This window comes from Neomonachus schauinslandi, chromosome 5, assembly GCF_002201575.2.
Source record: "Neomonachus schauinslandi chromosome 5, ASM220157v2, whole genome shotgun sequence".
NCBI lineage: Eukaryota > Metazoa > Chordata > Mammalia > Carnivora > Phocidae > Neomonachus > Neomonachus schauinslandi.
In genome coordinates this window covers 160685710-160747009 of record NC_058407.1, presented here as the reverse complement: position 1 = coordinate 160747009, position 61300 = coordinate 160685710, and the positions used below count along the sequence as shown (strand labels likewise).

Sequence of the window (61300 nt, the reverse complement as noted above, 5' to 3'; positions counted from 1 at the left end):
TTAAAGATTTTATTTATTTATTTGAGAGAGAGAGAATGAGAGAGAGAGAGCACATGAGAGGGGGAAGGGTCAGAGGCAGAAGCAGGCTCCCCGCCGAGCAGGGAGCCCGATGCGGGACTCGATCCAGGGACTCCAGGATCATGACCTGAGCCGAAGGCAGTCGCTCAACCAACTGAGCCACCCAGGCGCCCGCTCCACATCTTTTTAAAAAAGATTTTATTGGGCGCCTGGGTGGCTCAGATGGTTAAGCGTCTGCCTTCGGCTCAGGTCATGATCCCGAGGTCCTGGCATCGAGTCCCTCATTGGGCTCTCTGCTCCTTGGGAGCCTGCTTCTCCCTCTGCCTCTCTCTCTCTCTCTGTCTCTCATGAATAAATAAATAAAATCTTTAAAAAAAAATAAAATAAAAAAGATTTTATTTATTTACTTGACAGAGACAAAGTGAGAGAAGGAACATAAGCAGGGCGAGTGGGAGAGGGAGAAGCAGACTTCCCGCTGAGCATGGAGCCCAATGTGGGCTTGGTCCCAGGGCCCTGGGATCATGACCTGAGCCGAATGCAGATGCTTAATGACTGAGACACCCAGGCGCCCCTTGCTACACTTTTAGCAAGTAATCTTACAGCATCTTTTTTTGAAACCCTTTTACAATTGGCAACTAGTTTATTCTCTCATTTAAATATTAAAATTATCATGCTCAAACAATAGGAAAGAGAAAAGACTTCTCTCAATCTAGGTGTTGTTGTTTTACCAGCAATAACTAATCTTTGGACAACTTTTCATATCAGCACATAGATCAACCTTATTCTTTTTAATAGCTCTGTACTTTCTAGTACAGAGCTGTTATGAATGTACTTTTCTTCAATAACCGGTCCCCTCTAGGTAGCGATAAGGTAACTTCTGCTTTTTTTTTCTTTTTTCCTTTCTTCCCCCACCTCCTCCTTCTCCTTCTTTCTTCTTCCCAATTCCATATAATGCTGCATTTAGTATACTTCTACATTCTTTTTCATGTATATGTTTGAATACTCTGCTAGAAATGGAATTGTTGGGTCAGAAAATATACACAATTTAAAATCTGATAGTAATGACCAAATTACTCTATAAAGATATTATGCCAATTTACACTATAACCATCATAATGTGAGGATGCCTAGGTTTTTTTTTTTTTTAAATCTCTCTCCTGTATTGGATTTAAAGCTTAAGTAAACTCACTTAATTGTTTTTATTGAAGTGTAATTAAGATGCAGTGTTATATTAGTTTCAGGTATACAATATGATTCAAAAATTCAATACATTACTCAGTACTCATAATGATAAATGTACTCTTAGTCCCTTTTATCTATTTCCCCCCCCCCCCCCCCCCCCCTTTTTTCTGAGAACCACCAGTTTCTTCACTGTATTTGTCTATTTTTTGTTTGTCCTTTTTTCTTTGTGTGCTTTGTTTCTTAAATTCCAGATATAAATAAGATGATATGGCACATGTTTTTCTCTTAGTGACTCATTTCACTTAGCTTTATACCATCCAAGTCCATCCATGTTGTTACAAATGACAACACCTCATTCTTTTTCATGGTCAAGTAATATTGAATTGCATATAAATATACCACTTCTTTTCTCCCCCAAATTATTATTTAAATTCCAGTTAGTTAACATACAGTGTAATATTAGTTTCATGTGTAGAATTTAGTGATTCAACACTTACATACAACACTTGGTGCTCATTAAAACAAGTGCCCTCCTTAATCCCTATCACATATTTACCACATCCTCCCACCCAAATACCCTCTGGTAATCATCAGTTTCTTCTCTATAGTTAAGAGTCCTTTTCTTGGCTTGCCTCTCTTTTTTCCCCTTATGATCATTTGTTTTGTTTCTTATATTCCACATATGAGTGAAATATGGTATTTGTCTTTCTCTGAACTGACTTATTTCGCTTAACATAATACTCTTTAATTCTTTCCATGTCATTGCAAATGGCATGATTTCATTATTTTTAATGGCTGAGTAATATTCCATTGTATATATATACCACATCTTCATCCATTCACCAGTTGATGGACATTTGGTCTCCTTCCATAATTTGGCTATTGTTGATAGTGTTGCTATAAACATTGGGGTACATGTATTCCTTCAGATCAGTATTTTGGTATTCTTTGTGTAACTACCTAGTAGTACAATTGCTGAATTGTAGTTCTATTTTTTTATTTTTATTTATTTATTTGAGAGAGAGAGAATGAGAATAGTTCTATTTTTTAACTTTCTGAGAACCTCCATACTGTTTACCAGAGTGGCTTCACCAGTTTATATTCACACTAACAGTGTAAGAGGGTTCCCCTTTCTCTACATCCTCACCAACACCTGTTGTTTCCTATATTGTTAATTTTAGCCATTCTGCCAGGTGTGAGGTGATATCTCATTGTAGTTTTGATTTGTAATTCCTTGATGATGAGTGCTGTTGAATATCTTTTCATGTGCCTGTTGGTCATCTGGATGTCTTCTTTGGAAAAAATGTCTATTCATGTCTTCCGCCTAATTTTAACTGGATTATTTGTATTTCAGGCATGAGTTTTATAAGTTCCTTATATATTTTGGATACTAACCCTCCATCAGATATGTCATTTGCAAATATCTTCTCTTATTTCATAGGTTGCCTTTTCATTTTGTTGATTGTTTCCTTCTCTGTGCAGAAGCTTTTTATTTTGATGAAGTCCCAGTAGTTTATTTTTGCTTTTGTTTCTCTTGCCTCATATCTAGAAAGAAGTTGCTATAGCTAATGTTAAAGAGGTTACTGACTGTGTTCTCCTCTATGATCTTTACAAAAATTTTTTTAAATTAACTTATAATGTATTTTTTGTTTCAGGGGTACAGGTCTGTGATTCATCAGTCTTACACAACACACAGCGGTCACCACAACACATACCTTCCCAGTGTCCATCACCCAGCTACCCCATTCCCTCCACTCCCTTACCCTCCAGCAACCCTCAGTTTGTTTCCTAAGATTAAGAGTCTCTTCTGGTTTGTCTCCCTCTCTGGTTTCATCTTGTTTCATTTCTTCCCTTCCCCTATGATTCTCTGCCTTGTTTCTTAAATTCTGCACATCAGTGAGATCATATGATAATTGTTTTTCTCTGATTGACTTATTTCGCTTAGAATAATACCCTCTAGTTCCATCCACATCATTGCAAATGGCAAGATTTCATTTTTAATGGCTGTGTAATATTCCGTTGTGTGTGTGTGTGTGTGTGTGTGTGTGTATCACATCTTCTTTCTCCATTCATCTGTCAATGGACATCTGGGCTCCATAGTTTGGCTATCGTGGACATTGCTGCTCTAAACATTGGGGTGCAGGTGCTCCTTCAGATCACTACATTTGTATCTTTGGGGTAAATACCCAGTAGTGCAATTGCTGGGTCGTAGGGTAGCTCTATTTTCAACTTTTTGAGGAACCTCCATACTGTTTTCCAGAGTGGCTGCACCAGCTTGCATTCCCACCAACAGTATAGGAGGGTTCCCCTTTCTCCGCATCCTTGCCAACATCTGTCATTTCCTGACTTGTTAATTTTAGCTATTCTGACTGGTGTGAGACAACCACAGATTGTCTCTCATTGTGGTCTTGATTTGTATTTCCCTGATGCCGAGTGATGTTGAGCACTTTTTCATGTCTGTTGGACATTTGGATATCTTCTTTGGAAAAATGTCTGTTCATGTCTTCTGCCCATTTCTTGATTGGATTATTTGTTCTTTGGGTGTTGAGTTTGATAAGTTCTTTATAGATCTTGGATACTAGCTGTTTATCTGATATGTCATTTGCAAATATCTTCTCCCATTCTGTTGGTTGTCTTTTGGTTTTGTTGACTGTTTCTTTTGCTGTGCAAAAGCAGTTTTTAAAAATTTATTATTTTTTTATTACTATGTTCAGTTAGCCAGCATCATTAGCTTTTGATGTAGTGTTTTCTGTAGTGGGGCACGTGTAGTGTTCAATGATTCATTAGTTACATATAACTCCCAGTGCTCATCACCACATGTGCCTTCCTTACCTATCATCCAGTTACCCCACCCTGCTCCCGCTCCCTTCTGTAGCCCTAAGTTTGGTTCCCAGAGTCTAGAGTCTCTCACTGTTTGTCTCCCTCTCTGATTTCTTCCCATTCAGTTTTCCCTCCCTTCCATTGTGGTCCTCCATGCTATTCCTTATGTTCCACATATGAGTGAAATCGTATGATAATTGCCTTTCTCTGCTTGACTTATTTCACTTAGCATAATCCCCTCCAGTTCCATCCATATCAGTGTAAATGGTGGGTATTCATCCTTTCTGATAGTTGAGTAATACTCCATTGTACATAAGAACCACATCTATTTATTCATTCATCTGTTGAAGGGCATCTCGGCTCCTTCCACAGTTTGGCTATTGTGGACATTGCTGCTATGAACATTCGGGTGCATATGCCCCTTGTTTTCATTACCTCTGTATCTTTGGGGTAAATATCTAGTAGTGCAATTGCTGGGTAGTAGGGTAGCTCTATTTTTAATGTCTTGAGGAACCTCCATAATGTTTTCCAGAGTAGCTGTACCAGCTTGCATTCCCACCAACAGTGTAAGAGGGTTCCTCTTTCTCCACATCCTCACCAACACTTGTTGTTTCCTGTTTTGTTAATTTTTGCGATTTTAACTGGTTTAAGGTCGTATCTCATTGTCTTTTTGATTTTATTCCCTGATGGCTAGTGATGTTGAACATTTTTTCATGTGTCTGTTAGCCATTTGTATGTCTTCTTGGGAGAAGTGTCTGTTCATGTCTTCTGCCCATTTCTTGACTGGATTATTTGTTTTATGGGTGTTGAGTTTGAGAAGTTCTTTATAGATCTTGGATGCCTGCCCTTTATCTGATACGTCATTTGCAAATATCTTCTTCCATTCCGTGGGTTGCCTCTTAGTTTCGTTGACTGTTTCCTTTGCTGTGCAAAAGGTTTTTTATCCTGATGAAATCCCAATAGTTCATTTTTGCCCTTGCTTCCCTTGCCTTTAGAGAAATGTCTTGAAAAAGGTTGCTGTGGCCTATGTTGAAGAGGTTATTGCCTATGTTCTCCTCTGGGGTTTTGATGGATTCCTGTCTCACTTAGGTCTTTCATCCATTTTGAGTTTATCTTTGTGTATGGTGTAAGAGAATGGTCCAGTTTCATTCCTCTGCATGTGGCTGTCCAATTTTCCCAACACCATTTGTTGAAGAGACTGTCTTTTTTCCATTGCATGTTCTTTTCTGATTTGTCGAAGATTAGTTGACCGTAGAGTTGAGGGTCCATTTCTGGGCTCTCTATTCTGTTCCATTGATCCATATGTCTGTTTTTGTGCCAATACCATGCTGTCTTGGTGATCACAGCTTTGTAATATAGCTTGAAGTCAGGCATTGTGATTCCTCCCGCTTTGGTTTTCTTTTTCAACAATCCCCTGGCAATTCAGGGTCTTTTCTGGTTTCATTAGGATTGTTTGTTCCAACTCTGTGGAAAATGCCAAAGGTATTTTGATAGGGATGGCATTGAAAGTGTACATAGCTCTGGGCAGCATAGACATTTTAAGGAGGTTTTATCTTCCTATTCATGAGCATGGAATGTTTTTCCCTCTTTTTGTGTCTTCCTCAATTTCTTTCATAAGTGCTCTGTGGTTTCTAGAGTATAGATCCTTTACCTCTTTGGTTAGGTTTATTCCTAGGTATCTTATGGTTTTTGGTGCTATTGTAAATGGGTTCAATTTTTAAAATTTCTGTTTCTTCAGTCTGATTGTTTGTATATAGAAATGCAACTGACTTCTGTGCATTGATTTTTTTATGCTGCCACATTGCTGAATTGCTGTATGAGTTCTAGTAATTTGGGGGTGGAGTCTTTTGCGATTTTCACATAAAGTATCATGTCATCTGGGAAGAGAGAGAGTTTGACTTCTTCTTTGCCAATTTGAATAACTTTTATTTCTTTTTGTTGTCTGATTGCTGTTGCTAGGACTTCTAGTACTATGTTGAACAAAAGTGGTGAGAGTGGGCATCCCTGTCGAGTCCCTTACCTTAAGGAAAAAGCTTTGTTTTTCCCATTGAGAATATTTGCTGTGGGTTTTTCATAGGTGGCTTTTATGATAATGAAGTATGTTCCCTCTATTCCTACACTCTGAAAAGTTTTAATCAGGAAAGAATGCTGCATTTTGTTAAATGCTTTTTCTGCATCAATTGAGAGGATCGTATGGTTCTTGTCTTTTCTTTATTAATGTGCTCTATGATGTTGATTGATTTGAGAATGTTGAACCACGGTTGCATCCCAGGAATGAATCCCACCTGGTCATGATGGATAATCCTTTCAATGTACTGTTGGATCCTATTGGCTAGGATCTTGTTGAGTATTTTGGCATTCATGTTCATCAGGGATATTGGTCTGTAATTCTCCTTTTGGATGGGGTCTTTGCCTGGTTTTGGGATCAAGGTAATTGTGGCTTCATAGAACGAGTTTGGAAGTTTTCCTTTTGTTTCTATTTTGAAACAGCTTCAGTAGAATAGGTATGATTTCTTCTTTAAATGCTTGGTAGAATTTCCCTGGGCAGCCACCTGGACATGGACTCTTGTTTTTTTTGGGAGATTTTTGATTACTGCTTCAATTTCATTACTGGTTAATGGTCTATTCAGATTGTCTATTTCTTCCTGTTTCAGTCTTGGTAGTTTATAAGTTTCCAGGAACGTATCCATTTCTTCTAGGTTGCTTAATTTGTAGGCATATTGTTGCTGGTAATAATTTCTAATAATTCTATTTCCTTGGTGTTAGTCATGATCTCTCCCCTTTCATTCATAATTTTATTAATTTGGGTCCTTTTTCTTTTCTTTTGGATAAATCTGGCCAGTGGTTTATCTATCTTATTAATTCTTTCAAAGAACCAACTTCTAGTTTCATTGATATCTTCTACTGTTCTAGTTTTTATTTCATTGATTTCTGCTCTAATCTTTATTATTTCTCTTCTCCTGCTTGGTTTAGGTTTTATTTGCTGTTCTTTCTCCAGATTCTTTAGGATTCTTAGGTAAGCTTATGTATTTAAGATTTTTCTACTTTTTTGAGAGAGGCTTTGATGGCTATGTATTTCCCCCTTAGGATCACTTTTGCAGTATCCCATAGGTTTTGGACCGATATGTTTTCATTCTCATTAGTTTCCATGAATTGTTTAAGTTCTTCTTTAATTTCATGGTTGACCCATCCATTCTTTAACAGGATGCTTTTTAACCTCCAGGTATTTGCATTCCTTCCAAATTTTTCCTTGTGGTTGAGTTCTAGTTTCAATGCATGGTGGTCTGAAAATATGCAGGGAATAATCTCAGTCTTTTGGTATCAGTTGAGACCTGACCCAGTATGTGGTCTATTCTGGAGAAAGTTCCATGTACACTCGAGAAGAATGAGTTTTCTTTTGTTTTAGGGTGAAGTGTTCTGTATATACCTATGAAGTCCATCTGGTACAATGTGTCATTCAAAGCTCTTGCTTCTTTGTTGATCTCTGCTTAGATGATCTGTCCATTGCTGTGAGTGGAGTGTTGAGGTCTCCTACTATTAATGTATTATTATCAATATGATACTTTATTTTGGTAAATAGGTAGCTTATGTAGTTGGCTGCTCCCATGTTGGGGGCATAGATATTTACAATTGTTAGATTTTCTTGTTGGATAGCCCCTTTAAGTATGATATAGAGTTCCTCTACATCTCTTACTACAGTATTTGGTTTAAAAACTAATTTGTCTGATATGAGAATTGCCACCCCAGCTTTCTTTTGAGGTTTATTGGCATGACAAATGCTTCTCCATCCCCTCACGTTCAATCTGGAGGTGTCTTTAGGTTCAAAAAAAGCCTCTTGTGAACAGCATATGGATGGATCCTGTCTTTTTATACAATCTGAAACCCTGTGCCATTTCATGGGCGCATTTAGGCCGTTCACTCTGAGAGTAACTTTTGAAAGATATGAATTTAGTGCCATCATATTGCCTGTAAAGTGCCGGTTTCTATAGATTGTCTACATTATTCTTGGGGTATTTCTTCTTTTATAGAATCCCCCTTAATATTTCTTGCAGGACTGACTTGGTGGTCTAATATTCTTTCAGTGTGTCAGTCCTGGAAGCTCTTTTTAATTTTTTAAAAATTATTATGTTATGTTAATCACCATACATTACATCATTAGTTTTTGATGTAGGGTTCCATGATTCATTGTTTGCATATAACACCCAGTGCTCCATGCAGAACATGCCCTCTTTAATATCCATCACCAGGCTAACCAATCCCCCACACCCCTCCCCTCTAGAACCCTCAGTTTGTGTTTCAGAGTCCATCATCTCTCATGATTCATCTCCCCCTCCGATTCCCCCCCTTCATTCTTCCCCTCCTGCTATCTTCTTCCTTTTTTATTTTTTAACATATAATGTATTATTTGTTTCAGAGGTACAGATCTGTGATTCAACAATCTTGCACAATTCACAGCGCTCACCATAGCACATACCCTCCCCAGTGTCTATCACCCAGCCACCCCATCCCTCCCACCCCACCCCCCACTCCAGCAATGCTCAGTTTGTTTCCTGAGATTAAGAATTCCTCATATCAGTGAGATCATATGATACATGTCTTTCTCTGATTGACTTATTTCGCTCAGCATAACACTCTCCAGTTCCATCCATGTCGTTGCAAATGGCAAGATTTCATTCCTTTTGATGGCTGCATAATATTCCATTGTATATATATACCACATCTTCTTTATCCATTCATCTGTCGATGGACATCTTGGCTCTTTCCATAGTTTGGCTATTGTGGACATTGCTGCTATAAACATCAGGGTGCACGTACCCATTCGGATCCGTACATTTGTATCTTTGGGGTAAATACCCAGTAGTGCAATTGCTGGATCATAGGGTAGCTCTATTTTCAACTTTTTGAGGAACTTCCATACTGTTTTCCAGAGTGGCTGCACCAGCTTGCATTCCCACCAACAGTGTACGAGGGTTCCCCTTTCTCCACATCCCCGCCAACATCTGTCATTTCCTGACTTGTTAATTTTAGCCATTCTGACTGGTGTGAGGTGGTATCCATTGAGGTTTTGATTTGGATTCCCCTGATGCCAAGCGATGTTGAGTGCTTTTTCATGTGTCTGTTGGCCATTTGGATGTCTTCTTTGGAAAAATGTCTGTTCATGTCTTCTGCCCATTTCTTGATTGGATCATTTGTTCTTTGGGTGTTGAGTTTAAGAAGTTCTTTATAGATTTTGGATACTAACCCTTTATCTGATATGTCATTTGCAAATATTTTCTCCCATTCTGTCCATTGTCTTTTGGTTTTGTTGACTGTTTCTTTTGCTGTGCAAAAGCTTCTTATCTTGATGAAATCCCAATAGTTCATTTTTACCCTTACTTCTCTTGCCTTTGGAGATGTTTCTAGGAAGAAGCTGCTGCAGCTGAGGTCGAAGAGGTTGCTCCCCGTGTTCTACTTTAGGATGTTGATGGACTCCTGTCTCACATTTAGGTCTTTCAACCATTTTGAGTCTATTTTGTATGTGGTGTAAGGAAATGGTCCAGTTTCATTCTTCTGCATGTGGCTGTCCACTTTTGCCAACACCATTTGTTGAAGAGACTGTCTTTTTTCCACTGGACATTCTTTCCTGCCTTGTTGAAGATTAGTTGACCATAGAGTTGAGGGTTCATTTTGGGCTGTCTATTCTGTTCCATTGATCTATGTGTCTGTTTTTGTGCTAGTACCATACTGTCTTGATGATGACAGCTTTGTAATAGAGCTTGAAGTCCAGAATTGTGATGCCATCAGCTTTGCTGTTCTTTTTCAACCTTCCTCTGGCTATTCAGGGTCTTTTCTGGTTCCATACAAATTTTAGGATTATTTGTTCCATTTCTTTGAAAAAAGTTGATGGTATTTTGATTGGGATTGCATTGAATGTGTAGATTATTCTAGGTAGCATTGACATCTTCACAATATTTGTTCATCCAATCCATGAGCATGGAACGTTTTTCCATTTCTTTGTGTCTTCCTCAATTTCTTTCATGAGTATTTTACAGTTTTCTGAGTACAGATTCTTTGTCTCTTTGGTTAGATTTATTCCTACGTATCTTATGGTTTTGGGTGCAATTGTAAATGGGATCGACTCCTTAATTTCTCTTTCTTCAGTCTTGTTGTTGGTGTATAGGAATGCCACTGATTTCTGCACATTGGTTTTATATCCTGCCACTTGACTGAATTCCTGTATGAGTTCTAGCAGTTTTAGGGTGGAGTCTTTTGGGTTTTCCACATAAAGTATCATATCATCTGCAAAGAGTGAGAGTTTGACTTCTTCTTTGCCGATTTGGATGCCTTTTATTTCTTTCTGTTGTCTGATTGCTGTTGCTAGGACTTCTAATACTATGTTGAATAGCAGTGGTGATAGTGGACATCCCTGCCATGTTCCTGACCTTAGGGGGAAAGCTCTCAGTTTTTCCCCATTCAGAATGATATTTGCTGTGGTTTTTCATAGTTGGCTTTCATGATATAGAGGTATGCGACTTCTATCCCTATACTCTGAAGAGTTTTGATCAAGAAAGGATGCTGTACTTTGTCAAATGCTTTTTCTGCATCTATTGAGGGGATTGTATGGTTCTTATTCTTTCTTTTATTAAGGTATTGTATCACATTGATTAATTTGAGGGTGTTGAAACAATCTTGCAGCCCAGGGAAAACTCCCACTTGGTCGTGGTGAATAATCCTTTTAATGTACTGTTGGATCTTATTGGCTAGAATTTTGGTGACAATTTTTGCATCCATGTTCATCAAGGATATTAGTCTGTAATTCTCCTTTTTGATGGGGTCTTTGTCTGGTTTTGGGATCAAGGTAATGGTGGCCTCATAAAACGAGTTTGGAAGTTTTCTTTCCATTTCTATTATTTGGAACAGTTTCAGAAAAATAGGTATTAATTCTTCTTTAAATGTTTGGTAGAATTACCCTGGGAAGCCCTCTGGCCCTGGGCTTTTGTTTGTTGGGAGATTTTTGATGACTGCTTCAATTTCCTTAGTGGTTATAGGTCTGTTCAGGTTTTCTATTTCGTCCTGGTTCAGTTTTGGTAGTTGATACATCTCTAGGAATGCATCCATTTCTTCCAGATTATCTAATTTGCTGGCATAGAGTTGCTCATAATATGTTCTTATACTTGTTTGTATTTCTTTGGTGTTGGTTGTGATCTCCCCTCTTTCATTCATGATTTTATTTATTTGGGTCATTTCTCTTTTCTTTTTGATAAGTCTGGCCAGGGGTTTATCAATCTTGTTAATTCTTTCAAAGGACTAGCTCCTAGTTTTGTTAATCTGTTCTACTGTTTTTTTAGTTTCTATTTCATTGATTTCTGCTCTGATCTTTATTATTTCTCTTCTCCTGCTGGGCTTAGGCTTTATTTGCTGTTCTTTCTCCAGCTCCTTTAGGTGTAGGGTTAGGTTGTGTATTTGAGACCTTTCTTGTTTCTTGAGAAAGGCTTGTATTGCTATATACTTTCCTCTTAGGACTGCCTTTGCTGTATCCCAAAGGTTTTGAACAGTTGTGTTTTCATTTTCATTTGACTCCATGAATTTTTTAAAATTCTTCTTTCCTTGTTGACTCATTCATTCTTTAGTAGGATGCTCTTTGGCCTCCATGTATTTGAGTTCTTTCCAACTTTCCTCTTGTGACTGAGTTCTAGTTTCAAGGCATTGTGGTCTGAAAATATGCAGGGAATGATCCCAATCCTTTGGTACTGGTTGAGACGTGATTTGTGACCTAGGATGTGATCTATTCTGGAGAATGTTGCATGGGCACTAGAGAAGAATGTGTATTCTGTTGCTTTGGGATGGAATGTTCTGAATATATCTGTCAAGTCCATTTGGTCCAGTGTGTCATTTAAAGTCTTTATTTCCTTGTTGATCTTTTGCTTAGATGATCTGTCCATTTCAGTGAGGGGGGTGTTAAAGTCCTCCACTATTATTGTATTGTTGTTGATGTGTTTCTTTGCTTTTGTTATTAATTGGCTTATATAATGGCTGCTGTCATGTTAGGGGCATAGATATTTACAATTGTTGGATATTCTTGTTGGATAGACCCTTTAAGTAGGATATAGTGTTCTTTCTCATTTCTTATTATAATCTTTGGTTTAAAATCTAATTTGTCTGGTATAAGGATTGCCACCCCAGCTTTCTTTTTGGTGTCCATTAGCATGGTAAATGGTTTTCTATCCCCTCACTTTCAATCTGGGGGTGTCTTTGGGTCTAAAATGAGTCTCTTGCAGACAGCATATCTATAGGTCTTATTTTTTTTTTATCCAGTCTGATAGCCTGTGTCTTTTGATTGGGGCATTTAGCCCATTTACATTCAGGGTAACTATTGAAAGATAGGAATTTAGTGCCATTGTATTGCCTGTAAGGTGACTGTTACTGTATATTGCCCATGTTCCTTTCTGGTCTATGTTACTTTTGGGCTCTCTCTTTGCTTAGAGGATCCCTTTCAATATTTCTTGTAGAGCTGGTTTTGTGTTTGCAAATTGCTTTAGTTTTTGTTTGTCCTGGAAGCTTTTTATCTCTCCTTCTATTTTCAATGACAGCCTAGCTGGATATAGTATTCTTGGCTGCATATTTTTCTCGTTTAGTGTCCTGAATATATCATGCCAGTCCTTTCTGGCCTGCCAGGTCTCTGTGGATAGGTCTGTTGCCAATTTAATGTTTCTACCATTGTAGGTTACATATCTCTTCTCCCGAGCTGCTTTCAGGATTTTCTCTTGTCTCTGAGACTCGTAAGTTTTACTATTAGATGTTGGGGTGTTGACTTATTTTTATTGATTTTGAGGGGGTTCTCTGTGCCTCCTGGATTTTGATGCCTGTTTCCTTCCCCAAATTAGGGAAGTTCTCTGCTATAATTTGCTCCAATATACCTTCTGCCCCTCTCTCTCTTTCTTCTTCTTCTGGGATCCTAATTATTCTAATGTTGTTTCATCTTATGGTGTCACTTATCTCTCGAATTCTGCCCTCGTGATCCAGTAGTTGTTTATCTCTCCTTTTCTCAGCTTCCTTATTTTCCATCTCTTGGTCTTCTTTATCACTAATTCTCTCTTCTGCCTCATTTATCCTAGCAGTTAGAGCCTCCATTTTTTATTACACCTCATTAATAGCCTTTTTGATTTCAACTTGGTTAGATTTTAGTTCTTTTATTTCTCCAGAAAGGGTTTCTCTAATAACTTCCATTCTTTTTTCAAGCCCAGCTAGTATCTTTAAAATCATCATTCTGAACTCTAGTTCTGACATCATACTAATGTCTGTATTGATTAGGTCCCTGGCGGTCGGTACTGCCTCTTGTTCTTTTTATTGAGGTGATTTTTTTCCGTCTTGTCATTTTGTCCAGAGGAGAATAGATGAATGAGAGAACAAAATGCTAACAGGGTAACAACGACCCCAGAAAAATATACACTAAACAAATCAGAAGAGACCTGAAACTGGGGGAAAAGAAAGGGAGTGAAAGAAAAATAAATAAATAAAAGATAAAAACAAACAAAAACAAAACAAAACAAAACACAGAATATGATCAAATATTATCAGGCTGGTGCATAGATCAGTGCCACACACTAGAGTTTTGGCGTATTTTGGTCTGTTAGAAGAAAGTGTCTCCCAAAATTTTAAAGAAAGATAAACTTATATATGTACAAAAATAAGGGTTAATACGATGAAGGAATGAAATACGACTGTAAAGATGAAAAGTTTAAAACATTATATAAAAGGAATTGATAAGATAAGAAGTTGGTTGAAAAACGAAAGAAGAGGATTTAAAAAAAAAAAGGGGAGAGAATGTGATCAGGCAGGAGACTAGAACAAAGCCATACACTAGAGATTTAGGGTATATTTTGATCTGTTAGAAGAAAGTTTATCTCAAAATTTTAAAGAGAGAACAACATATATATATATACCAAAAATAAGGGTAACTACTATGAAGGGATAGAATATGACTCTAAAAATGAAAAATAAAAAAGATTTTTTAAAAAAGGGATTGATAAGATGTTGGTTGAAAAGGGGAAAAAGAAAAAAAAAACAGGTAAAAAAATTAACTTTGAAAGACTAAAGAATAATGGGGAAAAGCCATGAATTCTATGTGCTGTATTCCTTTAGCGCTGGAGTTCTGCCATTCTCATTGATTGGTAAACTTGGTCTTGGCTGGCTGTTCTTGCTGATCTTCTGGGGGAGGGGCCTGTTGCCATGGTTCCCAAATGTCTTTGCCCGAGGCAGAATTGCCCCGCCCTTGCCCAGTCCGGGCTAAGTCATCTGCTACGGTTTGCTCTCGGGAGCTTTTGTTCCCTGCAAGCTTTCCCTACAGCTTTGGAGGCAGAGAGTGAAAATGGCGGCCTTCCTAGTTCCGCCCCAGAGGTGCCGAGAACTTGGGGTCCTGCTCCTCAGTGAGCCCCCAGAGAAAAGCACGCAGTCACTCCCGTCTCCCCAGTCTCCGGCCACACTCCGTGCTCACCCGGCCTGTGACCGAGCGTTTCTATCTCTGGCACCCGACCCTGTGTGGAGTCTCCAAACCCAGCAGATCCCTGCAGTGCCCTCCCGCATCCCTCCTGCCAGGGGAGGGAGGTGAGTCTCCCTGGATCTGCCGCCTGTTGGGTCCCTGCTGGAGGAGCAGGGGCCTGACTGTGCTGCGGATCATGGTTTATGGGAACCCCAAGCTGAGAGCCCGCGCCTCGGCTCCGTCTCTGCAGCCGGCTTCCCTGCTCCTATACCTGGGAGCTCTGCCACACTCAGGCACCCTCGGTCTTCCTGTGACCCCGAGGGTCCTGAGACCACACTGTGCCCGCGAGGGTTCCACCCCCTGCTTAGCCACTGGAGCGACGTCCCTCAGCGGAGCCGACTTCTAAAAGTTCCAATTTTGTGCTCCGGGGCTCTATCACTTGCCAGTAGCGGCCGACGAGGCCCCCTCCCCCGCCGTCTATCCTCCTGAATATCACCTTGGATTCACTTCTCCTCACGTCCTACCTTCCAGAAAGTGTCGCTTTTCTCTTCAGAGGGTTGTTGCTATTCTTTTCTTCTATGTCCTGTTGAGTTCATAGGTGTTCAGAATGGTTTGATCTCTATCCAGCTGAATTCCTGGGACCAGACGAAATCCAGGTCTCCTACTCCTCTCCCATATTGCTGAGCCATAGCTTCTTTTTTTTTTTTTAAAGATTTTATTTATTTATTTGAGAGAGAGAGAATGAGAGACAGCATGAGAGGGAGGAGGGTCAAAGGGAGAAGCAGACTCCCTGCCGAGCAGGGAGCCCGATGCGGGACTCAATCCCGGGACTCCAGGATCATGACCTGAGCCGAAGGCAGTCGCTTAACCAATTGAGCCACCCAGGCGCCCCTCCCCTTTTTTTTTAAAGGAGCCATAGCGTCTTAAAACATCAATAAAAATTTCTTTCTTGTGGGTCTCCATTCGGGTGGGTGGCACACGTCCTGCCCCACTCACACTACTAGTTTTGGAGTTTGTTCTGTCCTTCTTCAGATTGATTTCTGGGGTATTTAGGATGATTTTATAGTTATCTATTTGTGTTGGTGAGACAGGATGAGCCTAGGGTCCTCCTATTCCACCACCATCTTTCACTTCCTCCTCCAGATTTACTATTTTTTTAATTGAAATAAAAATCTATGTGTTTGTACAAAGACTTATTTGCTCACAGATTTACTTCCTTGAATGTTGTCTGAGTTACAATATTCAAATGATAATTCTAGTTTCTTTAACATATATAAAATTATATTTTTAAATGATATTACTAATTCTAATTAAATATTTTATTTTTATTTTTTTAAGCCCAAAGGAGATAGTGTCCGTTGTTTAAAAATGCTTGGTCATTTTGGTTTTGAATGTTTGCCTCATCAGTTGGTGAACCGATCTATCCAACAAGGATTCTCTTTTAATATTCTCTGTGTGGGTAAGTGCCTGATTTCTCATCTCAATTATTAATTAATTTTTGAAATGCTCATTTCAACTTATCTTAAGTAGTATAACACTGGTGTTGTTAGTTCAAGACCATGGCTGTTGATCTGTATTTGTTTCCATCATGTTAGTCATACTACTTAGACTTTTGTTCTTTAAAGGTTTCAGTGCTCTTCAAAATCTGATTATCTTTGTGTTTATATTTTCTATATTATATTAATGACTGAGAGAGTCAAGAGAAGCATGTATACTTTAATGGATATTATAGTCATTGATGTATTTGAGACCCTTTATAACACTTAGGGGTTAAGTGTGTTACTTCTTCTCAGCCATCTCATGCCCCTAGATAATGTATCTATGTTTATTACAGGGGAAACTGGGATTGGAAAATCAACACTCATTGACACGTTATTCAATGCTAATTTGAAAGACAAAAAATCCTCACATTTTTACTCAAATGTTGGACTTAAAATTCAGACATATGAACTTCAAGAAAGAAATGTTCAATTGAAATTAACTGTTGTGAAGACAGTGGGATACGGTGATCAAATAAACAAAGAAGCCAGGTTAGTGTTTTTGTATTTTATTTATAAAAGATTTTCTTATTTCAAGGAATTTAGTTTCTTTGTTGATATTTCCTCTGGCTATATCTCTCCCATCTGCCTCTATCTTCACATAGCCTTTTCTGCTCTCCTTGTGTCTCTTTTAAGGACATTTGTTGTTTGATATAAGATGTACCTAGATAATCCAGGATGATCTTATTTATATAAACACTCTTTATTGTCAGTAAGATTAAATTTACTGGTTTTATGGATTAGAATGCAGACATATCTTTTTGGGTCTCACCATTGAATCCACTGTTCCTACTTTATAAGATAAGATTGAATTCTTAAATAATTTTTAAAATAGATTTTCCCACTTATTTACTTGTTGCTTGGGGCGCCTGGGTGGCTCAGTCAGTTAAGCGACTGCCTTCAGCTCAAGTCATGATCCCAGAGTCCTGGGATCAAGCCTCGAGTTGGGCTCCCTGCTCAGTAGAGAGCCTGCTTCTCCCTCTCCCTCCGCCCCTCCCTTCTCCCACTCGTGCTCTCTTCTCTCTTTCACTCTATCTCAAATAAATAAATAAATAAGATCTTTATTTACTTGCTGGATTACTTGTTTTCTATCACTTATTCAAGTAATAAATAAATTTATTTCTGTAAAAATTTAAATGTACCAGATGATATAAAAACCCACTTAGCCAAACATAAGTATTTTGAGCCTTTTCTTTTTCCAAAAATAGCCACTATTATAAGTTTAATAAGTGTCCTCTCAGACCTCATGTTGTCATTCCACTACTGAACTTTTGTAGTAATTAAAATATGTTTGAAATCATACAGAACAAACTTATTTAAACTATATTGTGTATAATTAAAAATGCATAAAACCTTTATGAACAGATTAATAGATAATTCTGAAAGAAACATCCTATGTAAATATCTTTCTATTCAAATTATGACTGATGCCCATGGGCCTCAGGCATTACCTTCCTTGATCACAACCTCTCATCAAACTCAGAAGAATGTAAAATGTTTGCCAGTGGCTGGGGAGAAGGAGGAATTAAGAGTTACTGTTCAATGGATATAACATTTTAATTATGCAAGATGAACAAATTCTTCAGGTCTTCTGTATGAAAGAAGATTTAACAGTATATTTAACAGTACTTGATTGTACATTCAAAAATTTGTTATGAGAGTAGATCTCCTGTTAAGTGTTCTTACCACAATTAAAAAAACCCTATGGGATGCTGCAAAAGTATTGCTTAGAGGGAAATTTATAGCATAAAGTACTTATGTTAGGGAAAAAAGGGGGAAAGAAGAAAAAAAGTACAATCCCAAGTATTGTAAATTTCCATGTTAAGAAACTAGACAAATAAAAACAAATTTACTCTAAAGCAAGAAAAAGAAAGGAAAAATTATACTACAGTAGAAATTGATGAAAACAGAAAAAAGGACAGAAAATCAATTAAATCAGCAAATTAATTTTGCTGGTTATTTACAAGAGTCAATAAAATTGAAAACCTTTAACCAGACTGAGCAAGCAAAAGAAATGAGAAATCCAGTATCACCAATATCAGGAATAAAAAAGCAGACATTATTACTGATTTTATAAAAATTAAAAAAATAAGAATACAACAAATAAGTCAATGCCTATAAATTCAACAACTTATTTTTTATTTTTATTTTTTTAGGGTGTAAGCTGCTTGCATTTGAATTTAATTTTTTTTATTATGTTCAGTTAACCAGCTTATAGTAAAGTCAACAATTTAGATGCTTTTAATATATGGCCTTTATTGTGCTGACATAAATTCCTTTTATACTTAGTTTCATGAGTTATTTTTTTTAAATCATGAAAGGATGTTGAATTTTGTCAAATACGTTTTCTGCAACTGTTGAAATGCTCATATGATTTTTATTTTTCAATCAATGTGGGGTTTATAAATCAATTTCCTTATGTTGAATAATACTTGCATTCTGAAGATAAATCCTTCTTTGTCATCGTGTATGATCCTTTTAATTTGCTATTTAATTCACTTTGCTACATATTTTGTTGATCTGTGTTCATTAGGGATATTGCCTGTCATTTCTTTTCTTTATTATTATTATTATTATTATTGTTATTATTATTTGTAGCGGGATAATTCTGAGCATTCAAATGAGTTTAGAAGTTTTCCCTTTAATTTTCTGGAAGAGTTTAAGTATTGGTGTTAATTCTTCCTTTAATGTTTCTTAGAATTCAATACTGAAGCCATATGGTCCTGAGTTTCTCTATGTTGGTAGATTTTTTTTTTTTAAGATTTTATTTATTTATTCGACAGAGAAAGAGATAGCTAGAGCAGGAACACAAACAGGGGGAGTGGGAGAGGGAGAAGCAGGCTTCCCGACGAGAAGGTAGCCCGATGCAGGGCTCAATCCCAGAACCCTGGGATCATGACCTGAGCTGAAGGCAGATGTTTAAGGACTGAGCCACCCAGGTGCTCCTCCTCTGATCACTTTCAAACAGTCCTTTCCTTGAAATCAGAGACAGATTCTAAATAGAATACTCTGAAGTCACCAAATGTGCTCATCAGACATAATATACTCTTTTTTTTCTCAAGAGAATCAATGATTCATTGGATTTTACTGTACAAACATAATGGAATTTGTATGCACATACACTGTGCTAATGAGCTTCCTCCTTTAGAATATGTAAATGAACCTACTTGGATTAACTCTGGAAACAGGGGTGAGAACTAACAACCGCCTCATAAACAAATAGGACCCGAAATGTCCGTTAGCCTGCATTCTGTTTTAGGGGGAAGGATGTGATTTATAACATTTATCAAGTTCTATGGCAATGAGTCATTTTACAATGACATCCTATTGTATTTACACATATCCATGAGATGAACATTTCTATAATCCATATGTTGGTAGATTTTTGATTACTTATTTAACCTCATTATTTGTACAAGAATACCTCATTTTATTACTCTTCACTTAAGTGTTCTTGTCAGATATGTTTTTGTTTGTTTGTTTGAAAAATTGAAGGTTTTTGGCAAATCTCTGTGAAGCAAGTCTATATGGTTTTTCCGACAGCATTTGGTGATTTTGTGACTGTGTCACATTTGGTAATTTTGGCAATATTTCAAAATTTTTCATTATTGTATTTGTTATGGTGATTTATGATCAGGGATTTTTGATGTTACTATTGTAATTGTTTTGTGGCCCAATGACCTGTGCCCACAAAAGACAGTTAATTTAATTCAAAAATTTGTGTGTGCTTTTAAGTTTTTTTTAAATTTTTTTTTAATTTTATTTTAATATGTTATGTTAGTCACCATACAATACATCATTAGTTTTTGATGTGGTGATCCACGATTCATTGTTTTTGTATAACACCCAGTGCCCATGCAACATTCTCCAGAATAGATCACATCCTAGGTCACAAATCAGGTCTCAACTGGTACCAAAAGATTGGGATCATTCCCTGCATATTTTCAGACCACAATGCTTTGAAACTAGAACTCACTCACAAAAGGAAAGTCGGAAAGAACTCAAATACATGGAGGCTAAAGAGCGTCCTACTAAAGAATGAATGGGTCAACCAGGAAATTAAAGAAGAGTTTAAAAAATTCATGGAAACAAATGAAAAGAAAACACAACTGTTCAAAATCTGGGCTAACCCATCCCCCCCTCTTCCCCTCTAAAACCCTCAGTTTGTTTCATATAGTTGCTCATAATATGTTCTTATAATTGTATTTCTTTGGTGTTGGTTGTGATCTCTCCTCTTTCATTCATGATTTTATTTATTTGGGTCATTTCTCTTTTCTTTTTGATAAGTCTGGCCAGGGGTTTATCATTTCATTGATCTGTTCTACTGTTCTTTTGGTTTCTATTTCATTGAAAACCCAGGTGTAGGGTTAGGTTGTGTATTTGAGACCTTCCTTGTTTTTGAGAAAGGCTTGTATTGCTATATACTTTCCTCTTAGGACTGCCTTTGCTGTATCCCAAAGATTTTGAACAGTTGTGTTTTCATTTTCATTGGTTTCCATGAATTTTTAAAATTCTTCTTTAATTTCCTGGTTGACCCATTCATTCTTTAGTAGGACACTCTTTAGCCTCCATATATTTGAGTTCTTTCCGACTTTTCTTTTGTGAGTGAGTTCTAGTTTCAAAGCATTGTGGTCTGAAAATACGCAGGGAATGATCCCAATCTTTTGGTACTGGTTGAGACGTGATTTGTGACCTAGGATGTGATCTATTCTGGAGAATGTTGCATGGGCACTAGAGAAGAATGTGTATTCTGTTGCTTTGGGATGGAAAGTTCTGAATATATCTGTCAAATCCTTTTGGTCCACTGTGTCATTTGAAGTCTTTACTTCCTTGTTGATCTTTTGCTTAGATGATCTGTCCATTTCAGTGAGGGGGGTGTTAAAGTCCTCCACTATTATTGTATTATTGTTGATGTGTTTCTTTGCTTTTGTTATTAATTGGCTTATATAATTGGCTGTTGCCATGTTAGGGGCATAGATATTTACAATTGTTAGATCTTCTTTTTGGATAGACCCTTTAAGTAGGATATAGTGTCCTTCATCATCTCTTATTATAGTCTTTGGTTTAAAATCTAATTTGTCTGATATAAGGATTGCCACCTCAGCTTTCTTTTGGTGTCCATTAGCATGGTAAATGGTTTTCCACCCCTTCACTTTCAATCTGGGGGTGTCTTTGAGTCTAAAATGAGTCTCTTGCAGACAGCATATCTACGGGTCTTGTTTTTTAATCCAATCTGATAGCCTGTGTCTTTTGATTGGGGCATTTAGCCCATTTATATTCAGTGTAACTATTGAAAGATAGGAATTTAGTGCCATTGTACTGTCTGTAAGGTGACTGTTACTGTATATTGCCCATCTTCCTTTCTGGTCTATGTTACTTTTGGGCTCTCTCTTTGCTTAGAGGACCCCTTTCAATATTTCTTGTAGGACTGGTTTTGTGTTTGCAAATTGCTTTAGTTTTTGTTTGTCCTGGAAGCTTTTTATCTCTCCTTCTATTTTCAATGACAGCCTAGCTGGATATAGTATTCTTGGCTGCATATTTTTCTCGTTTAGTGTCCTGAATATATCATGCCAGTCCTTTCTGGCCTGCCGGGTCTCTGTGGATAGGTCTGTTGCCAATCTAATGTTTCTACCATTTTAGGTTACATATCTCTTCTCCCGAGCTGCTTTCAGGATTTTCTCTTTGTCTCTGAGACTCATAAGTTTTACTATTAGATGTCAGGGTGTTGACCCATTTTTATTGATTTTGAGGGGGTTCTCTGTGCTTCCTGGATTTTGATGCCTGTTTCCTTCCCCAAATTAGGGAAGTTCTCTGCTATAATTTGCTCCAATATACCTTCTGTCCCTCTCTCTGTTTCTTCTTCTTCTGGGATCCCAATTATTCTAATATTTTTTCATCTTATGGTATCACTTACCTCTCAAATTCTGCCCTCGTGATCCAGTAGTTGTTTATCTCTCTTTTTCTCAGCTTATTTTCCATCATTTGGTCTTCTATATCACTAATTCTCTCTTCTGCCTCATTATCCTAGCAGTTAGAGCCTCCATTTTTTTTTTATAATTTTAAAAATTTATTTCTGAAATACTTTATTCTTTTAATTAGTATACATTATATTAAGTATAGAATTTCCTTAAAAATTAACTCTGAGTTTCACTGTTAGGACACTGATATGAAGAAGAAAACATATGGCTCTTTTGATTTGTCTTTTTACATTTATCCGAGTAGACTCATATTAAGGTTCTTCTGTGTTATTTCTGTCCAAGTTGTGACAGCTGTTTTATGAACTGTGTAGCATTAAAAAGTTCACTGCAGCCATATAAAATGTGTTTGCTTTGTTTCCCCTTTATATAGTCAACAAGATTTTGGTATTCAATGTAGTTGCCTCCTCCCACCACAAAAACAATTGCCTCCTGGAATGGATTTTTGTTCCTTGGAACTGAGCTGTCATTGCCCCGCAGCATTTTGGGATCAAAATATCTATAATCATCAGTTTCAGGGTTTGACTTCATCTCCATGAGATTGTCTAAAATACGAGTAACAGGTAGATTTTGCTATTTCAATATCAGGTTCTTCACTCCTTCCATAACAAACTGTGATCCTGTATTCATGACTCGTGATAAGAGACCCATTGGTTTAGTGGTAGTGTTACCATAGCTGGCAGGAGCTGAGGCCATCTTGGCAAAAGCCTTCCACTGTTTGATATATTGTAAGGGATTAAGGTTGCATCCTGCATCAATTAAAGCTTTTTTGTATTGCTCCAAATCAGCCTCATGGAGTGCTTGCTGTGCACTTATATAATAAATAAGAAACAGCCTCATTTTATCTTCTAGAGTTCCTGCATCAGGGTCTGATATTATATCTAGAAGAGATTTATCCAGAGTAGTTTTGCTCATTATTTTTTCTTCATATTCAAAATATACATCTAGTTTTCTTGCCTTTATATTAGAGCCTCCATTTTTTATTGGACCTCATTAATAGCCTTTTTTATTTCAACTTGATTAGATTTTAGTTCTTTTATTTCTCCAGAAAGGGTTTCTCTAATATCTTCCATGCTTTTTTCAAGCCCAGCTAGTATCTTTAAAATCATCATTCTGAACTCTAGTTCCGACATCTTACTAATGTCCGTATTGATTAGGTCCCTGGCAGTCGGTACTGCCTCTTGTTCTTTTTTTTGAGATGATTTTTTCCGTCTTGTTATTTTGTCCAGAGGAGAATAGATGAATGAGAGAACAAAATGCTAACAGGGTAACAACGACCCCAGAAAAATATACAATAAACAAATCAGAAGAGACCTGAAACCGGGGAAAAAGAAAGGGAAAGAAAGAAAAGAGAAAGAAAAAAAAAGAAAAAGAAAAAGATTTAAAAAAACCACTAACAAACAAACAAACAAAGAAAAAACAGAATATGATCAAATATTATCAGGCTGGTGCATAGATCAGTGCCACACATTAGATTTTGGGCATATTTTGTTCTGTTAGAAGAAAGTGTCTCCCAAAACTTTAAAGAAAAAAAACTTATATATGTACAAAAATAAGGGTAAATACGATGAAGGGATAGACTGTGACTGGAAAGATGAAAATTATAGAAGATTTTATAAAAGGAATTGATAAGATAAGAAGTTGGTTGAAAAAAGAAAGAAGAGGATTTAAAAAAAAAAAAAGGGAGAGAATGTGATCAGGCAGGAGACTAGAACAAAGCCATACACTAAAGATTTAGGGTATATTTTGGTCTGTTAGAAGAAACTGTATCCCAAAATTTTAAAGAGAGAACAACTTACATATATAAACCAAAAATAAGGTTAACTACTATGAAGGGATAGAATATGATTCTAAAAATGAAAAATAAAAGATTTTTTAAAAAAGGGATTGGTAAGATTTTGGTTGAAAAAGGGAAAAAGAAAAATTCAAAAAAAAAAGGATAAAGAAAGTTAAAAAAAAATTAACTTTGAAAGACTAAAGAATCATGGGGGAAAAGCCATGAATTCTATGTGCAGTATTACCCTAGCGCTGGAGTTCTGCCGTTCTCATTGATTGGTAAACTTGGTCTTGGCTGGCTGTTCTTGCTGATCTTCTGGGGGAGGGGCCTGTTGCCATGGTTCCCAAATGTCTTTGCGGGAGGCGGAATTGCCCCACCCTGGCCTGGTAGGGCTAAGTAATCTGCTGGGCTTTGCTCTCGGGAGCTTTTGTTCCCTGTAAGCTTTCTGTACAGCTTTGGAGGCAGAGAGTGAAAATGGCGGCCTCCCTATCTCCACCCCAGAGGAGCCTAGAACTTGGGGCCCCACTCCTCAGTGAGCTCCCAGAGAAAAGCAGTCACTCCCGTCTCCCCGGTCTCCAGCCACACTCCGTGCTCACCCGGCCTGTGACCAAGCGTTTCTATCTCTGGCACCAGACCCCGTGTGGAGTCTCCAAACCCAGCAGATACCTGTGGTGTGCTCCCGTGCCGCTCCTCCCGGGGGAGGAAGGTGAGTCTCCCCGGATCTGCCGCTTGTTGGGTCCCTGCTGGAGGAGCAGTGGCCCGACTGTGCCACGGATCACAGTTTATGGCAACCCTGAGCTGGCGCCCGCGCCTCGGCTCCGTCTCTGCAGGCGGCTTCCCCGCTCCGATACCCGGGAGCTCTGCTGCACTCAGGCACCCCCGGTCTTCCTGTGACCCCAAGGGTCTGAGACCACACTGGCCCCGTGAGGGTTCCACCCCCTGCTTAGCCACTGGAGCGACGTCCCTCAGCGGAGCAGCTTCTAAAAGTTCCAAATTTGTGCTCCACTGCTCTGTCACTTGCCAGAAGCGGCCGACAGAGGCCCCTCCCCCGCCGTCTATCCTCCTGAATATCCCCTCGGATTCACTTCTCCGCACATCCTACCTTCCAGAAAGTGGTTGCTTTTCTGATTAGAGAGTTGCTGCTATTTTTTTCTTCGATCTCCTGTTGAGTTCGTAGGTGTTCAGTGTGGTTTGATCCCTATCTAGCTGAATTCCTGGGACCAGAGGTAATTTAGGTCTCCTACTCCTCTGCCATCTTTGTCCTCCCCCCCACTGTTGTTGATTTTGATGGCAGTTTTCCATGCCTCCTGGATCTGAATATGTCTGTTTTTTCCCCCAGGTTAGGGAAGTTTTCAGGTATTATTTCTTGAAATAAATTTTCTGCCCCCTTTCTCTCTTCTTCTTCTGGGAGTTCTATACTATGGATGATACTATGTTTGATGGAGTCACTGAGTTCCATAAGTCTATTTTCCTTTTGCATAATTCTTTTTTTTCCTCTTTTGTTCAGCTTGGTTACTTTCTTCCATTACTCTGTCTTTTGGGTCACTAATTCATTCCTCTGCTTCTTCCTTTCTTCCGTTCATTCCATCAAGCATGTTTCTCTTTTAGTTTATTGTGCCCTTTGGCTCTGTTGTTTGTTCCTTATCTCTTTGTTAAGGTTCTTACTCATGTCTTGCACTCTTTTCTCAATTCCAGTGAATCCTCATAATCATTGCTTTAAATTCTCTATCAGGCATGTTTATTTGTTTTGCTTTGAATGGGCTGTGGCCTTGTCCTATTCTTTCAATTTGCGTAAGTTTCTCTGTCTCCTCATTTTGTCTACCTCTTGGTGTCTGTTTGTGTGTGTTAAGAATGTCAGCTATGTCTTCTCTTCTTGAAAGTAGTGACTTTATGAAGAGGCCCTGTGCAGTGTCCCCTGTGTACTGGAAACTGACACTTCAGTAGAGTATCCTATGTGTGTTGCTTACATCCTGCTTTTGTGTCTGAGTCACTTTTCCTTTCAGTTCAGTCTTCTGCACTGACTCTCTGCCTATTGTGGGCTGTGCTTATTCTCTGTGGTGTTAGTGAGACCTAGGCAAGGCAACTCTTAGGGGTTACACCTGCTGAAGAACTTGGGGATGGGGCAGCAGCTTTAGCAAAATTTTCTTTATGCAATAGTCTTATGCTGGATCCCTTGAAGTGCAGGGGCAGCTGGGGGCTGGGCTTCAGTGTGAGAGGGTGTGGGTTGCTGGGCACTGTGTGTGGTGATAGGTGGGCATAGCTGAGTCAGGTGTGCAATGGTGACTGGGAACCCAGCAGCTGGGCAGGACCCATATGCAACTTAATGAAATTTTCCCTGAGCCCAGGGCTGAGGCTAGCAGCATTGGAGTGTGGGAGTCCTCAGGAGAACTTGTGGGCATGGCACATTGCTAATAAGTTAGTTAGCTAGTGTCTGTGCAGCCCAGGGTCCTGCAGATGGCCCTGTGTTTATGATGGAAAGTGGCACCTGCCAGCTCCCTCATTTTCAGGGAAATCTCCAACATGCTCTGAAATCAGTAAAAACAGATGTGTCTCCTGTTTGCCCTCAGCATTTTGTAGACTGCCTTTTTTTTTATATTACCTCCATGCATAGGCTGCTGTCTCTTAAGGGTAGTGACACAGCTGTTACAGCTATTACCAGCCCTCTGGGCTTGCCCAGTGCTGAGTCAGCTGGCATTTAAAGCTCCAGGTTCCAAATCCCAGTGGTTATACAAACTCATGGAATTCAGCTCCTCTGGTTTTTAAAACCAAAAGATATGGGGATTTGTCTCCCCTCTGCGAGCTCCGTGGTGCAAGGACCTATTTCTCTCCCCTCTCTGCACATGCAGCTCCCTCCCAGTCTTCCTCTACCTTTCTGACCTTCCTAAACGTTCAGATGCAGCTACTTCTTCTTCTTCTTCTTTTTTTAAGATTTTATTTATTCATTTAAGAGAGAGAGCACAAGTAGAGGGAGGGGCAGAGGGGGAGAGAGAGGGACAAGCAGTCTTCCCGCTGAGCAGGGAGCCCAACGCGGAGCTTGATCCCAGGACCCTGGGATCATGACCCGAGCTGAAGGCAGATGCTTAACCTACTGAGCCACCTATGTGCCCTAGATGCAGCTTCTTCTCTATATTTAGTTGTGAAATTTGTTTTGCCAGTCTTTGGATCTCTTTCTGATTTATTGACTTGGATGTGGATGATATTTATTTGTAAACATGGGATGTGGTGAGCCCAGTGTCCTTCTACTCCACCATCATCCCAAGCTCCCCCATATTAACTATTTATTAAATGGTGAAAAGACAGACTATAGGTGTTATTAATCCGTCATGCTAATCTGTTAAAATAATCTTTTTTTTTTTTTCCAGCTATCAGCCTGTAGTTGACTATGTAGATGCTCAATTTGAGGCCTATTTTCAAGAAGAATTGAAAATTAAACGTTCCTTCATTGACTACCATGATTCCCGTATACATGTGTGCCTTTACTTCATTTCACCTACAGGACATTCTCTGAAGTCCCTTGATCTATTAACTATGAAGAACATTGACAGTAAGGTGTGTTAGATAAATCCATCAGTCTATCAAGATTTGATAATTATTTTGTGATAATATATAATTTGAAGGTATTTGCATACAAGAACTTGTTAATTTTAATATGTTAAAATATAATTTTTCTTTTTTAAGAAGATTTTATTTATTTATTTGACAGAGAGAGGGAGATAGTGCAAGCAGGGGAAACAGCAGGCAGGAGAGAGGGAGATGCAGGCTTCCCTCTGAACGGGGATCCCAACTCAGGGCTTGATCCCAGGACCCTGGGATCACGACCTGAGCTGAAGGCAGACGCTTAGCCAACTGAGCCATCCAGGCACCCCCAAACATAATTTTTTCTGTTAATCTTTAAAGCACTGCTCTTAGTTTCCAAGGGATGACATTGCAACATACCACAAACTTAATAGTTCAAACAACAGAAATTAATTTTCTCACAGTTATGGGAAGTAGAAGTCCAAGATGAAGACGCCACCAAGGTTTTTTTTCTTCTAAAACCTCTTTTTTTGAGTGATAGACGGCTGCCTTCTTACCATGTCCTCACATGGTCTTTCCTCTGCACATATCTGATGTTTCTATATGTCTGTGTTTCCTCTTCTTATAAGCACACCAGTCTCATTGGATTAGGGCCTATTCTAATGACTTTATTTTCACTTAATCACCTCTTTAAAGAGTCTTGTTCTGAGATACTGGGGGTTAGGGTCTCAACATATGCACTGGGGAGGGATGATACATTCAGCACATAATAGCATTTGATAAATTTCAACCTTAGTTTGCTTTCCAGAAAAATTTAATTAGGTATATATTAGGAAAATAAGATAAAGGTTAAAAAATATTAAAATAAAAATTTATGGTTTTTTTGTGATTAAAGTCATAGAAGTTGTGGTAATTTGGCTGTATTTTTAAAATTGAATTCATTCTACAGTAGTATAAAACAATCCCATTAACATTACCTGTTACCACTGATTGTGTGGTACCACTAAATTAATTTAGTGTACAGTACTGATGAAAGTCTCTTCTGACTTTTAGTACTCAGTTTAAGAAATTAAATTGATAATAAATTAATTTGACTATCATGAAGTTTTCATGATCCTGGCTAGTGGTCCTATCACAGAGTATTCAGAATGTAATTTGTATGTATATATTTTTTCCAATGGAGGGTAAATATACATGTGAAAGAAACTTTTATGTCATGTGTTCTTTTCTACACTTTCTTAAGTTGAAGAGAGAAAAAGTTCTAAAATTTGGTTTGTTTTTATCAAAGAAGGCCTACCTTTGCTCTGTATTGTTCAAACTGGAAAAAAAAAAATTGTACCTAATCTTATATGTCACCAAGTTGCTGAAAGAAGTTAGATTTCTAGTTAAAATCAAGAGCTGCCTCAATTTCTTGAGTATTACTATATTCAATTGCCAGGGACACACAGTTTTATTTTTAATTTTATGGGTAGCTCTTATCATTAAACAATTTTCAGATATAGAAAATTACTACTTTTTTTACAGGAACATTACATAAAGGGGTGAGCAGTGGTGTGTGTGTGTCTGTTGTCTGCTCTTCTAGGTTGCCTAGTTCCCTTCTGCAATAAGTGACTTTCATTCCTCAAATCTGAACACCTAAAGAATTATTAACATGGAAAATTTCCATTTGTTATGTGTTAAGGTTTTACTATCATTAGAAGATAGCTTTCTCAGCAATACAATCCAAGATATTTATGTTAGACTTGAACCTACCTTAGTAGTTGTGTGCTTTTTACTGTGGAAGGTATTATTTAAGATTCTAAAATTTGATAAAAATTTGAACATCAGTGTTATATTGAGGCCCTAGATTTGTACAAGGATTTTTTTAAATGTACTTTGAAGAATCTAAAACAAAAACAATATACCTAGAACTGACTTTTATGCACTCTTACTATATCCCAGAACTTGACATTATGTAGCTATGATTTAATAAGATACTTTAACAGTAATAAAATATTTTATAATTTTGAACATTTTTATTTCTACAAAGTTTAATTATTAAAATGTAAATGCATGGAGACAGGAGTGATCATATTGTAGAATTAGGAAGAAAAGTTTATGAATAAAATTTCAACCTCAAATATGCAATACAGAAATAGTACCTTTTTACAAATTACAAATGAAGATATTTGTGAGCAAGGTATTATACACATATACACATAGACTCAGTCTTCAGAGTATGGTAACAAAAAAGGGTCTATTATTTTAGGTGGCCTTTGGAAAACACAAGCAAATATATCTACAAAGATGGATTTATGGAGAAGGTGATGAAAATGAATGACATGTAGAAGGACAAAATTAATTTAGTGTACAGTATTGACGAAAGACTCTTCTGACTTTTAGTACTCAGTTTAAGAAATTAAATTGATAATGAATTAATTTGACTATCTTATTCTACTACTTACATTTTACTAACTCCAAATGTGTTGAAAGTGGGGGCGCCTGGGTGGCTCAGTCGTTAAGCGTCTGCCTTCCACTCAGGTCATGATCCCAGGGTCCTGGGATCGAGCCCCACATCAGGCTCCCTGCTCCACAGGAAGCCTGCTTCTCCCTCTCCCACTCCCCCTGCTTGTGTTCCCTCTCTCGCTGTGTCTCTCTCTGTCAAAATAAATAAATAAAATCTTTAAAAAAAAATGTGTTGAAAGTGTAAGAAAGTTTGAGAAAAGAAATTTGAAACTTCTAAACCTGAATTCTGATAAAAGATTAATCTTCAAAAGTAATGATTATTTTGGAAAGCCATTTTGTGAAGAAGGTATGGTAGTAGCCAGTGATTATCTAGTTGTAAAAATTTATTGTCAGAGCTTATGAGGTTTTGACATAAAAATTCCAGGATTAACAACAAATCCTCAATGGTGAGATTTTGTTTGCTTCTTTATTTACAGGTGAACATTGTACCATTGATTGCCAAAGCAGATACAATTTCTAAAAATGATTTACAGAAATTCAAGTGTAAAATAATGAGTGAATTGGTTAGTAATGGCATCCAGATATATCAGTTTCCAACAGATGATGAAACTATTGCTAAGATGAACTCCTCAATGAATGTAAGCTTTTAACTATTGAATATCAATTCTATTTTATGTGGGAATAAAAATATAATTTGTAAGTAACAATATTAGTAATAAATTGTAACTTGTATCTGACAAAGAGACTTTAAAATCTATTGTGGGAAATCTCTTTTCTCTCCTCCCCTCCCCTCCCCTTCACCCCTTCCCTCCCTCCTTCCCACCCATCTTTCTTTCTTTCTCTCCTCCCCTCCCCTCCTCTCCTCTCCTTTCCTGTCCTCTCCTACCTGTCAGATCTCCTCACCAACCATAGGCAACCACTAATCAACTTCCCTCTCTGTAGATGATTTCTCTGTTCTGGACATATCATATGAATAGAATTAATGATATTTAGTCTCTTTATGTACTTATTGGCTATTAGCATATCTTCCCAGGAGAAATGTTTGCTTATATCCATTTTATAAGGATCTGGAAAATGGAAAAAAAGATCCATTTTAAGTGAGCTTTTGTCTTTTTATCATTGAATTGTAAATTCTTTATGTATTCTGGATATAAGTTCCCTATGAGACATATAACTTGGAAATATTTTCTCCCAAGCTGTTGGTCATTTCCTTTCTTTTTGCTATCATTTGAAACACAGAAGGTTTAATTTTGATGAAGTCCAATTTATCTATTTGTTGTTGTTGTTGTTGTTTATATTTTTGGTGTCATATCTAAGAATATTTTGCCAAATCCAAGGTAATAAATATTTATGTTTTCTTCTAAGAGTTTAAAAAATTATGGAAAATACACATAACATGAAATTTACCATCTTAAATATTCTACAGTGTACAGTGGAGTGGTATTAATCATTCACATTTTTGTGCTCCCATCATCACCATCTATCCACAGAACTGTTTTCCCACCTTGCAAAACTAAAAGCCTGTATCTAAGAAACAGTAACTCCACATCACCCCTCCCCTCAGCCCCTGGAAACCACCATTGTACTTTCTGTCTATAAATTTGACTATTCAAGGTAGTTCCTGAAAACAGAATTATACAGTATTTGTCCTTTAATGTCTGTACAGATATCTCTTTGAGTCCTGCTTTTAATTACTTTGAGTACCTTCCAAGAAGTGGAATTGTTAGATTTTATGGAATTCTGTTTAATTTTTTGGAGAACTGTCACACTGTTTCATTATCAACTACAGTTTATCTACATCCTAGCCAATGCTGCTTCTTTTCTTTCTTTTTTTTTTTTTCTTAAATAATAGGTAGTCTTAATGGATGTGAGCTGGTATCTCACTGTACTTTTGATTTGAATTTTCCTAATGATTACTGAAGTTGAGCATCTTTATATGTGGTTTTTTTTTTTTTAAGAATTTTAATTTATTTATTTGAGAGAGAGAATGAGACAGAGAGAGAGAGAGCATGAGAGGGGGGAGGATCAGAGGGAGAAGCAGACTCCCCACTGAGCAGGGAGCCCGATGCAGGACTTGATCCCGGGACTCCAGGATCATGACCTGAGCCGAAGGCAGTCGCCCAACCAACTGAGCCACCCAGGCGCCCCCAAAAATTTCTTTTTTTTTTTTAAAGATTTTATTTATTTATTTGACAGAGAGAGAGGGAACACAAGCAGGGGGAATGGGAGAGGGAGAAGCAGGCTTCCCGCGGAGCAGGGAGTCCGATGTGGGACTCGATCCCAGGACTCCAGGATCATGACTTGAGCCGAAGGCAGTCGCTTAACCAACTGAGCCACCCAGGCACCCTTTATATGTGTTTTTTAAGTTTGTATATCATCAGTGGAGAAATGAGTAAATACCCATTTTATTTAGTTTTCTGATTTGTTGGTGTGCTGTTGTCCATAGTATTCATTTATCATTATTTTTATTTCTGCAATGTTGGTGTTAATGTGTCTCATTTCTGATTCTAGTAACTTGAGTCTCTTCTTTTTATCTTGGCTGATCTGGCTAAAGGTTGGTCAATTTTGTTGATCTATTCAAAGAACCCACTTTTAATATCTTTGATTTTTCTATATTTTACTGTTCCTTATTTCATTAATTCACACTTTACCCAGTATTATTTCCTTCCTTCTGCCTTCTTTAGGTTTAGATCTTTCTTCTTTTTTTTTAGTGTCTTAAAATTAATGGTTAGGTTGTAGATTTGAAATTATTCTTTTTTCTTTTTTTAAAATTTAAAATCAATTAAATAACATATAATGTATTATTAGTTTCAGAGGTAGAGTTTAGTGATTCATCAGTTGCATGTAACACCCAATGCTCATTACATCATGTGCCCTTTTTAATGCCCATCCCCCAGTTACCCCATCCCCCCACCCACCTCCCCTCCAGCAACCCTGTTTGTTTCCTATAGTTAAGAGTCTCATGGTTTGTTTCCATTTCTGATTTTGTCTTATTTTATTTTTCCTTCCCTTCCCCTCTGTTTATCTGTTTTGTTTCTTGAATTCTACATGAGTGAAATCATATGCTATTTGTCTTTCTCTGGCTGACTTATTTTGCTTAGCATAATACCCTCTATTTCCTTCCATGTCATTGCAAATGTTAAGATTTCATTTTTTGATGGCTGAGTAACATTCAGCCATCAAGACAGTAAGGTACTGTCTCTCTCTCTCTCTCTCTCTCTCTCTCTCTCTCTCTCTCTATATATATATATATATATATATATATATATATATATATATCACACCTTCTCTATCCATTCATCATTCAGTGGACATTCAATGGACATTTGGGCTCTCTTCATAGTTTGGCTATTGTTGATAATGCTGCTACAAAACATTGGGGTGTACGTACCCCTTCAAATCAGTATTTCTGTATCCTTTGGGTACATACCTAGTAGTGTAATTACTGGATCTTAGGGCAGTTCTATTTTTAACTTTTTGAGGGAACCTCCATACAGTTCTCCAGAATGACTGCACCAGTTTGCATTTCCATCAATGGTGCAAGAAGGTTCCCCTTTCTCCACATCCTTGTCAACACCTCTTGTTTCTTGTGTTGTTAATTTTAGCCATTCTGGCAGGTGTGAGGTGGTATATCATCATGGTTTTGATTTGCATTTCCCTGATGATAACTTACGTTGAGCATCTTTTCATGTGCCTGTTAGTCATTTGTATGTTCTTTGGAAAAGTGTCTATTTTTGTCTTCTGTCCAGTTCTTTTTTTTTTTTTTTTTTTTAAAGATTTTATTTATTTATTTGACAGACAAATAGCGAGAGCAGGAACACAAGCCGGGGGAGTGGGAGAGGGAGAAGCAGGCTTCCCGTGGAGCAGGGAGCCCGATGCGGGGCTCGATCCCAGGACCCTGGGATCATGACCTGAGCTGAAGGCAGACGCTTAACGACTGAGCCACCCAGGCGCCCCTGTCTTCTGTCCAGTTCTTAACTGGATTATTTGTTTTTTGGTTGTTGAATTTGATAAGTACTTTATAGGTTTTGGATACTAACCCTTTATCAGATATGTCATTTGCAAATATCTTCTCCCATTCCATTGGTTGCCTTTTAGTTTTGTTGATGGTTTCCTTTGCTGTGCAGAAGCTTTTTATCTTGATAAAGTCTCAATAATTCACTTTTGCTTTTGTTTCCCTTGCCTCAGGCGATGTGTCTAATAAGAAGTTGCAAGGCTGAGGTCAAAGAGGTTTCTGCCTGTGTTCTCCTCTAGGATTTTGATGGATTCCTGTCTCACATTTAAGTCTTTCATCCATTTTTAATTTATTTTTGTTTTATGGTGTAAGAAAGTGGTCTGGTTTCATCCTTTTGCATGTTGCTTCCCAGTTTTCCCGGCACCGTTGTTGAAGAGACTGTCTTTTTCCCTTTGGATATTCTTTCCTGCTTTATTGAAGATTAGTTGACCATAGATTTGAGGGTCCATTTCTGGGTTCTCTGTTCTGTTCCATTGATCTATATGTCTGTTTTTGTTTCAGTACCATATTGTCTTTTTTTTTTTTTTTAAGATTTTACTTATTTATTTGACAGAGAGAGAACACCAGCAAGGGGAGCTGCAGAGGGAGAGGGTGAAACAGGCTCCCCACTGAGCATGGAGCCTGATGCAGGGCTTGAACCCAGGACCCTGGCATCATGACCTAAGCTGAAGGCAGACGCTTAACTGACTGAGCAACCCAGGCACCCCAGTACCTTACTGTCTTGATGGCTACAGCTTTGTAATGTAGCTTAAAATCCAGAATCGTGATGCCTTCAGTTTTGTTTTTCTTTTTCACAATTGTTTGGCTATTTGGGGTCTTTTCTTGTTCTGTACAAATTATAGGATTGGTTGTTCTAGTTCTGTGAAAAACGCTGGTAGTATTTTGATAGAGATTGCATTAAATGTGTAGATTGCTTTGGGTAGTATCGAAATTTTAACAATGTTTGTTCTTCAAAACCATGATCACAGAATGTTTTTCCATTTATTTGTGTCCTCTTTCACTTCTTTCATAAGTGTCCTATTGTTTTCAGAGTATAGATTTTTTACTTCTTTAGTTAGATATATTCCTCGGTATCTTACCATTTTTGGTGCAATTGCAAATGGGATTGATTCCTTGGTTTCTTTATCTGCTGCTTCATTAGTGGTGTATACAAATGTAACAGATTTAAGAGGAAGATGGCAGAGGAGTAGGGGGCCCTAATTTTGTCTGGCCTCTGGAATTCATCTAAATAGCTATCAAATCTTTCTGAACATCTGTGAACTCAACTGGAGATCTAAGAAAAGAATTGCTGCAATTCTACAAATAGAGAACCAACTACTTTTTGCAAGGAATCCCAGGCCGTATATCAAGATAAACCATGGGGGCAGAGGGAGGGAACCTCCATAAGCCGGCTACTGGAAAGTGATATAGCAGTAGACTGCAAAATCAAAACTTTTAGATGTCTGCTCCAGTGAGGGATGTTCCTGTCTGAGGCACTCAGGTGGCAAAGTGGGCAGAACCCTAGGTGGAACAGTGTGGTCTCAGGATCCCTGAGGTCACAAAAAGAATGGGGGTGCCTGAGTGCTGCAGAGTTCCCAAACATTGGAGTAGGGAAGCTGACTGCAAACAGAGAGCCCAGGAATGGGCTTTGAGCTGTGTTGCCATAAACCATGAACCTTGGCCGGTCAGGCAACCACTCTCCAAGCAGGGGCCCAACAAGAGGCAGAACCGTGGCAAGACTCCTCTCTATCCCCCAGGGGGGAGTGGTGAGAGTGCATGCCACAGGAGTCTGTAAAGTTTGGAGACTCAAAATGGGGTCAGGAGCCTGAGATAAAAATGCTTGGTCGCAGGTTGGGTGAACACAGAGTGTAGATGGAAACCAGGGAGACAAGAGTGATTGACTGATTTTCTGTGAAGACTCACTGAAGAGGTGGGGGGTGCAATATTTCAGATCCCCAGCTGGAGATTGGGAGACTGCAATTTTGATTTTCATCCTCTAAAGTGGTGGAGAAAGCTTTCAGGGAACAAAAGCCACGTAGAGCAATCTGAAGGCATTCACAACGAGCCTGGCCTCCTGGCAAGGGTGGTGCGATTCTGATGGGGCAAAGACACCTGAGAATCAGCACAACAGAACCCTCCACCAGAAGATCAGCAGGAACATCCTAATACCAAGTGTTTTTTAAAATTTTTTGTTTTTTTCATTAAAAAATATATTGTTATTTTTATTATTTAAAATTTTTTATTATGTTCAATTATCAAACATATAGTACATCAAAAATATTGATGTAGTGTTCAGTGATTCAAGAGTTGGGTATAACACCCAGTGCTCATCACACACGTGCCTAATATCTATCACCCAGTTACCTGATCCCCCACCTCCCTCCCTTCTGTAACCCTCAGTTTGGTTCCCAGGGTCCAGAGTCTCTCATGGTTTGTCTCCCTCTCTGATTTCTTTCCATTCAGTATTCCCTCCCTTTCCCTGTTGTCCTCCATGCTATTCCTTATATTCCACATATGATGAAACCATATGATAATTGTCTTTCTCTGCTTGACTTATTTCACTTAACATAATCCCCTTCAGTTCTATGTCGATGCAAATGGTAGGTATTCATCCTTTCTGATGGCTGAGTAATATTCCATTGTATATATGAACTGCATCTTCTTTATCCATTCATCTGTTGAAGGGCATCTTGGCTCCTTCCACAGTTTGGCCATCGTAGACATTGCTGCTATGAACATTGGGGAGCATGTGCCCTTCTTTTCACTACATCTGTATTTTTGGGGTAAATAACTAGTTGTGCAATTGCTGAGTAGTAGGGTAGCTCTATTTTTAATGTCTAGAGTCACCTCCATACTGTTTTCCAGAGTAGCTGTACCAGCTTACACCAACAGTGCAAGAGGGTTCCCCTTTCTCCATATCCTGGCCAACACTTGTTTACTGTCTTGTTAGTTTTTGTGATTCTAACTGGTGTAAGGTGGTATCTCATTGTGGTTTTGGTTTGTATTTCCCTGATGGCTAGTGTTGTTGAACATTTTTTCATGTGTCTGTTAGCCATTTGTATGTCTTCTTTGGAGAAGTGTCTGTTCATGTCTTCTGCCCATTTTTTGACTGGATTATTTGCTTTTTGGGTGTTGAGTTTGAGAAGTTCTTTATAGATCTTGGATGCCAGCCCTTTATCTGATATGTCATTTGCAAATATCTTCTCCCATTCTGTGGGTTGCCTCTTAGTTTTGTTGACTGTTTCCTTTGCTGTGCAAAGGCTTTTTATCTTGATGAAATCCCAATAGTTCATTTTTGCTTTTGTTTCCCTTGCCTTTAGAGACATGTCTTGAAAGAAGTTGCTGTGGTCAATGTTAAAGGGGTTGCTGCCTATGTTCTCCATTAGGATTTTGATGGATTCCTGTCTCACTTTGAGGTCTTTCAGCCATTTTTAATTTATCTTTGTGTATGGTGTAAGAGAATGGTCTAGTTTCATTCTTCTGCATGTGGCTGTCCAACTTTCCCAACACCATTTGTTGAAGAGACTTTTTTTCCATTGGATATTCATTCCTGATTTGTTGAAGATTAGTTGACCACAGAGTTGAGGGTCCATTTCTGGAGACTCTACTCTGTTCCATTGATCTATGTGTCTGTTTTTGTGCCAATACCATGCTGCCTTGATCACAGCTTTGTAATATAGCTTTAAGTCAAGCATTGTGATACCCCCAGCTTTGGTTTTCTTTTTCAACAATCCCCTGGCAATTCGGGGTTTTTCTGATTCCATACAAATTATAGGATTGTTTGTTCCAACTCCGTGAAAAATGCCAATGGTATTTTGATGGGGATGGCACTGAAAGTGTAGATTACTCTGGGCAGCATAGATATTTTCACAATGTTTATTCTTCCAATCCATGAGCATGGAATGTTTTTCCATCTCTTTGTGTCTTCCTCAGTTTCTTTCATAAGTGTTCTGTGATTTCTAGAATATAGATCTTTTACCTCTTTGGTTAGGTTTATTCCTAGGTATCTTATGGTTTTTGGTGCTATTGTAAATGGGGTTGATTTTTTAAAATTTCTGTTTCTTCAGTCTCATTATTAGTGCATAGAAATGCAACTAATTTCTGTGCATTGATTTTGTATCCTGCCATGTTGCTGAATTGCTGTATGAGTTCTAGTAATTTGGGGGTGGAGCCTTTTGGGTTTTTCACATAAAGTATCATGTCATCTGTGAAAAGAGAGAGTTTGACTTCTTCTTTGCCAATTTGAATGCCTTTTATTTATTTTTGTTGTTTTATTGCTGTTGCTAGGACTTCTAGTACTATGTTGAATAATAGTGGTGAGAGTGGGCATCCCTGTCATGTTCCTGACCTTAAGAGAAAAGCTCTCATTTTTTCCCTATTGAGAATGATATTCACTGTGGGCTTTTCATAGATGGATTTATGATATTAAGGTATGTTCCCTCTATCCCTATACTTTGAAGAGTTTTAATCAATAAAGGATGCTGTATTTTGTCAAATGCTTTTTCTGCATCAATTGAGAGGATTGTATGGTTCTTGTCTTTTCTTTTATTAATGTGCTCTATCACATTGATTGATTTCTGAATGTTGAACCACTCTTGCATCCCAGGAATAAATCCCACTTGGTCATGCTGAATAATCCTTTCAATGTACTGTTGGATCCTATTGGCTAGTGTCTTGGTGAGTATTTTGGCTCCATGCTCATCAGAGATATTGGTTGTAATTCTCCTTTTTGATGGGGTCTTTGTCTTGTTTGGGAATCAAGTTAATGCTGGCCTCATAGAACAAGTTTGGAAGTTTTCCTTCCATTTCTATTTTTTGGAACAGCTTCAGTAGAATAGGTATGATTTCTTCTTTAAATGTTTCATTCTTTAAATGAATTCCCCTGGGAAGCCATCTGGCCCTGGACTCTTGTTTTTTGGGAGATTTCTGATTTCTGCTTCAATTTCCTTGCTGGTTACTTGTCTGTTCAGATGTTCTACCTCTTCCTGTTTCAGTCTTGGTAGTTTATTTATTTATTTATTTATAATTTTTTTTAACGATTTTATTTATTTATTTGAGAGAGAGAGACTGAGAGAGAGAGAGCATGAAAGGGGGGAGGGTCAGAGGGAGAAGCAGACTCCCTGCTGAGCAGGGAGCCTGATGCGGGACTCGATCCAGGGACTCCAGGATCATGACCTGAGCCGAAGGCAGTCGCTTAACCAACTGAGCCACCCAGGCGCCCTCAGTCTTGGTAGTTTATAAGTTTCCAGGAAAGCATCCATTTTTTCCAGATTGCATAGCTTTTGGCATATACCTGATGGTAATAAGTTCTAATAATTGTCTCTATTTCCTTGGTACTGGTTGTAATTTCTCCCCTTTCATTCATGATTTTATTAATCTGGGTCCATTCACTTTTCTTTTGGGTAAGTCTGGACAGATGTTTATTGATCTTATTCATTCTTTCAACAAACCAATTTCTAGTTTCATTGATCACTTCTACTATTCTTCTAGTTTCTATTTCATTGATTTCTGCTCTAATCTTTATTATTTCTCTTTTCCTGCTTGGTTTAGGCTTTATTTGCTGTTCTTTCTCCGGATCCTTTAGTTGTAAGATTAGCTTGTGCATTTGGGATATTTCTACTTTTTTGAGAGAGGCATGGATGGCTATGTACTTCCCTCTAAGGACCGCCTTTGCAGTATACCCTAGGTTCTGAGCCAATGTGTTTTCATTTTCATTGGTTTGCATGAATTGTTTAAGTTCCTCTTTAATTTCCTGGTTGACCCATCCATTCTTTAGCAGGATGCTTTTTAACCTCCAAGCGTTTGCATTCCTTCCAAATTTTTCCTTGTGGTTGAGTTCCAGTTTCAAAGCACTTTGGTCTGAAAATATGCAGGGAATAACCCCCATCTTTTGGTACTGATTTGTGAGCCAGTATATGATCTATTCTGGAGAAAGTTCCATGTGCATTAGAGAAGAATGAGTATTCTGTTGTTTTAGGGTGGAATGTTCTGTATATATCTATGATGATGTCTCTTACTATTAATGTATTATTATCAATATGATTCTTTATTTTTGTTATTAGTTGGCTTATGTAGTTGCTGCTCCCGTTGGGGGCATAGATATTTACAATCGTTAGACTTTCTTGTTGGATAGGCCCTTTAAGTATGATATAGTGTCCCCCTACATCTCTTACTACAGTATTTGGTTTAAAATCTAATTAGTCTGTTATGAGAATTGCTACCTCAGCTTTTTTGAATGCCATTACCATGATAAATGGTTCTCCATCCCCTCACTTTCAGTCTGGATGTGTCTTTAGGTTCAAAATGAGTCTCTTGTAGACAGCATATGGATGGGTCCTGCTTTTTTCTCCAATCTGAAACCCTGTGCCATTTCATGGGTGCATTTAGGCTGTTCACTTTGAGAGTAACTTTTGAAAGATATGAATTTAGTGCATTGGTATTGCCTGTAAAGTCCCTGTTTCTATAGATTGTCTGTGTTAATTTCTGGTGCATATTACTCTTGGGATCTTTCTTCTTTTATAGAATCCCCCTTAATGTTTCTTGCAGGGCTGGCTTGGTGGTCACATATTCTTTCAGTTTCTGCTGGTCCTGGAAGCTCTTTGTCTCTCTGTCCATTCTGAATGACAGCCTTGCTGGATAAAGTATTCTTGGCTGCATGTTCTTCTCATTTAGTATCTGAATATGTCTTGCCAGCCATTTCTGGCTTACCAGGTCTCTGTGGATAGGTCTGATGTTATTCTGATGTTCCTCCCTCTCTACACAAGAAATCTCTTCCCCCTAGCTGCTCTCAGGATAGGCTTCCTTGGCTCTAAGATTTATAAGCTTCACTATTATATGTCATATATCATATATATACATAATATATATGATATATTTTTATTGGTTTTGGAGGGGTCCTCTCTGCCTCTTAGACACAAATGCTTGTTTCCAGATTAGGGAAGTTCTCAGCTATGATTTGCTCAGTTACACCTCTGGCCCTCTCTCTCTCCACCCTCTTAGGGATACTAATAATTCTGACATTGGAATGTTCATTGTGTCATTGATCTCTCTAAGTCTATTTCCATGGGCTACTAGTGCCTATCCCTATCTTCCTCAGCTTCTTTCCTTTCTATCAGCTTATCTTCTAGATCTCTAATCTGTTCTTCTGCCTCACCCTGGCTGTTAGAGTATCCAGTTTAGACTGCATCTCGTTCATAACATTTTTAATTTCGGCCTGATTAGATCTCATTTCTGCCCTTAGAGATTCTATATTGTCACTAATGCTTTTCTTCAGCCTAGCTATTGACTTCATGATTGCTATCCTGAAGTCTGTCTCTGCCATCGTGCGTATATCTATATCCATTAGTTCTGTGGCAAAGGACATTGTCTCTGGTTTTTTCTTTGTTGGGAGTTCCTCCTCCTCCTCATTATGTTGAGGGATCATTGAGGGAATGGACACAGTCCAAAATATCAACCATGCCCCAAGCAAAATGCTCCGTAGAAAAAATCTGAAGTGGTCGAACACTACCACAGATACACCACTGAAGCCAAGATGATCCAAATCAATAAGATGAAAGAAAAAAGAAGAGAGAGGAAAAAAAGAGGGGGAGGTGGGGAGAGAGATTATAATCTCTCAGGGTGGACACAGCAGGGTAATGCTCTGTTGCTTATACTACCATGTGGCGTCTCTGTAAGCAGGGCTCCCTCCCCTCCACAGTCCTCAAAGTTCTTATCTCCCCTAAATCCACTCCGCACCTCCTACCTTCCAGAGGTGCTTGCTTTTCTACTTGTAGACTTGCAGTTTTGTTCTTTCAGGCCTCTGATTTCTTGGGTGTTCAGACTGTTTTGATAATTATCTAGCTGTGTCCAAGGGATGAGGCAAGCTTAGGATCCCCCATTCCTCTGTCATCTTAACTCCTCCTCAAATCATATTTGAAAGGTAAACCCTGTAGTTAGACTTAAATTTCAATTCTACCTTCTGTATTTAAAAGTGATAGCATGCTTAGAACAAACTATTCTAAAATTTGTATGGAGCCACAAAAGACCCCAAATAGTCAAAATAATGTTGAAAAGAAATGCAAAGCTGGAGGCATCACATTTCCAGACTTCAAGCTATATTACAGAACTGTAATCATCAAGACATGATGGTGCTGGCACATAAACAAACACATAGATCAATGGAACAGAATAGAGAACCCAGAAAAGTACTCTCAACTCTATGGTCAACTAACCTTTGACAAAGCAGGAAAGAATATCTAATAGAAAAAAGACAATCTTTCAACAAATGGTGTTGGGAAAGTTGGACAGCTACATGCAGGAGAATGAAACTGGACTACTTACACCATACACAAAAATAAATTCAGGAGTGCCTGTATGGCTCAGTCTGTTGAGCATCTGCCTTTGGCTCAGGTCATGATCCCAGAGTCTTGGGATTGAGCCCTGCATCAAGCTCCTGACTCGGCAGGGAGTCTGCCTCTCCCTCTCCTACTCCCCTTGCTTGTGCTCTGTCTCTCTCTCTTTATGTCAAATAAGTAAGTAAAATCTTTTTAAAAATTCAAAATGGAGGGGTGCCTGGGTGGCTCAGTCGTTAAGCATCTGCCTTCGGCTCAGGTCATGATCCCGGGGTCCTGGGATCGAGCCCCACATCGGGGCTTGGCGGGAAGCCTGCTTCTCCCTCTCTCCCTCCGAGATAAATAAAATAAAATCTTTAAAAAAAAAATTCAAAATGGGTGAAAGACCTAAATGTGACACAGGAATCCATCAAAATCCTAGAGGAGAACACAAGTAGCAACCTCTTTCACCTCGTCCCCAGGAACTTCTTCCTAGACATGTCTCCAAAGGCAAAGGAAACAAAAGCAAAAATGAACTTTTGGGACTTCATCAGGATAAAAAGCTTCTGCACAGCAAAGGAAACAACAAAACTAAAAGGCAACCTATGGAATGGGAGAAGATATTTGCAAATGACATATCAGATAAAGGGCTAATATCAAAAATCTATAAAGAACTTATCAAATGCAACAGCCAAAAACCAAATAATCCAGTCATGAAATGGGCAGAAGACATGAACAGACATTTCTCCAGAGAAGATATACAAATGTCCAACAGGCACATGAAAAAATGCTGAACATCACTCGGCATCAGGGAAATACAAATCAAAACCACAATGAGATACCACCTCACACTAGTCAGAACGGATAGAATTAACAAGTCAGGAAACAACAGATGTGACTCTTAACTATATGGAATGAACTGAGGGTTGCTGGAGCCAAGAAACAGACTCTTTTTTTTTTTTAATTTATTTATTTGACAGATAGAGACACAGCAAGAGAGGGAACACAAGCAGGGGGAGTGGGAGAGGGAGAAGCAGGCTTCCCACTGAGCAGGGAGCCCGATGCGCGGCTCGATCCCAGGACTCTGGGATCATGACCTGAGCCGAAGGCAGACGCTTAACAACTGAGCCACCCAGGTGCCCCAAGAAACAGACTCTTAACTATTTGATAACAAACTGATGGTTATCAGAGGGGAGGTGGGTTGGGGGATGGGTTAATTTGGGTGATGGGGCAATTTGGTGATGGGCATTAAGGAGGGCACTTGATATAATGAGCACTGAGTGTTACATGCAACTGATGAATCACCGAATTCTCTCCCTGAAACTAATAATACATTATATGTTAACTAACTTGAATTTAAACAAAACAGAACAAACCAAAAAAACCCATATCACCCTATCCACAAATATGAGTCAAGAATTCATAAGATAAAAGGATGTAAAGTATGACACCATATATTTAAAATGTGGTGAGGGGGAATAGAAATTTGGTTCTTTTAAGATGGGTTCAAACTTAAATGACCATCAACTTAATATAAGCTACTATACACATAAGATATTATATATAAAACTAATGGTAAAAAAAATAAAAAATCTAAAATAGATAGTAAAAAGAAAAAGAAATAGAAGAATAACACTAGAGAAAAACATTAAACCATAAGGGAAGAATACAAGAGAAGGAGGAAGGATGAGAGAACTATAAAAACAACTGTAAAACAATAACTGGTAATAAGTACTTATTATCATTAATCACTCTAAAGGTAAATGTTTTAAATAATCCAAAGACAGAATTACTGGACGTATAAAAAAGCAAGACCAGATGAATGGATAAAGAAGCTGTGGTCCATATATACAATGGAATATTACTCAGCCATCAGAAAGGAGGAATACCCAAATTTTACATCAACATGGAGGGGACGGGAGGAGATTATGCTAAGTGAAATAAGTCAAGCTGAGAAAGTCAATTATCATATGGTTTCACTTATATGTGGAACATAAGGAATAGCATGGAGGACATTAGGAGAAGGAAGGGAAAAACGAAGAGGGGGAATCGGAGGGAGAGAGGAACCATGAGAGACCATGGACATGAGAAACAAACTGAGGGTTTTAGAGGGGAGGGGGGTGGGGGGATGGGTTAGTCAGGTGATGGGTATTAAGGAGGGCATGTACTGCATGGAGCACTGAGTGTTATATGAAAACAATGAATCGTGGATCACCACATCAAAAACTAATGATGTATTGTATGGTGACTAACATAACATAATAAAATTAAATTAAATTTAAAAAATAATAAAATGGTTAAAATGGCAAAAAAAAAAAAAGCAAGACCCATGTATTGTCTATAAGAGATTCACTTCAGACCTAAAGACACACACAGATTAAAAGTGAAGGTATGAAAAAACATTTAAGTTGTAAATGGAGGGGTGCCTGGGTGGCTCAGCTGTTAAGTATCTGCCTTCGGCTCAGGTCATGATCCCAGGGTCCTGGGACCAAGCCCCGCATCGGGCTCCCTGCTCCACAGGAAGCCTGCTTCTCCCTATCCCACTCCCCCTGCTTGTGTCTCTCTCTGTCAAATAATTAAATAAAATCTTTAATAAAAGATGTAAAGGAAACAAAAAGAAAACTGGAATATAAGAAGCAAAATAGGGAAAACAGTATGTAAATTCCTCAGAAAGTTAAAAATAGAGCTATCCTATGATCCAGTAGTTGCACTATTTGGTATTTACCCCCAACATTTAAAAAAAAAAAAAAACCACACCCTAATTCAAAGGGATACATGCACCTGTATGTTTATAGCAGCATTATTTACAATAGCCAAATTATGGAAGCAGCCCACTTGTCCATCAATAGATGAATGGATAAAGAAGATGTGGTTCATATATACAATGGAATATTATTCAGCCATAAGAAGAATGAAATCTTGCTATTTGCCATGACATGGATAGAGCTAGAGAGTATAATGCCAAGGGAAGTAAGTTAGCCAGAGAAAGACATATACCATATGATTTCACTCATATGTGGAATTTAAGAAACAAGACAAATGAGTAAAGGAAAAAGAGAGAGAGAGAGAAGCCAAGAAACAGACTCTTAACTATTTGATAACAAACTGATGGTTATCAGAGGGGAGATGGGTTGGGGGATGGGTTAAATAGGTGATGGGGATTAGGGAGTGCATTGTGATGAGCACCAAGTGTTGTATGGAGGTGTTGAATCACTACATTGTACACCTGAAATTAATATTACGCTATATGTTAACTAACTGAAACTTAAATAAAAACTTTAAAAAAGAGTAAAACTATTTAAAAAATCCACAGGATCTTATACAATTTCTATCTTCCCTGAGCCTGTTAACTTATGTATACTATGGGATCACTGATACGACTATTGAGGCTTCTTGTAAAACTTCTAGCAAAGTCCCTGATACACGGTGTCTAGATATAACAAATAAGTACTAATTCTGTTTCTTCCATTTTCTTTTGTTATTTTTCATACACTATTTATTTTAAGATTTCACAAACTAGTTTTCTGAATTGAAAAGCTGAGTAATGTAAGATTTTTATTTATTCTTCCGTGTTATATTTTCTTTAGATTTTGTCTTAAAGATTTTGACCTCTCTAATTTTACCTCTAGGGATTCATAGGGAATATTTTTTTAACCAAAATTAATAAATTAAATACTGTTAATTATTAAATATTTAAAATGATGCTTAATAATTTTTATCATTGACACTTCTTGTATATCAACCCTTCTATTCAGTCTATGTAACTTCTGACAGATCATGAATTTATCTTGCATATTTCTGCTGTCTTTACATCCTGCTCAAAACCTTATTTTACCTATGATTATTCTTCTTATCATCTTCCCCAATCTCCCTTGGGTTACACATTAATTTTCAGATCCCTCTGACTCTCACCTCCCAGAGTGACCCTTTAATTTTATTTAGAATTCACTGAGATGTATAGAGTATATTTATTAGTATACTCTAATTGTATACCCATTAACTAATTATTATAGTTTTTTTCTTTTTTTTTTAAGATTTTATTTATTTGACAGAGAGAGACACAGTGAGAGAGGGAACACAAGCAGGGAGAGTGGGAGAGGGAGAAGCAGGCTTCCCACGGAGCAGGGAGCCCCATGTGGGACTCAATCCTAGGACCATGGGATCATGACCTGAGCGGAAGGAAGAAGCTTAATGACTGAGCCACCCAGGCGCCCCTATAATTTTTTCTTAATATTTTCCATTTTAACTTGTATACTGGAGTTAAAAGTGGTTTACATATTATTTCCTCAACATGTTTGTATTTCAGGGTAAAGATAATGTGAAAAAATTTGTATCTAGTAAAAATATTTTTTATTTGTATTCCCCATAGCAGAACCCCTTGCTTTAGGCTCTACTCAGTAGATAGTTTTAAGTTGTGTGCATGGCCTGATGATAATGCTTGCAAAAATTAATTTGCACATATTTACTACTAAGTCTTAAAATCTGAGACAGGGTAGATGCCTTGTTTGAATAAACTTATTATGATATTCTTCTCTCTATCGATTCCCATAACAGAAATAAGTAACATAATAAAAAAAAATAAAAATCTAATTTGTTTTTCTCCCTAAAAAAAAAGAAAGAAAGAAAGAACAGAGTAGGCCATGTTGTTATAAGGGAACATAATTAAAGTTGTTCTTACTTTTAGGGACAATTACCTTTTGCTGTAGTAGGGAGTATGGATGAAGTGAAAGTTGGAAAAAGAATGGTCAGAGGCCGTCAGTACCCTTGGGGAGTTTTACAAGGTAAATGTGATAAAAGTGAGCAGGCTTGCTTTGGAAAGTGTGTGTGTGTGTGTGTGTGTATTCTTATAGTCTTAAAATATTTTAACTTGAGTCAATGTTGGTAATTGTTGCTAAACAGTAAATTAAGGGTTACTAATAAAGAGCACAAATTATTTTCCATTTAAGCAAATTCTTACTTTGACTATAATTCATTCTCCTAAGAGTTTGCTAGGTGGTGCTTTAGACAAAAATTCACAGAGGTTTGGTAGAACCTCCTCATTTACCCCAATCTGACATATGCATAGTATCTCTATATGCATAAATAATTACATTCAGAATGTTGGAAAGTGCTTTGAACAAAAAAACTTTGAGCAACATTAAAGCATAAATACTAGTGTTAAAACCTGTTACATAAATTAATTACTACTTAATTTATAGGGCATTTTTAAGTGCTCACTAGACAAAAAAATGGTTAACTATTTTTAAAATAAAGAAATGTAATTTACCTTTAGAAAAATTATGCTTAAATATTTATATTAGTTATCTAACATTGTGATGAGTTGAAATACTCTAACAGGCAGTCATGTATTCTCTGGTTTATATAGTTGTAATACAAATTACTGGGGATTGGATTATTTCCACTTGTGCTAGTTTCCAAAATGTTGTTTTATTAATTGATATATTAAAAATTAAATTTATGAAACACAAAATAATATATTTTAATGAATATTAAATTTGGTTACAATATCATGCACAATAAAATATATATAGTTCTCAGTAGTCTGGATATGACAAACACAGGAGAGAGCCATGTAAATTTATTGATTGATTTTAAATATTAACTAATTTGGTTTCATAAATATGGGGTATAAATAGTATTTGAGAACTAAAACATGCATAATTTTAATGCCTTCATGATAGCAGGATTAATGAAATTATTTACTTTAGTGAAATTATATTACATTCTTTGTTAGTGCTCTGTGAAATACCTTGGGAGCAGTTTGTAAAATACTAACAATTATTAACAAAAAACTATGCCATACACTAATATAACATGTTAATTCACCGTTTCCTATTTATATTTTGGCCAATAAATTAAAGCAAATTTCCTGATCCAAAAATAAACTCTGTCTATAATAGATATGTACCATATAATCATAGTTACAATTACAAAGAATTAGATCTATTAATTATGACAATCTCTTAGCTGTTATTTTAAATGTGTTTTTCATGCATACATTCACTCAGGAATACTTATTGTGTGCCAAGGATGGATAATGAGTGTTGTTGCTTTCTTATTTTTCTGCCTAGTGGAAAATGAAAATCACTGTGATTTTGTCAAGCTCCGGGATATGCTTCTTTGTATAAATACAGAAGACCTGAAAGAACAAACCCACATTCAGCACTATGAACGTTATAGGTGCTGCAAACTAAAGAAAATGGACTTTACTGATGTCAGCCCAGACAACAAGCCACTTAGGTGAGTGGAGGAGATCTTGTCAGAACAAGCTAATGGGTGATTTAGAAATCCCTTACAACCATGAGATTCAATCATTTGGGAATGAGAATAACTATACATTTCACATTCTGGGTCATCCTGAATTGTATGTTTTTTAATCATCAGACTTAGATGGATAGAGTTATTAGCAGCAATGTAATTCAAAGGCCCATTTATATACTCAAATATGAGTATTCAATATGTGTATATGCTGAAATGTGTATCCAAAAGAAAAATATTATTTTGTTTTTATTTTTGTATTTTATATGAAATAGATGTTCATGGAGGAGATTTTCAAATATTGGCAAAGACTGATAAAGGCTGGCAAAGGATATTGAGAAGGATGGCAAAGGACATTGAATGTTGGATGAAGGAAAGAGGAAAAGCAACAGTAACATTGTGGAAGTCAAGTGAAAATAGAGAGCAGGTGTATTTAGATATATTTAAGAGGAATAGGATTTGTACTGCAAAGGATGACAGTGTAGTATGATCCAGGTATATCGATTTTTTAGGTACTTTGAAGACAACCAAAATTGAACTGGCTATCTTAACTGAATTAAATTTTGAAAGATGCCTGACTTAATTTTTATAGTTTTATTTTGGGAGAAGAGATGGGCTTTTTAATAAAAATGTTGTGGAAACCAGATTTTTTTTTACTCTCAAAGTCAATTTAAAAAAATGAAGTATAGTTGATACCCAATATTACATTACTCTCAGATGTAGACATAATTATTTGATAACTTTATACATTATGCTATGCTCACTACAAGTGTAGCTACCATTTGTCACCATAGAACACTATTATAATACCACTGACTATATTTCCTATGCTGTACCTTTCATCCCCATGACTTATTTATACCATAACCAGAAGCCTGTACTTCCCGCTCCCTTTCGTCCATTTTGCCAATCTCCCATTACCTTTCCCTTTGGCAATCACCAGTTTGTTCTCTGTATTTATTCTTCTGTTTCTCCTTTTCTTGTTTGTTTGTTTATTCATTTGCTTTGTTTTTTAGATTCCACATATAAATGAAATTATATGGTATTTTTCTTTCTATGTCTAACATTTCCCTTAGCATAGTACTGTCTAGGTCCATTCATGTCACAAATAGCGAGATTCTTTTTTTAAGGTTGAGTAAAATTCTTTTCACACACACACACACACACACACACACACCCCCCACATCTTATTTATCCATTCATCTATTGATGGAAACTTAGGTTGCCTCCATATCTTGGCTATGGTAAATAATGCTGAAATAAACATAAAGATTCATATATTTTTTTCAAATTAGTGTTTTCATTTTCTTTGGGTAAATAAGCAGTAGTGGAATTACTAGAACCTATGATATTTCTATTTTTAATTTTTTAAGGAACCTCCATACTTTTTTCTACAGTGGCTGCACCAATTTACATTCCAGCCAACAGTGCATGAAGGTTCCTCTTTGCCACATCCTCATCAACATTTTTTTATTTTTGTCTTTTTGATTCTAGCAATTCTGACAGGTGTAAGATGATATCTCATTGTGGTTTGATTTGCATTTCCCTGATGATAGTAATGTTGAGCATTTTTTCATGTGTTTTTTGGCCATCTGTATATTTTCATTGGAAAAATCTCTATTCATGTTCTCTGCCCATTTTTTATCAGTTTTTTTTTTTAGTGTTGAGTCATATAAGTTCTTATATCTGATAAAAGATTAATAACCAAAATACATAAAGAACATTTGCAAATGTTTTTCTTTAAAGATTTTATTTATTTATTTGACAGAGAGAGAGCGATCACAAGCAGGGGGAGAGGCAGAGGGAGAGGGAGAAGTAGGCTCCCAGCTGAGCAGAGAGCCTGATGTGGGGCTCGATCGCAGGACCCTGGGATCATGACTTGAGCCGAAGGCAGATGCTTAACCATCTGAGCCACCCAGGCTTCCCTGCAAATGTTTTTTTTTCCCATTCAGTAGGTTACCTTTCCATTTTGTTGATGGTTTCCTCCACTGTACAAAAGGCTTTTATTTTGGTGTAGTCATAATAATTTATGTTTGCTTTCGTTTCTTTTGCTTTAGGAGACATAGCTAGAAAAATGTTGGTAGAAAATGTTGGCCAATGTCCAGGAGATTGCTGCTTGTTTTCTTCAGGAAGTTTTATGGTTTCAGGTTTCACATTTTGGTATTTAATTAATTTTGAGGTTCTTTTTATGTATGGTATAAGAAACTGGTCCAGTTTCATACTTTTGCATATAGCTGTTCAGTTTTCCAGTACCAATTATTGAAGAGACTGTCTTTCCCCCATTGTATATTCTTGCCTCCTTTGTCATAGATGAATTGACCACATAAACCTGGGTTTGTTTTTGGGCTCTCTACTATGTTCCATTTTTGTGCCAGTATTATACTATTATTATTATTATTATTAGGATGCCTGGCTTTATTTTATTTTTATTTTTTAAAGATTTTATTTATTTATTTATTTATCAGAGAGAGAGAGAGAGAGAGAGAGCACAAGCAGGGGGGAGTGGCAGGCCGAGGGAGAAGCAGGCTTCCTGTTGAGCAAGGAGCCTGATGTGGGACTCAATCCCAGAGCTCTAGGATCATGACCTGAGCCAAAGGCAGACACTTAACCAACTGACCCACCCAGGCATCCCTGCGTGGCTTTATTTTCAATAAGAACCTTATAAAGTGGAGGTTTCCCCAAATTTTATTATCAAAAGATGTGAAGAAGTGTGATATATTGAAAAGTGGTGGTAACAAGAAATCAGTAATATAATTGTTTCAAAATTCTAGTACTTTTTAGGCATACTGTCTATATATTCTTCAATACTACACCTTACTTTTTTTACATCTCATGATATAAAAATTTCTATTTCTATACATGAGGAAAATGTTGGTAAATGCCCTTACATGGGACTTATCATACAATATATATTTTTACAGGTTTATTTATATTACCATTTTAATATGAGAGTATTAAAATATTTTTTTATAGTTTTCAAGAGATCTATGAAACCAAAAGACAAAAGTTCTATGATCAATGTCAGAGGGAAGAAGAAGAACTGAAACAAAAGTTTATGCAGCGAGTAAAAGAGAAAGAAACAACATTTAAAGAATCTGAAAAAGAGGCAAGTATAGTAGTCTGGTATAATTTGTATTCACTTTTACGAGTATTATTAATTTTAAGGGTTTTTTTATTATGTTATGTTAATGACCATACATCATTAGTTTTTGATGTAGTGTTCCATGATTCATTGTTTGCATATAACACCCAGTGCTCCATTCAGTATGTGCCCTCTTTAATACCCATCACCAGGCTAACCCAACCCCCCACCCCATCCCCTCTAGAACCCTCAGTTTGTTTCTCAGCATCCATAGTCTCTCATGGTTCTTCTCCCCCTCCGATTTCCCCCCTTCATTCTTCCTTTCCTGCTATCTTCTTCTATTTCTTTTTAACATATAATGTATTATTTATTTCAGAGGTACAGGTCTGTGATTCAACAGTCTTACACAATTCACAGTGCTCACCATAGCACATACCCTCCCCAGTGTCTATCACCCAGCCACCCCATCCCTCCCACCCCCCACCACTCCAGCAACCCTCAGTTTGTTTCCTGAGATTAAGAATTCCTCCTATCAGTGAGGTAATATAATACATGTCTTCTCTGACTGACTTATTTCACTCAGCATAATACCCTCCAGTTCCATCCACGTCCTTGCAAATGGCAAGATTTCATTCCTTTTGTTGGCTGCATAATATCCATTGTATATATATACCACATCTTCTTTATCCATTCATCTGTTGTTGGACATCTTGGCTCTTTCCACAGTTTGACTATTGTGGACACGTACCCCTTCAGATCCCTACATTTGTATCTTTGGGGTAAATACCCAGTAGTACAATTGCTGGGTTGTATGCTAGCTCTATTTTCAACTTTTTGAGGACACTCCATACTGTTTTCCAGAGTGGCTGCACCAGCTTGCATTCCCACCAACAGTGTAGGAGGGTTCCCCTTTCTCTGCATCCCCGCCAACATCTGTCATTTCCTGACTTGTTAATTTTAGCCATTCTGACTGGTGTGAGGTGGTATCTCATTGAGGTTTTGATTTGGATTTCCCTGATGCAGAGCGATGTTGAGCACTTTTTCATGTGTCCATCCATGAATTGTTTAAGTTCTTCTTTGATTTCTTGGTTGACCCAAACATTCTTGAGCAGAGTGCTCTTTAGCTTCCAAGTGTTTGAATTTCTGCCAATTTTTTTCTTGTGATTGAGTTCCAGTTTTAAAACATTATGGGCTGAAAATATGCAGGGAATAAGCTCAGTCTTTTGGTATCTGTTGAGACCTGATTTGTGTCCCAGTGTGTGGTCTATTCTGGAGAAACTTCCATGTGCGCTTGAGAAGAATGCGTATTCAGTTGTTTTAGGGTGGAATGTTCTGTATATATCTTTGAGGTCCTTCTGATCCAGTGTGTCATTCAAAGCTCTTGTTTCATTGTAGATTTTCTGCTTAGATGATTTGTGTATTGCTGAGAGTGGAGTATTGAGGTCTCTTACAATTAACATATTGTTATCAATATGACTCTTTATTTTGGTTAACAGGTGGCTTATGTAGGTGGCTGCTCTCATGTTGGGGGCGTAGATATTTACAATTGTTAGATCCTCTTGTTGGATAGACCCTTTAAGAATGATGTAGTGTCGGGTGCCTGGGTGGCTCAGTTGGTTAAGCGACTGCCTTTGGCTCAAGTCATGATCCTGGAGTCCCGGGATCAAGTCCCACATCGGGCTCCCTGCTCAGCAGGGGGTCTGCTTCTCCCTCTGCCCTCTTCCCTCTCGTGCTCTCTGTCTCTCATTCTCTCTCTCTCAAATAAATAAATAAAATCTTTAAAAAAAATGATGTAGTGTCCTTCTGTGTCTCTAACTACAGTCTTTATTTTAAAATCTAATTTGTCTGATATAAGAATTGCTACCCCAGCTTTCTTTTGAAGTCCGCTGGCATGGAAGATGGATCTCCATCCCTTCACTTTCAGTCTGGATGTATCTTTAGGCTGTTCACATTGAGAGTGATTATTGAAAGATATGAATTTATTGTCATCATGTTGCCTGTGAAGACCCTGTTTTTACCCTGTAAATATCTGTTCTGTGTCACTCCTGGAGTCTTTCTCCTTTTATAGAACCCCCCCTTAATATTTCTGCAGGGCTGGCTTAGTGGTCACATATTCTTTCAGTTTCTGCCGGTCTTGGAAGCTCTGCGTCTCTCCATCCATTATAAATGACAGCCTTGCCAGATAATGTATTCTTGGCTTCATGTTCTTCTCGTTTAGTACCCTGAATATGTCTTGCCAGCCCCTTCTGGCTTGCCAGGTCTCTGTGGATAGGTCTGATGTTATCCTGATGTTCCTCTCTCTGTACATAAGGAATCTCTTCCCCCTAACTGCCCTTAAGATGGTCCTTGGTTCTAAGATTTGTGAGTTTTACTGTTACATGCCGGGGTGTTGGCCTGTTTTCCTTGATCTTGGGAGGGGTCCTCTCTGCCTCTAGGGCATGAATGTTTGTTTCATTCCCCAGATTAGGGGAGTTCTCAGCTACAATTTGCTCAAATATATGTTCTAGTCCCCCCTCTCTCTCTCCACCCCTCAGGTATTCCAATAATTCTGACATTGGAATGTTTGTTGGTGTCACTTATTTCTCTGATTCCATTTTCATGGTTTCTGAGTTGTTTTTCCCTGGCCTCCTCTTTTCCCTTTTTATTTATTAAATGGTCTTCCAGGTCACTAATTCGTTCTTCTGCCTCACTTACCCTAGCTGTTAGAATATCTAGATTAAATTGGATCTCATTGATAGCATTTTTAAGTTCTGCCAGTTCAGCTTTCATTTCTGCCCTTAGAGACTCTATGTTGCCATTAATCAATTTCTCCATTCTAGATATTGTGTTCACAACTGCTACCCTGAATTCCATCTCTGACATCTTGGTTATATCTGTAACCACTTGCAAATCTGTGCCATAAATCATAATCTCTGATCCTTTCCTATTTTGGGGGTTCCTCCTCCTAGTCATTCTGTTGATGGGTGGTTGAGGGAATATACAGAGTCCAAATTATTGACCACCATCAAAGTAAGATGTACGTGTTTTCTAGGGACCTTAGGGTTGCTGACCTCTTGTTTTCCCAGCCTATCTTTGGGGGAGGGCCCTGCTGTGCTCTTAGTCAGGCAACCCTGTTTAGGCAAAGTTGCCCTGCCCCTTGTGGGGGTGGATGGGCTCAGTGAAAACCGTTTTGGGGGGGCTTTTGTTCTCTGGCAGCTTTCCTTGGTGGCTTTCTGCATCTCTTCTGAGAGTCAGAGCAGAAAAGACCATTTCCAACCCTCTCCCTCAGAGCAGAGAGATCACAGTCTGTTCTTCAGTGAGCTCTCCAGGCCACACTATCTCCATTTCTGTCTGTGCTGCTATAAATTGCAGCATCCTGGGTTGTGCGCCCTTCAGCAGGGCTCCCAGTCCTTGCCTCCAGATCGGGGCATGGGGGCACGTCTCTGCCCTTTGTGCTTCTAAAACCACCAGCTGCCCCCAGTTTGCACACGCGGCCCCGCTGCTCAAGGTTTCAGTCCAGGGGACTGCCCTAAAGTCTTTTCCGTGCTGCTACTGGTCTGCGAGTCTGTGCCCTGTCCCCAGCCTGGGAGGTTATCAATCACCGGCAGTGTATGATCCTCACGGCTCCCTACCCCTTCCGTTTATCTTTGGATATGTGCCCGCGGAATGACGGCTCCCTGCTTCATACCTTGAAACCAACTCCTTGCAATATTCTGTTTGTAGAGATCCTGATATATCTTCTTACATCTCAGGCTGATTTCGTGGGTGTTCAGAGTGGTCTGGTAGATATCCAGCTTAATTCCTGGGACCGGTTGGAATAGGTTCCCCTACTCCTCCGCCATCTTTTTTGGGAAAAACTTCACCTAGGAATTTCTAAAAGCAGTGATACTCAGGTTTCCACTCCAGATAGTCGGATGCAACTGATCTGTGTGCAACCTGTGCATTGGGAGACTTGCAAGCTTACTGAATGATTCTAATGGTCATCTAGAGTTGAGAACCACTAGTATGACAACGTGCTTGTGTTCTTCACAGCCCTATATAAGCCAGCTAATTAATATTGTGGCAGTTTAAGCACCCAGTTGTTTTTTTTTTTTTTCAAAATGTTAAACTGAAGATAAGGGTCCTATGTATTTTTATGCCACAGTAGACATAGCTTTAAAAATCATATGTCCTCTGATGCATACAAGCAATGCTTATGTTGAATAAAGTCATGCTAAAGACCCAGGCCTTTCTCTAATGGAAACTCTAGGTGATATTGTTTCCTTTTTATGGTTAGTTAAGCTCATTTTAAGTCCCACAGATAAAATAAGATCTCAGAAGCAAATAAAAAGTAACTGAATGAGATTTTTGTTTCTTCCTATAATTATGCTAATATTACTTAACAAGGAAATTATCAGACTTTCTTTCAAAATGCTTTTATGAATTAAAATGTCAGGAAATATTTTATAATCCATGTCATATTTTAATGTATGTAATTTTAGTGGACTTGGATATATTAAATTTTACTCAAAGAGATTTATGGGAAAATGTAGAGTTATGGGAAAATGTGGAGTTAAAAATATATACCTCATTAGGAAAAATTTCTACAATTAAGTGTTTTTCATAACTTTGTGTTTTATTACATTTGGTTCAATGGGGACACATTTAAAATTAAAAGAAAGAAATTCTATATCTGATTTTTTACTTTAAATATGAAATTTTGAAACTGTCATTAAGATCAAGCTCTACTTTGATGTAGGCTATGTTTGATAACCAGTAGAAAAGACAAGCATGTCCCTGGGAATGTGCCACCATAGGGTACTTTGAGTCATAACTGCACATTTGTTTCACAGCTACAGGAAAAGTTTGAGCATCTTAAAAGAGCCCAACAAGAGGAGACCATGAAACTTGAGGAGGAGAGAAGACAACTGGAAGAAGAAATAATAGATTTTTATAAAATGAAGGCTGTTTCTGAAACCTTACAGACTCAAGTGTGCACCAATATAAAGAAGGAGAAAGAGCGTAAGAAATAGCCTTCTTTTATCTTTCTGTGTATGGTAGAACCCTATCATTCTCTATCTTCCTGTGAGATGATCTTTATAGTACTTAAGTGAACTAATTTTTAAAATTTGTTTTCTTATTGTATATATTCCCCAACTAGAATGTTAACTCCTCAAGAGCAGGTACCCTGACCATCTTGTTAGATTCTATATCCTCAGTGTTTATAATAAAGACTAGCACAGAGTTTCCACTCAATAAATATTTGCTAAAATGAAAAAAAAAGTCAAAGGAATATATAGCACAGTGTAAATAGTGTTCATTAGCTGTGGGATTTTATTTTTACCATAACTCCAGATGCACTTCCAGTGTACATTTTTAAATATATCTAAATATAAGTAGGGGATTTATTTTAAAAAAACAAAAAGAACTAGGGGATTCATTCATGAGCCATAGGTATAAAATATGGTATAAAAAGCTAATCTTAGGAGAAAGGAGTTAAGATGGTGAAGAAGTAGTGGGATTCTGGGCTTTCCTTGTCCCCCAAACACAGCTGTATTGAGGTCAGGTCACTTGGAACACCCAGGAAATCGATCTGAGGATTGGAAGAAGGGTCTCCATAGTTGGAGGCAGGTGTGAGGTACATAGAAGTGAATTGGGGGAGAGAAAAGTTGCTGTGCTGCAGAGGGGAGGGAACACTTTCCACAGAGAGAGAAAAGGGAGAGTAGGAGAGAGGGGTTGAGAGAGTGAGGTGTCGGGTTCGCACAAGAAGAAAATCTCTTGGACCAAGACTGAGGAGCTGGGGGAACTGAGTGGCTCAGGTTTTTCTGCAGTGTGTGGAGCTCATGCTCAGAGATTTTGAAAGCACATAACTTTTGTAGAAGCAGAACTATACCATGCACTCCTGGAGAGAAGGGGGGCTCTGGCCTGGGAGTGCACACAGAGTGGTATAGGGATCAATCACCAGGGTGGTACCAGGAGAGATTGTTCCCCTTTCTGGAGTACATTTGGAAGAGGGTATATTGCCTCTCCAAGGACAAAAGACCCTGCAGGCACCAGCAAATGGCCTTTCATAGGTAGGGGACAAAGGTGAGGGCAGGGGATGGATAAACTGGTTGCTCATTTTCGAAGTGAATATACCATAGATTCTGAGCACTGCAAAGGCAGGGGACTGTTTTTCTGGGGCAAAGGGCACTAGTAACAGCACAGCCAGTCTCTAATCCAGAGGAGGGAGTGGATCCCAGTGGTCAGCTCCTTAAAGATTTGGAGTTTTGAATCCCCACCCTGCCAAAGATAAAATACAGTTAAGCTGGGCACTGGGTGTGCTAACAGCCTTCGCTCTTCTGTGAGGGCTTCCAGAATAGGAGGGTGTGTGAGATCCCCTGTCTAGAGGGGGGTGTCACAATTTTACCCCCACTACCAACCCAGTCAGACATCAGAGAGCGACACAGTGGCCCCCAGTGGAGGTGGGAGCTGCTTACATCAAACTCCATACAACCCACCCCCCACCCCGTTCTTGGCAACTGTTGTTGTTGTTCTTGTTTTAACAAGGGCAAGATTGACTCTGAGCTAGCACAGCAGGCCTGTCCCCCAGGAGAGCAAAACAGGCAGCAGGCCACATGCATCAAGTCTACTAATCATAGAGAGCTTCAAAGCATCCCCTTCAGTTCTGGTGGAAATAGGATCAGGCTGTTTTTGTTTTTGTTTTTTTACTTATTCTTTCTTTTACTTTTTTCTTTTTCCATTGGAATTAGGCTTATAGATTTTTGTTTGCTTGTTCGTTTGTTTTTTCATTTCCTTTTCTCTTTTTTCTCTGGATCAGGGTTCTTTTTTTTTCTTTTTCTTTACCTTTTTCTTTATAATCAGGGTAATAGTTTTTTTAAATTTTTATTTATTTATTTATTTATTTTTTAAAAGATTTTATTTATTTATTTGAGAGAGAGAGAATGAGAGACAGAGAGCATGAGAGGGAAGAGGGTCAGAGGGAGAAACAGACTCCCCGCTGAGCAGGAAGCCCGATGCGGGACTCAATCCCGGGACTCCAGGGTCATGACCTGAGCCGAAGGCAGTCGCCCAACCAACTGAGCCACCCAGGCGCCCAATTTTTATTTATTAGTCACCATACAGTACATCATTAGTTTTTGATGTAGTGTTCAATGATTCATTATTTGCATGTAACACCCAGTGCTCATTACAACACGTGCCCTCCTTAATACCCATCACTGGGCTCACCCCTCCCCTCCCCCCTCCCCTCTGAAACCCTCAGATTGTTTCCCAGAGTCCATAGTCTCTCATGGTTCGTCTCACCCTCTAATTTCCCCCCTTCAGTTTTCCCTTCCTTCCCCTAATGTCCTCCATGCTATTCCTTATGCTCTACATATGAGTGAAACCATATGATAATTGTCTTTCTCTGCTTGACTTATAATCCCCTCCAGTTCCATCCATGTCAATGCAAATGGTGGGTGTTCATCCTTTTGGATGGCTGAGTGATATTCCATTGTATAAATGAACTACATCTTTATCCATTCATCTGTTGAAGGGCATCTCAGTTCCTTCCAAAGTTTGGCTCTTGTGGACATTGCTGCTATGAACATTGGGGTGCAAGTGCCCATTCTTTTCACTACATCTGTATATTTGGGGTAAATACCGTAGAGCAATAGCTGGGTAGTAGGGTATCTCTATTTTTAATTTTTTGAGGAAACTCTATACTGTTTTCCAGAGTGGCTGCACCAGCTTGCATTCCTACCAACAGTGTAAGAGGGTTCCCCTTTCTCCACATCCTCGCCAGCATTTGTTGTTTCTTGCCTTGTTAAATTTTGCCATTCTAACTGGTATGAGGTGGTATCTCAGTGTGGTTTTGATTTGAATTTCCCTGATGGCTAATGATGTTGAGCATTTTTTCATGTGTCTGTTAGCCATTTTATGTCTTCTTTGGAGAAGTGTCTGTTCATGTCACCTGCCCATTTTTTGACTTGATTATTTGTTTGTTGGGTGTTGAGTTTGAGAAGTTCTTTATAGATATTGGATACCAGCCTTTATCTGTCATGTCATTTGCAAATATCTTCTCCCATTCCGTGGGTTGCTTCTTAGTTTTGTTGACAGTTTCCTTTGCTGTGCAGAAGCTTTTTATCTTGATGAAGTCCCAAAATTCATTTTTTGCTTTTTTTCCCTTGCCTTTGGACACGTGTCTAGAAAGAAGTTGCTGCCTATGTTCTCCTCTAGGATTTGATGCATTCCTGTCTCACACTGAGGTCTTTCATCCATTTTGAGTTTATCTTTGTGTATGATGTAAGAGAATGGTCCAGTTTGATTTTTCTGTATATAGCTGTCCAGTTTTCCTAGCACTATTTAAAGAAGAGACTGTCTTTTTTCCATTGGATATTTTTTCCTGATTTGTCGAAGATTAGATGACCATAGAGTTGAGGGTCAATTTATGGACGCTCTTTTTTTTTTTTTATAGAATAAACTTTATATTCACTTTTTATTTTATTTATTTATATTTTAAAATTTTATTTTATTATGTTATGTTAGTCACCATACAATACATCATTAGTTTTTGATGTAGTGATCCACGATTCATTGTTTTCGTATAACACCCAGTGCTCCATGCAGTACATGCCCTCCTTAATACCCATCACCTGGCTAACACATTCCCCCACCCCCCTCCCCTCTAAAACCCTCGTTTGTTTCTCAGAGTCCATAGTCTCTCATGGTTTATCTCTCCCTCCAATTTCCCGCCCTTCATTATTCCCTTCCTTCTCCTAATGTCCTCCATGCTACTCCTTATGTTCCACAAATATGATAATTGACTTTCTCTGCTTGACTTATTTCACTTAGCATAATCTCCTCCAGTCCCCTCCATGTTGATGTAAAACCATGTTGACGTAAAAGTTGTGTATTCATCCTTTCTGAAACCATTGTATATATAGACCACATCTTCTTTATCCATTCATCTGTTGAAGGGCATCTCAGCTCTTTCCACAGTTTGGCTATTGTGCACATTACTGCTATGAACATTGGGGTGCATATGGCCTTTTTTTCACTACTTCTGTGTCTTTGGGGTAAATACCCAGTAGTGCAATTGCTGGGTCATGGTGTAGCTCTATTTTTAATTTTCTGAGGCACCTCCACACTGTTTTCCAAAGTGGCTGTACTAACTTGCATTCCCACCAACAGTGTAAGAGGGTTCCCCTTTCTCCACAACCTCTCCAACATTTGTTGTTTCTTTCCCTATCCATTTTTGCCATTCTAACTGGTGTAAGGTGGTATCTCAATGTGGTTTTGATTTGAATTTCCCTGATGGCTAATGATGAACATTTTTTCATGTGTCTGTTAGCCATTTTATGTCTTCTTTGGAGAAGTGTCTGTTCATGTCTTCTGCCCATTTTTTGACTTGATTATTTGGTTTTTTGGGTGTTGAGTTTGAGAAGTTCTTTATAGATCTTGGATACCAGCCCTTTATCTGTAGTGTCATTTGCAAATACCTTCTCCCATTCTGTGGGTTGCCTCTTTGTTTTGTTGACTGTTTCCTTTGCTGTGCAGAAGCTTTTTATCTTGATGAAGTCCCAAAAGTTCATTTTTGCTTTTGTTTCACTAGCTTTGGAGGTGAATCTTGAAAGAAGTTGCTGTGGCCGATGTCAAAGTGGTTACTGCCTATGTTCTCCTCTAGGATTTTGATGGATTCCTGTCTCATATTGGGGTCTTTCATCCATTTTGAGTTTATCTTTGTGAATGGTGTTAGAGAATGGTCGAGTTTCATTCTTCTCTATATAGCTGTCCAATTTTCCCAGCACCATTTATTGAAGAGACTGTCTTTTTTCCATTGCATATTTTTTCCTGCTTTGTCAAAGATTAGTTGACCATAGAGTTGAGGGTCCATTTCTGGACACTCTTTCTTTCTTTTTTTTTTTTTAGAATAAACTTTATATTCTTTTTTTTTTTAATTAACATATACTGTATTATTTGTTTCAG

The 61300-nt window shown here is 38.0% G+C and overlaps 1 protein-coding gene and 1 pseudogene across 1 annotated transcript; one reads left to right on the top strand and one right to left on the bottom strand.

Annotated features, from left to right (window-relative positions):
* The first annotated feature begins 14054 nt into the window (after positions 1–14054).
* On the top strand, positions 14055–56574 carry SEPTIN14 (septin 14). The gene is made up of 9 exons (XM_021700440.2): positions 14055–14068; positions 15832–15938; positions 16314–16509; positions 27132–27318; positions 30207–30368; positions 46718–46814; positions 48105–48273; positions 51265–51397; positions 56185–56574. Exons 2-9 carry the CDS (start codon positions 15848–15850, stop codon positions 56362–56364), a joined length of 1215 nt encoding a protein of 404 aa, XP_021556115.1. The 5' UTR covers positions 14055–14068; positions 15832–15847; the 3' UTR covers positions 56365–56574.
* LOC110589824 lies at positions 22240–22952 on the bottom strand (annotated as a pseudogene).
* Positions 56575–61300: the final 4726 nt, after the last annotated feature.

Coding starts and splice junctions, on each gene's coding strand:
- SEPTIN14 (XM_021700440.2), top strand. CDS start 15,848: ATGCTTGGTCATTTTGGTTTTGAATGTTTGCCTCATCAGTTGGTGAAC. Junction 16,510..27,131: donor CAAATAAACAAAGAAGCCAG/GTTAGTGTTTTT, acceptor TTTTTTTTCCAG/CTATCAGCCTGTAGTTGACT. Junction 51,398..56,184: donor TTAAAGAATCTGAAAAAGAG/GCAAGTATAGTA, acceptor TTTGTTTCACAG/CTACAGGAAAAGTTTGAGCA.